The sequence below is a fragment of the Urocitellus parryii genome, chromosome X (genome assembly GCF_045843805.1).
Source record: "Urocitellus parryii isolate mUroPar1 chromosome X, mUroPar1.hap1, whole genome shotgun sequence".
Classification (NCBI taxonomy): domain Eukaryota; kingdom Metazoa; phylum Chordata; class Mammalia; order Rodentia; family Sciuridae; genus Urocitellus; species Urocitellus parryii.
The window spans coordinates 10,193,552-10,265,640 of NC_135547.1; the positions used below are offsets into that span (position 1 = coordinate 10,193,552).

General features: G+C 35.4%; 1 protein-coding gene across 1 annotated transcript; it reads left to right on the forward strand.

Moving 5' to 3' along the window:
* Positions 1–44,684: 44,684 nt before the first annotated feature.
* On the forward strand, positions 44,685–47,445 carry Slitrk4 (SLIT and NTRK like family member 4). The gene has a single exon (XM_026408654.2). The coding sequence runs from the start codon at positions 44,700–44,702 to the stop codon at positions 47,211–47,213; it is 2,514 nt and encodes an 837-aa protein (XP_026264439.1). The 5' UTR covers positions 44,685–44,699; the 3' UTR covers positions 47,214–47,445.
* Positions 47,446–72,089: the final 24,644 nt, after the last annotated feature.

Sequence of the window (72,089 nt, forward strand, 5' to 3'; positions counted from 1 at the left end):
TCAGCATGTACCAAACTAAACTCATGATCTTCTCACAATCTGCTCCTCTAGCAATCCCATCTCAATAAATGGCACTACCACTCATCCATTTTTCCAGGCTACAAACTAAGGCATATCCCACCTAATTCATATGCTCCATATCATTCATTAGTGACATAAGCAAAATTTTAATGACTATATTGACTTTCAGTGTAGAACTATTTCATAATTTCACAGAGTAATAAGGGTGCTGGTGTCTAACTTATGCCAAGTTAGTGGGTTAAAGTGGGAGGGCCTATCTTCTGAATTTATTAGTCACCAGAATCTGTTCATAATGCATTCCCAGGGTGGAGGAAAGAAACATGTATTAAAGTAGAATTGTGAAAACTGGGCCTTATTCCCAGAGAGCTAGTTTAAATATGCTAAAAGTTATTAATTATCTTTCACTTTCAACTTTAATTGTTTACCATGATGTTATGGGATGTTAAGTGAGACTTTTCTATTCCCACAAAATGACAATCTGGAATGTAAAACAGAAAAGATAATGATTAAAATCTCCATGGTCTGGGGCTGTAGCTCAGTGGCAGAGCACTTCCCTAGCATGTGTGAAGCATTGGGTTCAATCCTTAACACCACATACAAATAAACAAATAAAATAAATGAATTTTGTCCATCTACAACTAGAAATATATATTTTTTAAATCCCCACATTTATAAGACACTTGCCAAAAATTTAGGCCAGACACCTATCTAGGGGCTCAAAAAATTACCAAATGATAGTACATATTGTTCTAATATCTCCACCCATCATATCAAAATCTTCCCTTTGTGTCAAGCTTGATAGTGTGTTTATGAAGACAGGAGAAAGGAGAGCAAAGGAATTAGTCAATAACAATTCCTTCAAGGAATAATGATTGGTTTCTGTGTAGGTATAATAAAACAAGATTGTGCTCTGTCCTTGGTGCTGAATCAGGGTAAGTCCATAGGGGCATCTTGCTATGCTAGACATGACCCTTAAAATGGTTTTGATTTACATTTCTCATGTTGGATCATGGAGAATATGGGGATGAAAAAAATGGATTCTGCAGAGGAGCACTGTTGAAGGAAGGGCCAGGGAGATGTCAAGTTATTGGTCATTTGCGAAGAAATATTTCAATATTTGAAAAGTATTTCTCAGTGGAGGAAGAACTTGGGTACTGGAATATTACTATTCTCTAAAGACTATCTACACACTGCACAATTTTAATATCTCTGATTCCTGGACACAAAATGTTGTCTCAGTCACCCTGACAATAATGCTTTCACACATTTTGAAAGATTACTTGGGTGATGAAGCAGAACTTCACCGGTAAAGGACCACTTCCTCACCCTTCATAGTAGGCAAATATGCAAGTAAATCCACTGAGCAAAACTAAAATATGGACCCAGAAATTTAATTTATGTATTACAGAAAATGTTAATGGAAGAATTATTACACAAGCAGCAATGACTACCATCATCATCAACAACAGGACTGCAATCACAGCCAAGAATAGAAAAAGATTTCTTCTCAACACCAACTCTCTCTTCCTGAGTGTGTGTGTGTGCGTGTGTGCGTGTGTGTGTTTCTGTGTGTGTATGTCTGTGTGTGTTTGCATGTGTTTTCAAGACTGTACATACAATGAAAAAGATAAACTATAAAGACCAACATGACAGTGGCCATGGAAAGTGTAATAGGTTTTCAGGGAAAGATGGTAGGAGAGAGTAGGTAACAGAAAATGGTTGCTGTTTACTTTTTATACTTCTGTATATAATATACTTGTTTCTTTTTTATGGAAAGTACTTATATATTTACAAAAAGTAATATATATGTACTATTTTACTATTTTATTAGAATAATTTTATTTTATTTTTATGTAAGTTTTTAAATTTATATATGACAGCAGAATGCATTACAATTATTATTACACCTATATAGCACAATTTTTCATCTCTGTGGTTGTATACATAGTATATTCACACCAATTCATGTCTTCATATATTTACTTTGGATAGTAATGATCATCACATTCCACCATCATTAAATACCCCCTGACCCCTCCCTTCCCATCCAACCCTCTGCCCTATCTAGACTTCGTCTATTCCTCCCATAGTCCTGCTCCCTACCCAACTATGAATCAGCCTTATTACATCAAAGAGAACATTCCACACTTTGTTATTTGGGATTGGCTAACTTCACCTAGCATTATCTTCTCCAACTCTATCCATTTACCTGCAAATGCCATGATTTTATTCTCTTTTAATGCAGAGTAATATTTCATTGTGTATATATGCCACATTTTTCTTTATCCATTCATCTTCTGAAGGGTACCTAAGTTGGTTCCACAGTTTAGCTATTGTGAATTGTGCTGCTATAAACATTGATGCGGCTGTGTCCCTGTAGTATGCTGTTTTTAAGTCCTTTGGGTATAGACTGAGGAGTGGAATAGCTGGGTCAAATGGTAGTTCTATTTCCAGTTTTCCAAGGAATCTCCATACTGCTTTCCATATTGTCTGCACCAATTTGCAGTTCCACGAGCAGGATATGAGTGTGCCTTTTTCCCCACATCCTTGCCAACACTCATTGTTGTTTGTATGCATAATAGCTGCTATTCTGACTGAAGTGAGATGAAATATTAGAGTGGTTTTGATTTACATTTCTCTAAATGCTAGTGATGATGAACATTTTTTCATGTATTTGTTGATTGATTGTATATCGTCTTCTCAGAAGTGTGTGTTCGGATCCTTGGCCCATTTATTGATTTTTTTTTTTTTGGTGTTTAGTTTTTGGAGTCCTTTGTATACTCTAGAGATTAGTGCTCTATCTGATGTGTGAGGGGTAAAGATTTGCTCCCAGTATGTAGGCTCCCTATTCACCTCACAGATTGTTTCTTTTGCTGAGAAGAAGCTTTTTAGTTTGAGTCCATCCTATTTATTGATTCTTCATTTTAATTCTTGTGCCAAAGGAGTCTTGTTAAGGAAGTTGGGGCCTAATCCCACATGATGGTGATGAGGGCCTACTTTGTCTTCTATTAGATGCACGGTCTCTGATTTTATTCCTAAGTCCTTGATCCAATTTGAGCTGAGTTTTGTGCATGGTGAGAGATAGGGGCTTAATTTAATTTTGTTACACAATAAAGTGGTTGTTAATTTAAAAAAAAATAAAGAAAGATATTTCTTTCATGTGTCCATTTGACTCCATCTCCTGTCCACATCAACACACTAAAAGAATTAGGCCTCAAAGAAGGAGAAGGAAAGTCGTTCTATAAAATGCTTCCCTGTTGCTCCTAAATTGTCTGTTTCTGTACCAATGCTGAAAGGAAAGCAAGGGAAATGAAAGTTAGAGATTAAGATTGCTACTATATACTGGACTGAGTTTTAATTACAAAAAGTGACCAGAGACTTATGAAATCTGTCCATGACTTCATTAAAGGACAGAAAAGTGAGATTCAATAAGCTTAGTTGAAAGAAGTCACAGAAGAAAAAACAAACAAACTTTTAATGCTTATTCCCTACTAATTCAAGACTCCACAACAAACTGACTATAATACACCCTTATCATTTTATGTATTTCTTTAATTTTGTTCTTTTTCTTCAGATTTGAATACATAGTCATTGTGCAGAAAACTGACTGAAGCAAAAATTAATAGCTTTTGAGTGACTACCATTTTTTTTATCTCAATTACATTGTTTATCAGACCCATGCATCAGCCATAAAACTCTTAGAAAAAAAAACATAGGTGCAAATATTTGTGACTTGGATTATGCAATGGTTTCTTACATATGACAAATAATATATAAGAAAGAAAAGAATAAATACATAAATGGAATGTCAAAATTGAAATACACTTCTGAGAAGAAGAAATACAATCAATCAATATATTTTAATGTTCAACATGTTTAGCAACTAGAGAAATGCAAATCAAAACTACTCTATGATTTCACCTCACTCCAGTTAGAACGGCAATTATCAAGAATACAAATAATAATAAGTATTGGTGAGAGGATGTGGGGGAAAAAGGTACACTCATACATTGCTGGTGGGACTGCAAATTGGTGCAGCCAATATGGAAAGCAGTATGGAGATTGCTTAGAAAACTCGGAATGGAACCACTATTTGACCCAGCTATCCCACTCCTCTGTCTATACCTAAAGGACTTAAAATCAGCATACTACAGGGACACAGTAATATCAATGTTTATAGCAGCTCAACTCACAATAGCTAAACAATGAAAACAACCTAGGTGCTCTTCAATAGATGAATGGATAAAGAAAATGTGATATTTATGGTGGAATATTACTCAGCCTTAAAGAAGAATGAAATTATGGCATTTGCAGTTACATGAATGAGCTGGAAAATATCATGCTAAGCAAAATAAGCCAATCCCCCCCAAAACAAAGATCAAATGTTTTCTTTGATGAGTAGATGATAATTCACAATACGGATGGGGGGCTAGGGAAGAATAGAGTTACTTTAGATTAGGTAGAGGGAAGTGAATGGAGGGAGGGGTTTAAGGGATAGGAAGGATACAAGAATAAATTAGACATTATTACCCTATGTGCATATATAACTATATGACCAGTGGAATTCTACATCATGTACAACCAGAAGAATGAGAAATTATATTCCATCCATGTATGATGTATCAAAGTGCATTCTTTTGTCATGTATTACTAATGAGAACAAATTTAAAAAATCAAATTTTTCTGCTTTGAAGAATACCAATAAGAATGGGAAAAAATTCTTGTCATATATTTTATAAAGTACTAGCACTTAAATGTGTGTGTGTGTGTGTGTAAAACTAAACAAAAGAGAAAAGCTAAATGCTTTGAATAGACATTCAGTCTTATATATCAAACATGATATGCAAGTCAGCATATGAAAAGATGCTCAACATTATTTACTATCATGAAACATAAATCAAAACCATAGTACATCACATGAACTGGGATAACTATAAGAACATATTAAATCAGTATGAAGAAATAAATAATTCAACAATTCCAACAAATTCTTGAAGAAAATTAACAAATAAAATGGTAAAAGGAACACATCCCAACTTTTAAGAAGAGAAAGCAGAAAAAAAGAACTATGTTAGTTTCACTCATAATATTGTATAAAGATCATAAGCAAAATATTAACAAACTGAAAATAATAATAGATAGAAAATATTTTACATCAAAACTAATTTGTGTTTAGCCAGAAAGCAGGATTTTTCTATTACATTGTAAAAATAAGTTACTAATCAATATATTAGCATATTAAGAGATAAATTTATGATCAATTTATAATCATTTCAGTAGATGAAGAATAAACATAAGACAAAATTCAGCATCCATTCATGATTTTAAAAAATAATAAATCACTAAGCAAATTTTAAATACAAGAAAAATCCCCTTAGTTTAACAAAGGGATATGCAAACAACCAAAATAATCATAAACTTATTGGTGGAAAGTTGAATGTTTCTCCTATGAGAACAGGATTAAGACAAGGATGTTTAGTATTTTTACCCATAGTCAACTTTTTATTCTAAACAGTGTAGAAAGCAATACAAAGGAACTAAGGAAAGAAGAATGTAGAAAAATATATTTCTTGCACTTTTTGTTTAAAAACTTCTAACTTATCTATCGATAAATTATTAGAATGAGAGTGCTGCAAGTTTATGGGGAAAAACAAAAATATTCAAAAAGTGGTATTTCCTTCTTTTTCCTGCTCTTTTCTTCCATTGCCTATATGCACACAGTGGAATACTACAGAAAACTGTAGCCACGTATCAAAGTTAATGAGCTATGCCACAATCCAAAAGGACAATGAAAAAGTAAGATATACATATTATACACTATTCCATTTAAATAAAATGTAAAAATTATCAAAACTAAGCTTTCTAAAAGAATGCAAACATAGAGTTAGACCATAAAGAAAAACATAAATCTATATATTTTAGTATTTATGCAATTTTATAAGTGTGCTATATACTATAATAAAAATAGGCTTCAAAACAACTTATTCATGAGACTCAGTAGCAGTTGTAAAGATGTCTGATCCTGTTAAACCATATATATTTCTGTGTTTAAATAGATTACAAGGCCATGAATCATATATGTAATTTATTTTTAATTTATCAATATAGTTTTTAAAATTGTAAATATACCCCAAAATTATTTGTATAAATTGCAAGGAGAAAAGCATGTTTTAGGAAACAAGAAGATGTCCAACAAGTTGAAACAAAGTAAACAAATTAAAGTCTGAGGCATTTGAGGGCCTTCAGGTGGCATGATGTAGCTGGAGAAAAGGACATATGTGTGGGAACCAATCTGAACTCTGGGGAATTTGATATCTGGGGGGCTAGGGCTGTACCATTTAAATGTGGCTTGAGATCACACACACCATATCACACAGCTGTATTTTTTTATTTTGACCCTGGTGCACAGACTATGACCTAAACCTCATCAGAGTTGGTAATAAATTCCACGATAATTAGCAATTCTAACTACAGAGAACCAAAGAATTGATGAGGCCAGAAGGAAAGGTCCGCCCTTTAACCAAAAGCTATACATTCAAGTCACCTTCAAGGCAATTTTCTAGGGCACACCACCGCCAATGCATTTATATGTGGTTAATGAGTAGTAAATAGCCCTCTGAAATGTTCACAGATCCTTTTCATTTGCACACAATTAGGCTAAAAATGAAATGTGAAGATTAACATTGAATGACATTCTTCTGTTATCTTTTTCTATCACATCATGCATGAAAACCTAAGGTCTCTTTGTCATAATAGGCTATAAATTGTTTAATCCATGAATTTATAAACTTGCACTTTTTTCCCCTGAGAGAATTTGCTATGGTTTCTGAGTTCCTGAAAAATCCCAGAATGTGTTAATGCAGTGAATAGTGTACATGACCTCAGAATTCATAGCAGAAGACTGGTAGGGAAATACAAGTTCAGAGAAGGAAGTATGAAAGATCAATGGCAAATGTTTAATTTGACAATTGAACTTTAAAGGATACATGTTTCTGAGGGTTTAAGAAAGTGGACAAACTTTCTAAATGCATTTTATCTTCAAGTCATCATGAGAATTTTTGTGGATGTGAATATCTTGCCTAAAGACATCTTCCTGAGGAAAGAGAAGAGCACAATTAGTGAGCTTGTGTGTAGAAGGTAAATTAGAAAATCTGTGATATTGAGTCTTCAGTACTCTCTGTCTGAGTAGTCTAGTCTGATGGTTAAGAAAGGTGCTGCAAACAGAATGTCTTCAATCAAGTCGGTACCTCTCTGCTTTGTTGTGTTCATCTGTATAATGAAGTAACAATTCCTGTTTCTCGAGGCTATTACAAAATTGAAAGAAAACAAGAAGTGACCTCATATTGGGCCTGGCATGTTGTGGGTACACATTCAAGACAGTGGAATGAATCTGACCTAACATTCCTATGTACATATATGAATATATCACAGTGAATCTCACCATCATGTACACCCACAAAACAGTAATCTAAAAAATGGCCGGCAATGGTGACACATGCCTGTAATCCCTATGGCTCAGAGGGTGAGATAGGAGGATCACAAATTCAGAGCCAACCTCAGCAACAGCGAGGTGCTAAGCAACTCAGAGAGACCCTGTCTCTAAACAAAATACAAAATAGGGCTGGGGATGTGGCTCAATGGTTGAGTGCCCCTAAGTCCAATCCCTGGTACCAAAAAAAAAAAAAAATAGTTCCAGGTATGATGGTGCACACCTATAATCCCATTGGCTTGGGAGGCTGAGGCAGGAGGATAGTGAGTTCAAAGCCAGCCTCAGCAACTTAGCAAGGCGCTAAGCAACTCAGTGAGACTCTGTCTCTCAATAAAATATAAATAGGGTTGGGGATGTGGCTCAGTGGTTGAGTGCCCCTGAGTTCAATCCCTGGAAGAAATTAATTAAAAAAATTACTATGGGTAAATGGCAGAAAGGTCAATAGAAGGAAAGGAGCAGGAGATAGGGTTTAGGGAAGGGGAAGAAGAGGTACTGGGATCTGAATTACAACAAGATATATTCCATACCTGTATAATTATGCCAAGATGGATTCTACAGTCATGTATAAGTAAAAAGATTGAAAAAATAAAAATTAAAAATTAAAAAAAGAACAAAAAAGTTATTATTATGGTGTTTGAACTGATTAAGATGTATAACATTAAATCATTTTTAAATAATGTTTAAGATATAGAAAGATACAATGTGATGCTAGCTTATTAGACATTTAATAATTTTTACTGGTAACTGCCTGCTATTCTTTCAAGGTTCAGCTAAATTGTCACCTCCTCTCAGAAGCCTTCTCTGACTTTCCAAAGCAGAATTAATATCTCTTCCTCTGCTCTCCCACAGTACTCTGTCATGCCCTCTAGTATTGCATTTAATATATTATTGCCTGAGTCACCACTCTTAGTTGAGGCCTGAAAGATTTTTCATTTCCATCTAGCAGTTTATATCATGTGGACAGCCTAAAAGCAGTCCTACATTTGAATTTACTTCTGCTTCTATTTACCATTTACTTAATTCAGGAAAACAAAAAAAGATAGACTGATGGTTTAAATTAAAAGTATCAGAAAACTGACAAAAAATATAATCCAGGCCCACAGAATGGTTTGAGATATAATCAAAACATGGCCTGCAAAGTTAAGATATCTTAAAAATATTCTCAGGAGAAAATAAGTCTTCATTTTTCAGCTATATGAGGAACTCCATTTCAAGAAAATTGATGTGTGATAGGAAATCTCTTATCGAAAATCTCTACATGATTTAAGGGATAAAAGGGGAAATGGAAAAAAATAAAATAAGTGGCTACTCAATGGGGAAAATGAAAAAAATCCAGATGAATGTCCACAGGGTTCTAAATTCAAACATAAAGGTCAATTAAATAAATTAGTTATAATACATGCATGCTATTGAATTATGGAAATGTTCAATAGGATGAGCTATTAGTATGGAAAAAAAATTTCACGGGGAAAAAGTTGAAATTCTATATAAATTATGATGACATTTTACCTCCACTTACTCAAAACAAAAAAGATTAAGTGCTGTTTGTATGTATGTGTGTGTAAACGCATACAAAAACAAATGCAAGGTATGCCTGTTTAGCAAAGACATATCGTTTTTGAGTAAGGGAGGTAAAGGGGATGGGAGAGTAGAGCACACATTAACTGTTACCTTTGCTTGTGAATTGTTTGACTTTTCAAAAGTAATTATCTCATTTTCATTTTGTTCATTTAAATTAAAACCAATAACAATATTCAGATCCTAAATTCATAACATCTCAATAGGACCAAAAATTATAGGTGATAAGTTCTATTATCCAAGTTAAAAATTATCTTCCTTGGATGCTGAGCTAGGTGTTCCAAGTCTCAAAGAGAAGCTGAGGAAGTCAAAATCAAAACAAGAGAAATGGAAACAGTTTCTATTAAAGGCACATGAGACAACCAGAAGATAAAAGTTTGGTGATCACAAAAGCAAAAGATTTGAACATGTAGTTTAAAGAAGGGAGGGATATGATTTGTTATAACTAATGACACCAGGTTGAAATGAATCTTCAGAGCTAACACATTCACCTCCACAATTAATAAAGCTGAATGGTTAACTTCAGTGCTAACAAAATTAAGATTAAAAAGTCATTTTGTCCTCTTTGATTCATCAATTCATCTGCTCATTCAGCCATCAAAAACTTACTGAGTGCCTACAAAAGGCCAGACCTTATGCTGGGTGTGGAAGATATAGAGAAGAAATAATTTCTGCAGTGCCTTACACTTAAAAAGCTCAGAGTCTAGTCTAGTCAGTCTTTGTTTCTGAGCCAGTGACTTCTAAGAGACTCAGTAACTGTCAGGAACCATGTTGGTCTTTTTCATTCTTTTTTATGGTTGTTGGAGATATCCCTACATAAACCACAAATTCAACATGTTTCATGTCCTAAGAATGGCAGTGTGAGAGAGCGGCTGTCCATAACCCAGTCACCTTCTCTGCTTTCTAGGTTCCAGAATGGAAGTAGGTCACTTTTCCTGTAAAGAGCCAGAGAGTAAATCATTTAGTCTTTTTGAGAACAGTGTCTAGAAAATGATGTACATACCTCAATAACAATTTAAAATGTAAACATTCTCAGCATGGCCAGTCGTGGTGGTACATCTTGTAATCCCAGTGGTTTAGGAGGCTGAGGCAGGAGGATCGCGAGTTCAAAGCCAGCCTCAGCAACTTAGCAAGGCCCTAAGCAACTCAATGAGACCCTGTCTCTAAATAAAATGCAGAAAAAAACAGCTGGAGATGTGGTTCAGTGGTTGAGTACCCCTGAGTTCAATTCCTGGTACCCCCCCAAAAAAAAGAAAAGAAAAAAAGTTCCACAGCTTGTGAGTCATGAGTTTCTATTAGAAGATGAGTTGTCAAAATGCATGCGTACCCTTGTTCTCATACAAATATTAGGGACTGGGAGTTGCACACAGCAAACTTGTTCCTCCTATCCTTTAAGGCCAGATCATTGGCTAATCTCTGATTATACAACAGAGAACAAAATAGATGTTTTCCTTGTCTTCATAGAGTTTAAAGACTAGGTACACTAGGCCCTTCTCCAGTCCCTGGAATGTACGTCCTTATCCCATTTCTCCTGAACATCAGTAGTCCTTTGAAAGCATCTCTTACATTTAGCCCCATTACTATAAAATGAACTGTTTTATGCTTATATCCCCATTAGTTAAAAACCTCTGATGAACCAAGGAGCATGTTTTATTTCTTGTTAAATTCTTAGGGCCTAGCACTCTCTGCCCCTTGTACATGTTATGCCCCCAATAATTGCTTGTCGAGCAGAAAGGAACTGAAATGCTTTTTATCCCATTATTTGGGTGCCTTTTTAGGTAGCCACTTTTCCTTTTGCTAGATTTAACTGTGTTGTAAAAAAAGACTCTGAATTCAAAGCCTTCACTTCTGAGAATGAAAGGGGGCATATTTTTTTTACTGCAGTTGACATCATGATAAAGTCTAAAAAATCTTTGTGACATCCTCTATTTTCAGCTAGGATTGGTAGCAAAGTATTGTTTTCCTTTTCTTTAAGAAAAATTCTGCCTAACCACAATTTTCTTGTTGGTTTCACCAGGAGGCTGTTTGTTTGCATACCCCTCTTGTGAGATCGATCATGTCTTACATCTTTTTTTCTTTATCGTTTCATAAAGGAAGGGACATATTTTTCTCATGTTGGTGGTTCTGTTTTTGTATCCTGTGGGTAAAACTGAATAAACAAATAGTAACTACTTGTATGCCCATGTGGATAACTGAAGCTGACATTTGTCTTCTATCTGAGCAGGTATGAAGCTAACATGTACCCCTCTTAGCAAGAAAGATGCAAACACTTTTTTAAACATATGCTATTTTCACCAGTATAAAAGAAATGCAAGTGTATCACAGATAAATTTGAAAACAATCCAAAAATTAAAAGTAGATGCACACCCTTACTATCTAAATACCTAAATATTGTAACCTTTTTGCTCAAGTTCAAGTTTCAGGGCCCTCAGTTTCTTCATCTATAAAATGGAGTTAATAACAGTACCTACCATGCAGTGTTGTGATAAGTCTTAAAAGCTTTAATACATATATAATATCTAAAGGAAATTCTCACATAGAAGACATGGTCAACAAATTTAGACATTTGGCGTTCATCGTACTGAATGTTGCCTTTAAATGCCTTAACTTTTTATCTTATTGTATCATCCTAATAAGCAGTTTCTATGAGGTGAAACTATTTTAGTTCAAATGATCATGACCTAATGTCTCTAAGATATTACTACAATTAATAATAGTACAAGATATTCTACCTCCAAATCTTGCACATTTTATAAAATAAACTGAAATTACTCCATATATTCCATGAATATCAACATTATATGAAGTCTTAACAAATCCCATCCTACAATTGCAAGAATAGCTTAGAAAAGAGTGTTTGTGAAATATTTATCACCAATATCCATGATTTCAATTTTAACTGAATGACTCTAAGAACACATATAAAGAGATTGTGCTTTGAAATTGTCCAAGGAAACCTTCATTATACCTAAGCTTCAAATAGTTAATTGAATATTTGCGTATTTTTGGAGACTGAATATGAATATTCAACGTTAAAGTAATCCATCACAGTTGCCATAACACTCTTATATTTTAGTGAATTACTCAAGGCTGGAGATTATTTCATCACTTATTAACTTCCTTAATGGGGGTATTTTTTAAAAGCCTATGTATTGCTTGTTCTCATTCTTCTAGTTATTTTTCCATTTCAGGGATGACTCATTTAATGTGTAAAATAGCCAGTGGAGAAGAGTTACACATTAGAACTGTGTCTATTAATGTGAAAAATTATGGTAATTACCTAGATGAGAACTACATGAATGAAGAAATGTAGGCAATGATGCCAAAATCATAGGCAATAAATTATCATTGACTTTAAGTGTCAGTTATCAAAACAAATACAAATATTATATATGCATGAAAAATAAGTTCAACTTGGTCAGGGGGTTAAAGAAATGCATTATAAGTTGCAAATTTTTGTATATTAAGGAAATAAAAATAAAAAATAAGTCTTAATGCAGGAAATACTGTGAAAAGAGATGCTTATTATGACTAGCTCTACCCTTTCATGGGTAATTTGGTGACATATATCAAGATAAATATAATATTCATACCCTTTGACTCAAAAATTCCACAGGTGGATCTTTACCCTAAGTGATTGAAAAAACAAAAAAGTATAAGTATACTTATTAAAATATCTATGGTTACCTTATTTGTTATAAGCAAAAGACTCCAGAAAATATAAATGTTCAGCAAATAATTGTTTAGTACACTTAAAGAATTACATTGATACAACATAATATTAATAATAATGAATAATACATATAAGGATGTTGTAAAGGCTTGGGGAAAAGCTTCAAATTAATATTTTTAAGACTTTCTAGGATACAAAATTGAATTAAAGTATAACTTTACATTTTTGAGGAACAAGATTAAAGACTTAAAATATTGCAACTCATGACTGAAAATAATTACTTCCTTGTAAAATGTGATACAGAATAGTTAAAATATCTAAGTAGAAAGTAAATATCATTTTCTTCCAAATTTCTCTGATTTTTTTACTTGAGGTGCATGATGAAATGTTTTATGAAGTGCTTTTTCTTGTTCTTATCGTGAGCACTAGTATCCTGTCCATGTCCTAAGTTCAAATTTCCACTGAATTCCATGCCATCACTTACTTTGCTCCAAATTAAACTGATTTCCATCCCCAGGTCTAGCATTCTGCTTTATTTTAGAGCCTTTCTTTTCACACTGAAACTTCATTTTCAATAATTTTTGAGAATTTTTGTACAAGTTACAAAAAAAACACCAGGTTGAATGGAGAGGTTGGGCAGCCACCTAGCTCACTCCGTGGCTAAATGGCTTGCATCTGTTCATCTATCTTAGAGAGTGCATGCTTCAGATATGTCTCTCAAATGATGTCTCCTTTACTACATGTGATGGACCAAACCTTAATCATTCCTAAAATATGCCAAATAATCTTATTCAAGAGCCTTTTCTTTAAAGGAAAAGCATGAAGAGATTTCATCAAAATAGAAGAATGATCAGTATAGTAGAAGAAGTGGATTGAAGGGAGGGAGAAAGAATGGAATAAGGGAAGAACAGTAGAATGAATCTGACCTAACTTTCCTATGTACATTCATGAATATACTGCAGTGAATCTCACCTTCATGTACATCCACAAGACACTAACTAGAAAAACATCAAACCAAATATCAATAGCAGAAATATCAGTAGAGGGAGCAAAACAGGGAAAGGGAGGCAAAGAGGAAAGGGAAAAACTGGGGGTGAATTAGAGCAAATTACATCCCATGTCTTTATAATTATGTCATAATTAATCCTACTGTTACATAAAATTAAAAACAATGAAAGAAAAGGAAAAAAATAACCTTTCTCTACATGTAGTACTTCCTCTGATGATCTATTCTCAACACTACGACTCACATCAAATTGTCATTAACCTTTTAATTCCAAGTTCTATCATTATTTTCTTTATTAAATATTCTCTGGCATCTTCAGAAATTACTAATCCTAGTATCAACCTCATGATAGTTGATGTAAAAGGTCCTGAACTATATTTAGAAACACACAATGGTGTTAAGTATGAAATATCAGGACAAAGAAGAAACAGAAATCTGTTTTAAGTTTTAATTCATTGTGATTGACCTCTTCCTATAAAAGAACCACGTGTCGTATGTAATGAATAAAAGAATGAATACATGTACATGACTAGAAGAGATTCTTACACGTGGTAAAAATGCACAAAAAAATGATAGAGGTTCCTTTATACTATTGCATCTTTCAGTGAAAATGGACAACTCCTTTTAATGCTGAAGTTAAAGATGTGAAGAGCCATGGTATTATGTAGTCATCTGTGGGGTTGGTAAGCAATGGTTACAAACTCTCCAAGATTAGTAATTAAAGAAGCCAAAATAAGATGTGGAAATTCCATTGAAAATCATTCCTCCTAGGACAGAAGAATTGATACAGAAAGAATAAGAACTACTCCTCTCACCATGGTGGAGACTGAAAACAAAGCCCTCTGTAGCCCCTGCAGTGTTGATTATAGGTAATTATGTAGATTAAGGTACATGAAATTCTCATTTCAGAGTTTCAAGCACAGTCATTCTCAACAGGCCATCTTGTCATTCTCATGAAATCTTACTAAGATTTGGATAAGGTTTGGATGTTCCCTAAAGGTTAATGTGTTGCAGTCTTGGTTCCTAGTATGGTGGTGTTGGAGATGGTGAGGACCTTCAAATAGTGGGGATTAGTGAATGATTATTAGGTTCATTGGGGGTGTGCTCTTGAAAGGGACCAAGATAGTTCTCATAAAAACCCTGGTTAGTTTTTATGAGAGCATTTTTATTGGTGCCCCAACCAGTCTCTCCTTTTCACGTTCTTATAGCAAAACATGATCACTTGCTGCTACACAAACCATCTGCCATAATGTGATACAGTCAAAGGGGCCCACACCAAAACAAAGCTGATACAGGTGCGAGTTCTTGAACACCCAAAACTATGAGGTAAACTAACCTTATTCTTCCTAAGTACCCTATCTTGTGAATTTTGTTGTAGTCATAAAAGGTGACTAATACAAGCCTCAAGTTAAGAAAACCCTGAAAACATTGTTATTGACAACTTATTGAGTTGAGGAGGTCCTTCTGGTTACATGTAAATATCTGGTACCCAAAAGCACAAAGCACATAAATTATCCCACATGCACATGGACACAAACACACATATGGGTAATTGCAGACAATGAATGTCTATCTAAATGAAATTTTTCTGATTATGTTGCATATCTCTCCTTCTTCCTTTATATACAATAGTATCATATTATGCTATTTTCTGTCCAAATACATATAATCCATTGCAATAAGTTCTGTGCATGTGTATTGAAATATCTATTTCCCCTTTTAGAATATATTTTATGTCTGAGAAACTTATTAATAATCTTGCATAATTCTATCAATTATAGCCATGCCTATTGCTATAACACTCATGCAAATGAGAGTTAAATGGAAGACAGAGTACCAGCAGGTGTGAGGATAACTATCCTGAGATTCATTTTCCTTTAAACATCTCTTAGGAATGTCATTAATAAGGTTGGCCTCATAAGTATCTTGTTCTAACGCATTTATAAAACTACTGTTTATCTTTGAAAACAAAATATTTTCCTATGACTTATATAAAGAGCATGAGGAGGAGAGTATTCTAGCCCCAGGAAGGAAAGAGGGAGAATTATTTTCTCTCCTTATTTTTGTTCTATATAGGCCTAAGCCCACTGAATGTTGCCTATCCAAACTGAAGACAGGTTCTCCCCGTTCATTTTATGAACTCATAGAAGAATCTCTTCTGGAAATATTGTCACAGATACACCTAGAAGTAATGCCTTTCCAGTTCTCCAATCTTGGGACTTCAGGACTTAATGTGAGTTACACACCCACTACTTCCCCATTCTCAAAACTTTGGCATTGGACTGAGAATTACACCATCAGCTACCCCATTTCTGAGGCTTTTAGACTTGGACTGAGTCACACTACCAGTATTTTGGGGTCTCAGCTTGCAGATAACCTCTCATGGATTTCTCAGTCTCTATAATCATGTGAGACAATTCCCTTAATAAATCTTCACTCATCTATCTATCTGTATAGATAGATAGATAGATACATACATACATACATACATATGAATAGATTATGTGCTATTGGAATCATGTATATCTATGTAGATAGATACGGGGGAAAGAGTCTTTTCATTAAATGATATCTACATGAAGAAGAATGAAATTATACCCTATCTCATATCATGCACAAAAATAAATTACAAATGGATTAAAAACTTAAACATAAGACCTTAAACTATAAAACTACTAGAAGAAAACATTAGGGCAAAGCTCTGTTACATTGGTCTAAGCAATGTTTTTTTTTTTTTAATATGAACTGAAAAACACAAGCAATAAAAGCAAAACAATTAATGAGATTATACCAAACTGAAAAACTTCTGTAAACAAGGAAACCAAAACCAAAGTAAAGAGGCGACATACATAATGGGAGCATACATTTGCAAACCATACATGTCATAAGGAGTTAATATCCAAACTATAGAAGGAACCCCAACAACTCACTAGCAAGAAAACAAATAACCAGATTAATATATAAAGGACTTGAGTAGACATTTCTCAATGAAAACATACAAGTAGGCAACAAGTACATGAAAAAAATATTGAACATCACTGATCAGCAAGGAAAAATAAATCAAAACCACAATGATATATCACCTCACCCCAATAAGAATTACTGATAAGAAAGATACTAGAATAAAACACACATTATTACTGTATGTATGTATGTGACTGTATGACCAATGTGATTCTACAATATGTATACTCAGAAAAATGATAAATTATATTTCATCTATATATAATATATCAAAGTAATATAAGTGCATTCTACTGTCATGTATAACTAAAAAAAATTAAAAATTTTAAAAAAGAATTACTATTTTCAAAAAAGACAAAAATTAACAACTAGAGAGGATATGGAGAAAAGGGAACTCTGTTGGTGGGAATGTAAATTTTTTAAATTTATTTTTTAGTTTTCAGTGGACACAACATCTTTGTTTGTATGTGGTGCTGAGGATCGAACACAGTGCCGCACGCATGCGAGGCGAGCACGCTACCGCTTGAGCCACATCCCCAGCCCAGGAATGTAAATTGATACAGGCATTATGGAAAACAGAATGGACTTTCATTAATGAAATAAAAATAGAATCACAATATAATCCAGCAATTCCACTACTTTGTATATATCCAATGGGAATGAAATCAGTATGTTGAAGAGACATGTGAACTCTCCTATGTACTGCAGCATGGTTCAAGATAGCCAAGATATGGAATCAAATAAGAGTCCATCATCTAATGAGTGGATAAAGATAATGTGGTAAAGAATGCAATGAAATACTATTCAGCCTTTAAAAAGATGGGAATTTTGTCACTTGCAACAACATGTATGAACATGGATGAATCTGGAGCCAGCCACAAAAAGACAAATGCCACATGATTGTGTGTGTGGGGTTTTTTTTTTTTTTTTTTTTGTATGTGGAATACAAAAGTCAAACTCATAGAAAGTAAAGAGTAAAATTGTGGCATGTAAGACCTGGAGTAGTTACCAAGGGTAGGAGACACTAGGGAGATGTTAGGCAAAGGACAGAAAATTTCTGTTAGAAGGAATAATTTCAAGAGATCCACTGTACAAGATGGGAACTATAATAAATAACAAAGTATTCTATCTTAAAATGATAAAATGTTTTCAGTATTTTCACTACACACAAAAAAGCACTATTATGTAAAATAACGAATATGTTCATTAGATCAATTGAGCTTCTTATAGTTTAGATATGACATATCCCCCAACCTCGATGTGTGAGATGATGTAAGAACATCATCAGGTGTAAAATGATCAGATTATAAGAGTTTCAATCTACCTAATCAGTAGATTAATCCCCTAGTAGGGATTAACTGGGTGGTAACTATAGGCAGGTAGGGTGTGGCTGGAGACTGTATGTCACTGGGAGTGTGTCTTTGAAGCTTATGTTTTTCCTGGTAAGCAGAGCTTTCCCTGCTTCCTGTTGCCATGTCCTGAGCTGCTTTCCTCCACCACACTCTTCTGCCATGATGTTCTGCTTCACTTTGGGCCCAGAGCTATGGACTGACACCTCTGAAACCATGAGCTGCAAATAAAGTTTTCTTCCTCTACATTGTTCTTTTCAGGTCTTTTGGTCACAGCAATGAAAAAAAACTGACTAAAACAGAGTCACTCTACAATGTATGTGTGTTTTGAAATAACATGGTATATGTCATAAATACATACAATGTTTATTTGTCAATTAAAAATTAATATGGGCTGCGGTTGTGGCTCAGTGGTAGAGCACTTGCCTAGCATATGTGAGGCACTGGGTTCGATCCTCAGCACCACTTAAAAATAAATAAATAAATAAAGGTATTGTGTCAAAAAGAACTTTTAAAAATTAATTATAAAAAGAGGGTATACAATATAGAGTTTAATAGAATAAATATTTAAAAATTAGTAATAGCCATTACTTTTAAAATATAATTATTGGAAAACCCAAGCTGAGAAAAATCCCTTTTGTCTTGTTCCTTCCTTGTCATGACTCTCCTGAGTAGTGAACACCAAAGGGTTTAACTTCTTTAAAATGAGGTGGGAAGTGCAAAGAAAATTAAGCTACTGAGAGGACAGAAAATGGTTAATAAAATCTTACCTCTTTTCCAAAGGCTTCTCCAGCCACCGAGGGGCTTTCTTTACCTTTGTGGTGAAGTTAGAAGAATGTCAAATACACCAAGGAAATTCACTCTTTTAAGCAATACTGCTGTGAATCATTTTATAGAATGATTTTTTTTTTTTTGGTAAAATGGATAGTTACCTTCCGATTTTTCTTAGCATTTGAGAATTTTCTTTAAGGGAAAGCTATCTTTACCTTTATTACTCTAATACTTAGGTGATGGTGTATTGATTTATCATTGATAACAAGGGTTATAAATTATAATAAAATTAAGAAAAAAAGTTATTTTGCTTCCATTTTACAAGACTAGCACATTATGTTAAATAATTAAATAATTATGTTAAATAATTTAATATTTAAATAATTATGCTCAACTATTTACATCAATTATAAATTTTACTTATGAAGTCTTTCCTAGGATAAATGTCTATTCTAAAGCTGCTAACTTTAAGTGACATATTCATAACTATCCAATCTTTCAGCATGTAGCTTTTCATTGATTGAATTCATGGCAATATTCACTATCATTATCTTTCTGTTACATAAGAAAAATTTGATATAATTTATCTCTTTAGGATACATCTTTATTAAATAAACATTTTCATTGTGTTTCATTTTAGTAGCAAATCACATGCCACCTGGTGGCTGAAAAAAATATAACATAATAGTTTTTTAAAAATACTTTGTGGAAAACCAAAGATTCCAAAACATTTCTTTTCATCTATTTCTAAATCAATAGCAAGCATGCATTTTTTAGCAATGAGCACCACAGTAGGAGATCTTACATGTTTAAAATTAAACATTCAATGGAGGTTGTGTCAAATAGAGACATTTAATGATAATATTCCACTTTAATCACTTTTAAAATCTCTCTCCAGAATAGTTATATTTTCAAATATTTTAGTGCTCTTATGTCATACATTTTACTAAACAGGAGTCAAATAATTTGCATGCATAATTGCTTGTTCTGGAAAACACCTATAAAACTGACCAAAATATTTCACTTTAATATAGGGAGAATGATTAGGTAATGAAGGAGGCATTCATTTCTTCCAGCATTTTTACTGCGGTAGTCCCTATGTGTTTCAAGCTTCACTAGCAGAGAATAAATGGTAGCTAGGAAAGACTAGTAGAGACAACTTTGGATTGAAAAAATCAGAAAATCTGGTTTGCAGCTCACAATTCAGTGGTTGTGTGACCTTTGGCAAATGTGAAGCCCCTTGATATACAAATATGTCACATATACCAGGACTAATATTTATGGTTTTAGGAGGTTTTTTCTCTATGGTCACCAGATCAGAGCACATAATATAAAATTTACACTGTTAACTATTTTAGTGTGGAGTTCAATGGTGCTAACTCCATTAATATTGTATATAACAAATCTCTAGACATTTGTCATCCTGCAATAATGAAACTCTATGCCAAGTAAACAACTCTTTACTCCCCCCCTCCACCAAATCATTGGTAATTCCTATTCTTTCTCCACAATTTCAACTTCGATTTCATGTAAGTGGAATCATATTTATCCTTCTGTGAATGGCTTACCTTTATAGATCATTCATGCTTTAGCATGCTACATGATTTCCTTCTTTTAAAGATGAAATAGTTTTCCATTGTATGTACACACCACATTTTAATCCATTCATATTTAATTCAGTGTTTTGGTTGCTTCCATCTCAGTTACTGTGAACAATGTTGCAAGGAACATGGGTACACAGATATCTATCTTTTCTAGATCCTTCTTTCAATACATTTGGTTAAGTATACAGAAGTAAGATTGCTGGATAACATGGTAATCATATTTGTAGTTTTGTGGAGGAAACTTCACACTGTCTTCCTTAGAGACTGCACCATTATCATTCCTATTAGCTGTGCACAAGTTTGCAATTTCTCCATATCCTCACCAATACTCACTATTTTCTCTGTTTTTTGTTGTTTGTTTTGTATTGATCATCCTAATGAGTGTGAGGTGATATCATATTGTCATATATGTGTAGAAATCTCCCATTTAATATACCCGTGGGCCATTTCTATATCTTATAGAAAATGTTTACAAGACTTTTCTGTATTTTTTAATCATTTTTCTTTTTGAATTATAAGCATTCTATATATGTTCTACACATTACCTCTTATGAGATGAATTATTTGTAATTTTTTCCCATTCTGTAAGTTGACTTTTCATTCTGTTGATTGTTTCTTCTAATGTGCAGAACTTTCTAATGGGATATATCTATATCTATCTATCTATATATATAGATAGATAGATAGATAGATAGATAGATATATCCCATTAGTATATTTTTGCTTTTGATGTCTACATCTTTGGTATCATGTCTAAGAAATTATTGTTAAATCCAATGTCATAAAGACTTTCTCCTGTTTTCTGAAAGAAGTATTGTACTTTCAGATTTAGCTGTTTAATCCAGTTTTTTCAGGTATTATAATTACCTGTTTTATGCCACTTGTATATGGCACGAACTAAGAGTATAAATTTCCTTCTTTTGCATGTGGATATGTAGTTTCCTCAGCCCTGTTTTGTGAAATGACTGTCCTTTCTCCATTGTCTTGGAAGGTCATTTGACCTTATATATGGTTTTATTTCTTTTCCATTAGTTTATAGGTCTATGGTTATGCTAGCACAAGATACTGTCTTGATTGCTTTAAATTTGTAATATGTTTATATATTGGAGAGCATTGGATCTCTAATTTTGTTTTTCTTTTTCAAGATTGCTTTAGCAATGCAGGGTCCTAAACATTCTATACAAATTTTAATATTGTTTTCTTCTGATGTAATAAGCTTAGAACAATTTCACATAAAATTATACATTTTTATGTGTAGCACTGATTATTTTCTTGAAATTCTGGTCACCTTAACAAAGGAAACTGGTTATTTTATGTATCAATTCAACTTCCCTTACGCACATAACAGCATTTATTTTTCACGTCTCATTTCAAAAAGATCTCCACCACTCATCATTCATACTATCTCAGGCCTATTATAGCAACTTACTGAATCATCCATTTTTAGCCATGGAATTCCCCTGAAGTGACTTACACCCTAGAATCACTGTCCCATTTTGTTTTCTATTTTTATTTTTATTCTGGTTAGCCAACTGTTTTTTGTTCTTTGGGCTGGCCTTGAGCACTATCTTCTATGCCTTTGACCAATCACTAACCTTGTACTAACTAAACAACCACCAACCTGTCAAAACTTCTTTCATGGGGTTTATGCTTCTTTAAATAACCCTGACCCCAGGAAACCAGGTACTCCCTCACTGAAAGTGTTACAAAGTAGGCCCCACCAAACATAGTGACTGAGAGAGTCACTGTTCTATGCAGTGTAATATCCAAATGTATAGTCTGCTGAACAGAGTAAACCTTGGCTCCTTCCTCAGGACTAAATGTATGCTACATCTGTCTGCAGTAGGATCAAAAGGCAGACTGAATCATTCATCTGCTATGTTCAGTAGTAAATGACTTGCAATTGCCTAAGAGTATGAAATCAGTAAAGATGATGCCTAAATCTTATCAAAAGATTTAGGTGATTCAATTATGTAGCTAATGAGACCAACCCATGAGTAGTAAAAATGGCATTTAGTCCATTTCATCTACAAATTTAACTGTGCTGATTGTTCCATTATGTTCAAGTAGTTAATAAAATAGATCCACAATTTGAATGTGATAATGTGTTTACAAATGTAAGCAAATTGTGATAATGTCTACTGTTGGATGATAACATCACTAACTGACGGTGTAGTGATTAATAATAAAAAGGTTCTGAACAGAAAAACTGCACCAGGTTTTAGGTACATAAATGTATTTTAAAGTACCTTTGAGCAACAAATTAATAATGCTTCTAAGATAAAGATTCAGTGACTTGACTATGAAACTGTACTAGCAATCCATGAGAACATGTTGTGGTGAGCAGTTGTAAAGAAACTAGCATTCATTGAAAAAATACAGTGGGGGTAGTTGATTTACATATATGATCTCACTTAATTATCACAATAAGCTCATAACATAGAATTGTTATCTCATTTCATATATGAAGCTCTTGAACCTCAAAGAGGTTAAGTTACATTTGTAAGGTCACATGGCTTGTAGAAAGAAAGGACAAATTTAAAATTTAGGTTTGTATGGACACAAAATTAATTCTTTTTCTACTCTACCAAAAGGTATATGAGAAACATGAGAGCTTTGATGAAAAAATACACTAGAATACCCACACAGCCAAAAGATGACAGAGGTATTTAGTATATGGAGGTCAAAAATAAAGCTGATATTACAAATTTTGAGCATATGTTGCTTGAAGCTATATGTGAAAGATTTAGAACATATTTCTATTATAAATGCATGCAAATATGCAACTTAATGGCAGTATGAATATACATGAATATATCCATACCTAAACAACTTCATATTTTAAAATATTATACATTTTTGCTTAATATAGCTTTATAAGGACAGGGTCCATGCTTGCTACAGTGGTTTACATAGAAATGTATGCAAGACACCCCCCCACACACACTCCATGATCATGTTTCCCAAGGACCAAGGAAAAAAAAGAAGCAATTATAGTCTATGTGCGCCATCTCAGCTCTGCACAGATCTTGCACTCTACACACGTGTTCATTCAGCAAAACTTGGTTTATTACCTGTTATGTGCAATGAATTGTGCAAGGTTCAATAGGAGACATATAAAGAAAAACTAAAACAAAAGTTCCCTAAACACGGCCTCTTTTAGTTACATGATCTGACACACTAATCTGCCTAAAAATTTCCTAGTTGTCTTAGGCTCATCAAATTCATCATAGGTAACTTGTCGTAAAGCTTGTGGGCTCTTTGCCCCCTTCGTTCTGCTACAGTATAGCAACCTAAATTCAACTCGTTTATAATTATTATTGCTGTGACAAGAACATTTTAAAATCTCTCAGTGCATAACCAGTGGTAGCAGTTTTACTTGTTACCATTAAGCAGCAGTTAAGAAATCATATTAGGTATTCTGGCAATCTGTTTTAATACTAATTAGCTAATAAAGTAATTAGCAACGTAAGAAATATATTACTACTATGCTGTATTATAATTTAGCTAAAATTGCATATGCAGATGCATAATGTTGAATTTCTAAAAATTCCATTTAGAAAATTGAGCAGTGTATTTAAATAATTCTCACTGACAGGCAACCAGCTGTGATGGAGGAAGCTGTATTTAAATAGTCAAAATTGAAGGTGCCAGCAGATTTCAAACAGAACACGTGAAAGCAAACTTTTTATAAACTTTGTTTTCCTTGTTGGCATGGATTATCACAACACACCAAAACTGAGGTTTTAGGTCTATTTTAACCAGTTATGTATATTTAAAAGTTATGAAGCACAGTCTCTTCTAAGTGCACAACTGTATGACTATAATCACTAAAAGTATCTATACACCTGTACACCTATACCAGACACTATGAGCATGAGTGGTCATGACATTACTGTACATTGGCATTAACTTTAAACATAGCTTTATCTAATATATGGGCATAATTATTCAAAGAAAGCATGCTTTTACATCTGATTATCTGTGTGCATAAACTATTTGTATACTACATATATGTATATACATAAATACAGGGTGTACATAAATATGTACATAACATATACATATGTGTATATGTGTGTGTGTGTATACACGTGTGTGTCTGTGTGTATGGCCAAATTTTATTTTGTACTATATGGAATTATAAATTAGATTTTTAAATGTGTTTTGGTGTTTTAGTCAGCTTTTTGCTGCTGTAATTTAAGGACCCTGCCAGAACAACTGTAGAAGAGGAAAAGTTTATTTGAATGCTTAAGTTTCAGAGGTCTTAGTCCATAGAATACTAGCTCCATTCCTCAGGGTTCATGGTGAAATAGTGTGGCACAGGGAAGCAGCTGACAGATCAGGAAGGGGGGAGAGAGAGAGAGAGAGAGAGAGAGAGAGAGAGAGAGAGAGACAGACAGACAGACACACTTCATTCTCCAGATACAAAATAAATACCCCATAGCTATGCCTCCAATGAACTACCTCCTACAGCCACAGCCCACCTCCCTCCACTTACCATCCATCTAATCCCATCAGGGATTAATTCACTGATTAGGTTAAAGCTATAATCTGATCATTTATGGCCCAAACTTTCATGCATTGTCTCACACGTGACCTTTTGAGGGATATCTCACATCCAAACCATAACATATAGCATTGTTAATACTTCTTTCCCATTTAAAGTGCAAACATCCTAATATTCAGGCACTCAGATAATAAATGATGCAAGAAATCTAGAAGACTCTTTCAATAACTAGTGGCAGATCACAGTGTGTTTTTAGTAGCAGTGAAACTACACAGTATGACACTGTAATGGTGGGTACATATCTTTATATGTTTGTCCAAACTCATAGAACATACAACATAAAAAAATGAACCCTAATGTAAACTATGAACTTTGGGTGATAATGATGTGTCAATGTATGTTCATCAGTCATAGCAGGGATAACACTCTGGTGGGAGATGTTGATAATTGCAGAAGCTATGCTTGTTTGGGGGAAGATGATATATGGATAATATCTGTATCTTCCATACTCAGTTTTGCTGTGAACCTAAAACTACTCAAAAAAAAGTCCATGAATAAAAGAAAGAAAAAACACAGTAATAAGTCATAACACTAGACAAATAATAATTTTGTTAAATCTATTGCATTAGTAATTATGCATTATAATTTTTTTCTTTTTTTCCATGGATTATGATGAAGCAAACCTCTTCTATACACTAATAGATATTAAATTGAAAGAAGTATAGTTACCATTTTCCTTTTAAAAGGGTGTATTCATCATTTAAAATTATTAGGACTCTAATTTTGCATAGTCTTATATAATATGAATCACATAGATTGCTTCTTGGAACTTAGCAACCTATATCCTACAATTAAAAAGGGAATTAAAAATAAAAAGGAATGCAAAGCATAAAACCAAGACATGTACAGAGGGAAAAGAACACAAAGAGAATGCTATCCAACTACCTCTTAGCACAGTACATGATTAGGTAGGCTACAAAATGTGGATGGGAGGAAGTTTTACAACCATATGGGCTGGAATGGGTAAAAGGTTGGCCATTCTCTAAGCAACCTGGGAAAACTACAGAAGCTGTGGGACTTCAGAGGTGTGGTGGGATAGCCAAAAGCATCTAGTATATAAGAACTTGCTGAATGAAGTTGTAACTTTAAAATACATAAATTAAAAGATAAATGCAAATGAATATATAATAATAAGTCATGACCTTAACTTTGCTATCCTACTATTGAAAACATTTAGGTTTCCTTTTGAAAGGAAAATAGTAATTATGCTTTATTAAGTTAGTTATTGTACCAGGGATTGAACTCAGAGTTGCCTAATCATTGAGCCACATCGCCAGCCCTTTTTTAAAAAATATTTTTTTTAGTCATAGATGGACACAATACCTGTATTTAATTTGTTGATTTTTATGTGGTGCTGAGGATCAAACCCAATGCACTCTACCACTGAGCCACAAACCCAGTCCCTCAGCCCCATTTTTATATTTTATTTAGAGACAGGATCTCAGTGAATTGCTTATGGCCTTGCTAAGTTACCAAGGCTGATTTTGAACTTACAATCCTCCTACCTCAGCCTCCCCAGCTGCTAGAATCACAGGCATATACTACCACACCCAGCAGAACTATGCTTCTTTCAATGTAATATCTTCTATTGATAGATAGAAGAGGTTTGCTTCATCATGTGTTAATGTTTTTGACTACATTAGTAATTATGTATTACAATTTTTTTCCATGGATTATTTTCAAAACAGTTTTAAGTTCTGGCCTTTATGACTCTTATAAGCTTGAAATAGATGTTACCACAAAAGCACTGAGATGAAACAAAAACTAAACCAAAAATATATTAAAAGAAATGCTGAAACATAAAGATTGCCAAAACCACTATCTATGACATGTTTAATTGCATACAAGATTGTATAATGTTGGCTGATTAAAAATTATTTAAAGAAAAGATGATTAAAGCACATTGAATTCACCATCAGAAACCTACAGTAATTTGCAAGGATTTACAATGGAACTTATTTTGAGGGGCAGCATAAATCATTTAAAATATGGATACAGTTACTCTTATTATCATTATTCACTGATAAATTTTCAGAAGTTATCCAAAACAATAGTTGAACCTGCTTTGTGAGGTTTCTTAATTTACTGTGGGGCATAAGAAACTGCAATTATTTACTAATTAGTAAGGGCAACAAGAGAAAAAAATCATGGAGGGTCAACAGCCACTAGCAAACAAAGAGAAAAGAGCCATTGGTTTATAGGCATGAGCCCTTTAGGTGTAAAAGTCTAAAGCAGCTTGAACTTGTTTCCCTTATGTTCAGCTGTTTTACTACACCTTTAAGTATGTAACCTGTGACAGATTTTCTATAGAAAAGTCCCAAAATATCTATCAACTATTCACCCAAAATGAGCCTTTCAAGCTAGTAACTACTAAGTCAGAACCACATATTGTCTTATCTTTAACAGTTTAATCCAATGTTATATAATTCCACTCCATTCTGATTCACACTAATCACTTAGATTGTGCTTGATACTGGGCTATATAACCTGTACACTACTGGATGGGCAAAGGGAGAGGTAAATACTAAGATAAGACAATAGTACCATGAGAAGTCTGTAATTTAATAAGAAAGGATTATTTAAAGAAAGGATGATTAAAGTACACTGAATTTGCCATGAGAAACCTATGGTAATTTGCATGGAATTACAAAGGGATGGACTGAAAAAAATGCTTGACTCTAAAAACTGATTATGTGCTTACAGTGTTTTAAGGAAGCACATTTGGTTGAAAATTTCTACTAAAGGCTTTGTTAAGAATGTGGCATTTTCAATTCAGTTTGAAGCATTAATCCCAGGACATTCACAGTCAAACCAAACAATAGATGCTCATACCTATAGGTCCAGTAAAATAGACCTATGCTCAAGCTATATTTTTCATATATCCATGTATTTCTTTAGAAATTTCTAATTAAATGCTGGATTTCCTCTGCAGCATTCCCCAAAATCAATTTCTCAGCCAAATGGTTCCTGTAAGAAACAGGCAGCATCTATTCTGCTGAAGTAACCCAACCCAGGTTTGGACAATTCTAATCATAAAACATTACCTTAACATAAGTTTACATATTTCTTTCTCTGTCATGCATCTACTGTACATACTTCTAACCTCTGGGAACATATAGAATATTAATCTCTTTTCAATAAATTGTCTCTCTAAATGACTGAAGAGAGTCAAACTTCCCTGGTTACAGGTGAAATGCCATCAATCCCTTCAACAGTTTCTCTCCTGAAATGCTTTCTAAAACCAAAGGTTCACCCTGGATGCTATCTACCAAAGTATGGCACTTGGAATGTAATACATTACTCCAGTTATGCTGTGACCAAGAGAAGACAAAACAAAGTGATCTTGTATTACATGCACTGCATTGTCATTAATAATGCCTATTTGCTTTTGTGTCAGCCATGTACACTACTGACTCAAAAAAAAAAAAGAAAGAAAAAACACTTAACAGTGCCTGACACAAGACACTTTCAAGGATTATTAAAATTTGAGAGACAAATAGAGATCATGCCCATTAGGATAAAAGTTGGCGAAAGAATCACAATTTATCTGAATTTAGAAACAACATTAAATATGCCTAGTGAATACTTTTTAGAAAATCCATTCAGAGCAGAGGCCAGAAAGAGGAAGAGGAAGACTTCTTGGATCTGGGCACTTCCTAGAACAGAATAAAGTTATGAATGTAGGAAGGATCTACTTGCTTTAGGCAAGGAGATCATAAAAGTATACTTAATTTGGGAAAGACAGAAGGACTCAGAGAGATTATGAAAGTGATCCTGGAGGAGGCTGAAATTTTTACAAACTCAAAATTATAACTGAACTTCCCAAGCATAATACTGGTAGAGGACTGAATATACTTTGCATAAGAGTCTAAGCACTTAAACTTACTATCCAATACCATATGAGCATGCATTACGATTTTTATTAAATAATTCTGATATAAAATTTCCTCTCTTCATATCAGAATGGGACAGCAATATTTTTTTAGGAAACAAAGATATTATCTTGTTCAGTCAAGAAAGTAAGGAATTATAGACAATGGAGAATGAATATAATAACTTTTAAAGACTTTTGAACTGTGTATCAGTGACATCAAATGATTTAATAGAACTCTAATCTCCATGAGGTCAGGGGATATTTAGTTCCACTGCTGAAACCCTAGTTACCACAGATCTTAGGGAAAAGTAAATCTTCAAAATGGATTTGTTGCACAAATAACAGAAACATATCTGTTCATTTCAGTGTTTTTCCTCATAGTTATTAAGAGGATGATACTTAATTACAAAAGGTAGGTATGAGGACAATAAAAAGAAAAACTGTTAACTCCATTCTACCACTAATCTTCCAGTAAAGAGGACCCTCAGGGGCTAAGATGATGGCACAAATGATAAAGATGAGAGAAATATGAGGTAATGTGTAAAGCCAGTGTACAGGGAAAATGAGGAAGGTTCAGACTACTTGCCTGGGCCAAAGACACTGAACTTGTAGAAGGACAATATAGTTCCCTTAAATATATTCATAATTGAATTGAGTCCTGGTTTAGAGCAAAGGAAACCTTGAAGGGGTAGAGAAAGAAGGCAGTTATAAGTATTTTTTACAGCATCATAAAAGAAAAAGTCCTCTGGCAGCAATGCCTATTTCCTCTTTTAATTTCTGTGTGTGTATGCACACAAGTAAATAAATAACATATACTATTATATATATATATATATCATATATATATTATATATATCATATATATATACACACACATATATGGCTATATATATATATATACCATTATAGAAATATATGTGTGTGTATGCATATACATACACATGCACAGTTTTTCTCCTCTCTCCTCTTTTGCTCTTGTTATTGTATATAAGGCTTTTTACTGAAAGTTAACTTTATAATTCAGTCTTTAATTCAAGGAATCTTTATGAGACACTAAAGGAGTATTTATTATCAGCTAAAGATGGACATCATGATTGTCAGCACTTTAGTGGGGCACAAAGGAAAAGCGTATTACTTCAGAGAAAGGCTAGAAAGCACATTGTTTTGTTGTTATAATGAAATATATGAATACTGGTGGATACCGATATGAAGTATCCAAAGAGCACTCCCTGCTGGTTATTAAACTGCTGTCTCTCAGCTCCAGATAAATGTTTCTATACACACTTTTGTGATGCTGGCCCTGGGACTGCACACCACACTCCTTTGCTAGCTGGCTCCCTGTTAGATTTAGCCAATGGGGGTGCTAGAGGGAGGCTGCAAGTTTGCAAGAGAAACAAAGGACCTGATTTTCCTGATGACTTGCTGATTCTGTTGGCTGTGACCTAAACCCTGCCCTTTACCCTAGCAGGAGTTGGTTCCAGTCTCCAGTTTCTTTCCCAAGACCATTTTTTTTCTGTTATTCTCTGATGATTATATAATAATTGCCCACCTTTTAGAGTCACAGAAAACAAATTTAGCATATCAGACAGAATCAAGAGATCTAGTTTTTCAAATAGTTTTTGTTTACTTTAGTTTTCTCTAATCCCTAAATTATCAACCAATGTAACCTTAATTGAATTTTCTTTAGTTTCTTACAACCAGTGTTATTACAATGTGTTTTTAATAGTCTACAAGAATGTTGTGAGCATTAATAAGCTCTTAAATACAGAAAAAGTATAATTTTGAGCTAAGATTCAATATGGCCAAAAAAATAATTTTCCATATTAAGCCTTTTGGAAAATATACAGGCACCAATCCAGATGAGTGACTAATAAACTGAAAATCAGTCAAATAATAGTACAGCAGAGCAGCAACAGCAGGGGAATATGTTTTTTCTTCCCAAATAATTTATTTAAAGAAAAAAATTAAACTTCAAGTTGATTGAATAGCAGCAGGGGATTTCAGAGTAAGATGCCAAACACCAAATGTTTTGGCATGGCTACATTTTTGGTTTTCCTTTTATCTTTTCTTTCCTTTTTGGAAGGGGGTGTGAGAAGGGGTGAGTTAGGAGTTTATTTATGCAGAAAGTCAACGAAACTAAGAAAAGTAATGGCAAATCTTGACTATCAAAGTTCTAACAGAAATCCTGCTCAAACTGATATACACCACTCAGCCAAGACTTGTTTATTGGTGGTCAGCTAAAGAAATGCACAAGCCAAATATCTGTTAAGAAAAAAGTGTAAAGTCTCTTTATATCCATAAACAATAATTAGAAGGTATCACTATCAGGCAGAGGTAGGAGTCCCAAGGCTAAATGGCTGGAAGAAGTAAGTCTCCTGTTTTGACCTAGTAAAGCAGACATAAATATAAAGGAATCTACTTTCAGCATTGGTAAAATAATTTCAGTTAAGATTCCTCTTTTTACTTAAATATTTCTCAAAAGACCCATTTAAATATTATGGCAATTTTATGTATATTGATTTAAAATTAAGTAATAATGTAAAAGCAGATCTGATTATACTTAGGATACACATGTCAGTTGCTCTTATTTCCTGAGATGAAGTTGAGGGTTTCAGTTATTGTTTCTTGATCACTTGTATATACAAAGTAGAGAAGACAATTTCATTTGGCTCTCAGTTCCACTTGGGAAACCATGTCCATAACACCTATATAATGTTCACACTCATGAAAATAACATGAGCTTCTCTTCTTTCTTATATCATCCTTTGTAAAATTTTCATAATTTGGACATCAAATTTGAGAAGATCTTTTTTGTATTGGTATTTTCTTTCATTTTGTTTCTTTTGCTTATGTGAGTTATTTTAATATTTGGCCTTTCCAAATGATTTAATTTCTTATTTTATATAACATTTCCTGTTAATGTCCTTTCCAAATATGCCTGGCACACAGTAAATTTTGACTCTGTATTCTGGAGGAATATCAAAGTTTTGGACTGTGTCATCTCCAGAAGGACATACAAGTTGGTGACCTTACCATTTGATGGAAGGCAATGTTCTGATTTTCCTAATTTCCTTGAATATGTGCCATGGAAGCCTAACATTATTGCCTTCAACTATGGTATTTCACAATATTTAATAACAGTGAAAAATTTGGTAAATTTAGAGATGATTATACAGTAGTTCAAGGGCATTTTCATTTAATACATTATAAAATATTACTTATCATGACATAGTCCCATGTGATTATCACTAAAATAAGAGATCTTGAAGGACAGGGACATTCCCTTTCACCTTGGTATCCAAACCCTGATGTGCAAGAGACATTCAATAAAGATTTAATGAACTGAACTTAATGGTTTAACAAATTATTTGTAGTTAGGTTGCCTTAACTAAATTGAAGTTCTTGGAGTCTTAAAGGAAAGGCAATTTCCTGTTCCTAGGATAGAGTAGGAAAGGCCAGCTTTGACTCTTTGAATGTGCAGGTAACAAATGAACCACCAAAACAAGAATGGGAAGAGTGAGTGGTACTGATTTGTTTAAATTCTGGATAGTTTACTTTTGGTATATGACATGATGTGGCTTCCTAGGAACTCAGAGGATTAAACTTACTCTCTTCCCAGAAAAATCTCTGAGTACAAATATGTTTTAATACAGAAGTTGCAGTCATTGGTAAAGGGGGAAATATGCTTGGTTCACAAAAAGTTAATTATTTGAAGTAGGCAATATTTTGAATGATGACAAAAACCTACTTAAGAGTTATATGTAATTTATAAATTGTATGCATGAGTACAATAAAATGTCATTTGTTTCTCCTTTATCCATTCATCCCCTCTACACTAGTCTATTCTTGCCATAAGTCCTAATAAATGAAGAAAGAAGAATCACTAATGAATTGGAGATAACTTATCTGAAAATATTTAATAATGAGCTAAAAAAAGGCACCCAAACAAATTTACCTTTTGTTCTAAAATCTGTTTAACCACCAGGTTTTGTAAGTTCTTTGCTTCTATGGAAATAATATATGAAATTATATCCAGATAGATTCCACTATATTTACCAAATTCGACTTATTTTGTAGGATGCCACCCCATTTCAAAATTTATTTTTTTACAAAATCTAATAAACTTTGACACTTTAATTAAAGAGAAACACTTGTCGGTATGTTCAATATCAAATTTAAATATCAGTGATAACATAGACTTCTGAACTATCATATAGGTGTTTCTGTTTGCAAGACACAACTAAGCAGCATAATCTGGCCATTCCCCAAATATTAAACTAGAGAATGGTGTTTCCTACACTTAAATCTAGAATCCCTCCTTAAGTCTCCAAGGAGGGATATGAATGAAAAATCAGATTCACATAACCTTGGCCCTCACACAGGATGCCCTGCTAAATGTCACATAAGACAGATTCTCAAGGAGAAAATCAGAATGACAATCAATAATATTCTTCTTCTTTCAAGGCTCAGGAAACTCACATATCTTCAAACACAGGCAAAGAAGTGAAAGGAGTCATCATTATATGGTCTATTTGTAACATTTCCTCATTCCCCTGAGTGCTTGGATCCTATTATTTTGGCATTCTGGATATTCTTCTATCCATAAAGATAATAAAAATAAAATTTTATAAAATAGTTTTGGCTATAAATGAAAGTAAAATGCCCCACAACTTTAATTCTGAGGAATAAAAAAAAAAACATTGACTAAGAGGTCATCCCTTGAACATTTTTTACCTTAGAATATTTTTACTATAGGAAGTTACAAATAGCACCAAGATAATATAGGTTAGAGTTCAACATTTCCAACAATGAATATTCTAAGAAAAGTCAATTAACAGAAGATATAGGAGGCACTATATCTGTCTGAATAGTTATTGAATGACTGAGATTGAATTAATTTGCATATAATTTATCTCACTAATGTGCTCTTAGGTATAATTGCATCACATCTTGTCAGGTATGACTTTCTTTTGTCTGAAGTAACTCATGCCACTCTTATGACACAATCATTTTAGAAAAATACTAGTTCTTTAAGTCATTAACTTCTAAAAATATACATTTTTATAAATAAAGTAATAAAATTGATGCTCCAAAGTCACTTGAATATTTTGGGGACATTACAAAAATAAAGACAAACATTCTTCGGAGTTTTTTCCACTTTTCGTTATTTCTGTTTCCATAAAAATATACTGAGTGACAAGATTCAGAATAAATGCCCCCCCGGGGCCATTATGAGTAACTTTGCTGAAATAATGGTAATGCCCACTTCTTTCAGAAACCCAAGTGGTAACTTTTGTTGAAATTAATTCTTGAAAAACTCATAACAGATGAAATGAGAATAGAAAAGTAAATAGAGGATACCAGGAAGAGTAAGAACACACAAGTTCATTTTAAAATAATAGTTTTAGATTTTGAAATGACTTAAAATATGCAAGAATAAACCTCACAATTAGTCCCACCATCCTCTCTTCTAAAAACCACCTTACACAGACTCAAGTGGGAAAGGAATATATAGTCAGCATTCTTAGCTTTTTGCATATGCAGAGGTTGCTTCTGCTTAAGCTAAGAAGGAAATAATGTTACTTTGCAAGAAAGGTACAGTGCTAGGTATTTGACAAACATTTTATTGGCTAGTCTTTGTACAATTCAGGGAGATTGAATTCGTTCTTCCCACTTCACAGAGGAGATAATAAGAGCTCAGAGAAGTTAACTGCCCTAAACCATAGAACAATTGAGTTGTGAAGCAAGAATTTAACTACAAGTGCATTTATAGTAAAATTTAATACTCTTTAAACTCTGATAGATTTAATTTTATGTTGATTTCACTTTGTAAAACAGCAAAGATTACAAAAATTCTGTAATTTTCTGGGAGATTTCACCCCAATGAGGCCCCATCATGGATTCATCTGATGAATATTTCAATTTCTACTGAGTGGTTAAAACTGAAAAGCATTAAGGCCCCTTTACACCCCAAATTTCAGATTAACAAGAACACTGTACACATAAAAGATAGCAGAGAGGCTGGGGTTGTGGCTCAGTGGTAGAACTCTTGCCTTGCATGTATGAACCACTGCGTTTGATCCTCAGCACCACACAAAAATAAATAAATAAATAAATAAATAAAGGTCTTGATCCATCTACAACTAAAAAATATATTTAAAAAACTAAAAGCAGAAATTCTATGTGATGATAAGTTCTCCTATATCATGATCCACTATCATGGGACCTAAGGACAGTTCTCATGACGACCTTATGTGGGTAGACATTACTCAATTTGAGTCAGAGCAGAGAATTAGAAGTTCCAATTTTGAACTGAAAAAGAAGATAGTCAATCACAAATACATGACACTAGCTTACACAGATGTGCTGCTTTTCTCTGACTCACTCTTTGAGGCTTGGAAAGGGATAAATTTTATTTTTGATATAGTAATTGGGATTCAGTCACACCATAACTCTTGTCTTTATATTATGTCTCTTCTGCCTTGTTTTATGCCCCTGATTTTGACCCAAGTTTTGTGTTGTCCAAAAGGAGTCTCTAAAATAAAAGAGGAAGGGCTGATAACAATATCAATTTTGAAAGAAAGGTTCAAGTTTATATTTCTAAGGAAAATAATACTCTACATAAGCATGGGGGGAAAAGACCCTCAATAATTTTGCACACAAAAAAATGTTTTTCTAGTTAAGGATAGCACTTTGGTTCCCCAGACAAAATTGAACATGGTAAAAATGAAAGGGCTCTCATCAAATTTCTGTCTCTCTGACAAAGCTTTGGTTGATTGTTATGGAACATACACAGACCATGAGAATAATTCTCAAGGTAGATTTTTTAGCTATTAACTTCCTATGTTTTATTTTATGATCGTTATTATCTTCAAGTTGTCTGAGGGCAGTTGAGCTTGTTTCTTGGCCCCAATCTTTCACAGTGAGTAAGATGTGATTTCTCCAAATAGAGGACACAAGAAAGAAAATAAAACAGAGATGCTATTATGTGAGAATATGTGGCTTAGGATAAATGACATTAAAGACAGTATAGGTGGTACTAGTGGCCCAAATGAACAAGTACTACCGATAAGCCAAAATTACCATGATCCTTCAACACAACACACACTATTATTCTTCTTCTAGAAATAATAACTTGTGAATGAAATATCAAGTGAAACATCAGCCACTGACTGGAGTGGACAGACTTTGTTAACAACTGACACTTTAGCTTCTGAAAAGGACAACAGGTTACTAGCTGCACCATAATGAAGTCTGTGGGGAAAGGAAGAACAAGGTAGTTGATATAATTAAATGATCAACTAACACATCATATTTTCCAACTCACTTGGTATCCTATTGGATAACATTTTTTTTTGCCTTAACTCTGGTATAAGTCTGAGGAAGAACATTACTCCTTTATATTCTTCCATTTGGCAGTAGCAAAATTGTCCCTTGTTAGGGACAATTGAGACATCATCAAAGATTCCCGAATCAAAACCAGTTGATTTAAGATGCTCTGTCATGTATAGTTGAGAACTGTTTTTTCACGTCTTGTATTAGTTTATTTCTTATGCTAAGTATTGATACTTTAATATGAGCAAACTTTTATGTCCCAAGTATTTACATTTGTAAAATCCTTTGTGCTTTCAAATCTATTCTGCTTTCAAAGTCAAAAGTGTCTTGATTCCCCACTGGAAAAGAATTGTGGAGAAGCAGAAAGACCTGAAAGATCTGACTATCACTTATTCAGGATGTAAGCTCAGACAAATTATTCAGCCCCCCTGAACATCTTTTTAAAGAAGAATAATGATTTTTTCCCTTGCTTATAGGACTAAATAAAATAATATTTGTAGATAACATGACTGAGCAGCAGCATTCAATAGGTAGTAGCTACCATTATATGGGTTAAAATATGACCTGAAAGCTCTCTTTCAGCTCCTACATTCTACAAAATTTGCAAAATAAATAAATAAATACAATAGCCCAAATAAATAAATACAATAGCCCAAATTTCTCACAATGTAATAATAAAAAATGAGTTCTACTGACAAATCAGTTTGTTAAATGTTATGTATCATATCATTTTCCCTTGGTAGATAAAAATTCACTTTAATATAATTAAATGTTTAGAAAGTTAAGAAATATGGCTAGCTGTTTGGAACCAAGGATCTTTTAAATTTATTTGATCATGGAAATGGCTATTCCCAGATGTATTAACAACCTAAGAACTTTTTTTGTATTCCAAAAAATACAAAATGCCAAGTTCATGATTATTAAAATGCCAGAAGATAAATGAATCTTCAATATTAAATTGAGTGATCTATGACACCTAGATACAAAAGTTAAGGCTAAATAGTAGTAAGACAAGGTAAAATAAATAAGGGATACTAAGAAAGGTAAAGACCACTGATTAGGGCCAAGACTCATTGGCATGATAATCATTTTGTGTTCATAGTGTTTTAATGACTTAAACTGCCTTTAGAATTGTTGAAATTCCTGGTGCAATTGTTTATTTTCCCTGAAGGAAGGAGGCACAATATATCAGAATAGCCCTATGGTTCCAGGTATATTCCTGCAAAGCCAAGATTAAGCTCAATAGAACATCTGGAGAAACTCAAAGAGGTTATTACAAATTTGATCAGTTTTACATTCATACGTTTGAGGAACATCAACTTTGTTTTTGGTTCAATATCATCATATATATTGCTAGAGTTTTCTTAACACTTTTGTTTTTTTATGTATTTACTTCCTTTTTAAAGCTAGCAATTTCCCTTAGTTCACTATTGTTCTATGTGGATGTCACATATAGATCTAGGTGGTGGAAAAAAGACTGTAGGACTCAAGGATTGAATTTTTAAGTTACTTTAAAAGTAAAAGAAGCATAAAACATGGAAGTTTTTTCTTGTATTTTACATTGTGTCCACTTAATTTTTTAAACATCCATTTTAATGAGTTGAATATTAATCATTGATAAATTCTTTGCATTATTATTAATGGCAATTTATCAGTGTTCTAGCTACACTCGCTTTCATACCCATATGAAAAAATACCATTACACAGTTATTAAAGTTAAATATATCCAAGTCTCAGAACAGTTTTTAAAGTTGAATAAAGATAGGCATTTAAATCATCTGATATTTACTGTCCAAATCTGGCCTTTTCAGCTATCATGGTACTTTGTGCATTATATTTTCAGGTAATTTTTTTGCTCATTCTATTGAATCTTGTTAACATTTATAGTAAAGGACAAACAATTCACCTATCCTGATAAAATATATTGTAGCTTCCTGAATCCTTTGCATTTAGAATAAATGCCAACTTGTTTTGGTATCCATTACCACTTCCAAATTTCATTATGCAATATAATGCAAATGTGAGTTCTTAATTAGAAGGATCTGTTTTGTTCAAATGTACAACAGTAATGGGATTTTTCAACACACTGCAGCTGTTACCTATGGAGGAAACATTTCACCTCACTAAGAGGAGCTGCACAAGTATATATGTTGTTATGGACTAATCCTTTAGTGTTTCAATAAGCAATACTATTTCATAATGGGTTTCACATTGAATACAGCACATTTTACCATTGCTTCCCACTCTACCATTGCTTCTGTCTCTAGGTTGTTTTCAAAAGAGAAGATGAAATTTTTCAAGGCAATGGGACAGGGGGTGAAGAAAGGGTTCTTTATAAAGGATGCACTATTTGCTAAGGTCATAAAGAAATATGCCTATATATGCATATCTACCTAAATATTGTATGTGCATCTCTGTATACATGCTGTTCCCAACCAACATTTGCATAAATATAACTGGAAGGCAGTTTCATGAAATGATGAAAATGGCAAAAATGATAAAGTATATATGAACAGATATTACAGACAATATAGAAGATAGGACATTATTGACAAAAATATAATAAACCCTTTGCCCATCAGATATTTTTGCCTAGATTTGGACCTTTAAACATCAATGGTAAATGTTTAACTGTAGGAGTTCAGGCAGACAGCCAAATTCTGGTTTCAAAGCTATTGCTAGTTTTAGCTTAAAGAGTTTTTCATTTTTAAACAAAAAAAGAAAGAAAGAAAGAAAACATCTCTGGATATTGGCAATACTCAATGGAATCTGAATAAGTGAAGTGGGCAGAACATGGGTCCTGAAGAAATCAGCTGGCTGTAGTATTTGAAATGTGGCAAACGGGATACTTCCTGGTTATGACTTCGCCCCATTTACCTAAAGCCAGTTTATTCTCAAAGATACAAAGTAAAGAAAGAGTTGTTCTTCTTAGCCAAGCACCCTATAAAAACAGCATGGTTGGAGGTAGGGAACAAAAGGTAAGCCAGGTATTTGAAAAGGCATGCATGACAGCAAAAGTCCTCTGACCCCTTCCCTGGGTTTATTTGTTTTCTTAAGTTTATTAACTAAATTACCAATCTTCATTAAACTGGTTTGAACATCGGCCCTCCCTGGGGTTATTCCTACCTTTTCATGGCAGCACTAACAAATGGGTATAAGGGGCCTAGAAAATCCATAGGCTGGATCTGCAACCTCTGGATATTTCAGACTCAGCTACTAAAGCTCCTTTGATATAGACAATAAGGGGCTTACTGAAGTGACTTTTCTTAGTTCATTTCCTCACCTCTGTCTCCCCAATGAATCCCGTGAGGGCCCTTCCCCTTCCCTCTCCAAGGTCCCTCCAGCTCAGTCCCACAGCTTCAAAACTGATCTCCCCCACCCCCTTCCCTAAAGTCTCCTATCTACCCCCCAGCCCCCCACCCCCATCTAAATCCCCTCCTGGTCACCACCAAAGCCCGGAGAAGTGGAACGCACACAATGCCTCCCTTATAGGGCTTGAGCTGGGAACTGGGCATGCTCAGTAGCCAGAGCAGATTTTTTTTTTTCTTTTGGTCGCAAGTGCGGCATCTCTCCCACTCCCACACCCCTTTTCCCCCTACCCCTTTCCCCACCCCCAGTTCCCTAATCATCCTGCTTAACCCGTTTTATGCCAAATGCCCAGTGCTCTCAGAATTCTAAAATGCGGAGGATTAACCCATCTGCCTCTAACTCTACTAAATAGTCTCACTTTGAGCTAAAGCCTCACACTTTTACCTTAAAGCCCCCGGCCCCTTACACGCAGACAGGTAGGGGGAGTGCGAATACTACTGGATCCCAGAAAACTGGTCCCAAGAAGGCTCCATCCAGGATCGCCGGCTACCAAGAAGTATTCTCGGAGCTCTCAGATCTGCAGGGTGACTATTAGCCAAAGGTACCTTACCGGAGATACAAAACCCAAGTGAGATTGTCGTATTTGAATGTCATTGTTGTTGACTCACCCCCCTCCATCCTGGAATTATTCAATTCCGCGTAGACTCGACGACCCTATCTCCCTTGGCTCCCCTCCCCCCAGCTCTCCAATGTTTCTTTGGCTTTTCCTGGGTTCTTGATTGCTCTCTCAAAGGAACGCTCCGTGTGTGTGTGTGTGTGTGTGTGTGTGTGTGTGTGTGTGTTCCTTCTTAGGAGACTGGGGAAGAGAAAAGACTGTAGTGTGCGTGTGTGGTGGCGGGGGTGGATGGAGGCTAGTGCGCCCGCGTTAGGAAACTGGGGTCTCTATTCTTGAGGATAGGGGTCGCTCCTCCCTAGGGGTGTTTTAGGCAAAAGAGGGGGCGGATGCCAGAAGGAAAGCGCGCAAGCTTTCTTGGTGTGTGGGTAGAAGAGGAATCAAGAGGGGGTGTTGGGGTAGGGGACTGGCGGATCCCGAATGTTGGGGGGGGGTCGAAGTGGTTGAGCGTTGGGAGGGAGGGCTGCGTGAGTGCCCGGGGGCGGGGGCGGGGGCGGGGGCGGGGATTCAGCGCTTGTATGTAAAGGTGCAGCCCGTGTGCGAGGGTCTGGGTGCGCGCGCGGTGTCTGGCCGGGTGCGCGCGCGCGCCGCTGCCCGCTTGCTCGCCTGCTAGAGCTGCTCGGTGGGTTTGACCCGCGAGCGGGCGCAGAAAAGCTGGATCCCAGATCACGTAGAGACAATCGCGGAAACTGCTGCTCCAGTCCTGGCGCGAAGGGCTCCGCATTAGGCGCTGGGCTCCAGAGGTGGGTGAATTTCCATTGAGGACTGCACGAGCTGCAGCGACACGGGCGTTCTCTTCCCAGCACGGATTGTCATTGTGTGTCCGTGTGTGTGTGTGTGTGTGTGTGTGTGCGCGCGCGCGCATGTGTATGTGTGTGCGCGCGCCCGCGTGAAGGGAGGCAGGTAGCTTATTATTTTTAGTTTGAGTCCTGTTGGTTTGGGGCCGGTTGCGTGGCCGAAGTGGATGTGTTAGCTATCCCACACACACCTCCCACTTGCTTGCCCACAGCACTGTCGCTTGTCCCAGAGGACCGAAGGAATCCGGGTGCCCTTAGCATCCCTGCCCCCTGGGCGGCGGGGGTGGCAGGGAAAGTGTCCTGGTCTTTGGCATCTGGCAGCTCGGGCTGGTGGGGCCGCTGCGCTGTGCTGGGCTTTGTTTTCTGCACCCTACTCTCAGGCACTCTGCGCGGACGTAGATGTGGGGCTCCAGGCAGTGGCCCAAGGGCTGGTCTGAGATTGCTGGGACTCGCCAAGACGGGAATTCGAAAGGAGGAGTCGGTGGGTAACTCTAAAAGCCCTGCAAAGCCGGGTCCAGCGCTCGCAGCGCGACTTTGCAAGGCGCTTAAATGTTGAGCTGATTTCTGGCTTGGTGAGCAGTTTTGTGAAGCTGGCCATGGGAGGGGGGTGGCGGGCAAGGGGAGCCTGAGCCTTCTCCCGCGGCCACGTAGCGACTGGGTCACTCTGCCTGTGGCAAACGGATCGGTGACATCCCAGTGCCATCGCCCTCGCGACTGGGGCTAGTTATCTTCTTTTCTTCCTAACGCACTGCACCCCAAGGTCTAGAAAGGCCAAAGGAAACTCCAGCAGCTACCCCTTGTGGGACGAGAGCGCGCTGGGAAATGTGTGCGCAGCCGGGCTGAAGGCCCCCGCGACATCTCGCACAGTACCCCGCCTCCGCCACCCTGCCCGCGAGGCTGCTGCTTGGACTAGGAACCAGGGAGGGGGCTGCGCGCCGGCTCCGGGCACCGGGTTGCGGCAAAACATTGCGGTACGCGCCAGCGCCAGTGGCCCCTCCAACCGCGTCGCCGGCCCGAAGTAGCGCACAGGGGACGCTAGCGACTGAGTCTCTACGTGGACTCCCTACACCGCTACCCTTGCCCGAGGGGGACCCGCAGGTTTCCCATGTCAGCTCCGGGGGAGCCACCTCGATCCACCGACGCTGCTGCCTGTGCTGTGTCCCCGGTAGGCAAGCTCCCACCTCCTGGGCGCTGAGCGCCAGGCGGGGATCTGTTGGTGTATGCCAAAATTGTGGTAGGGCTAGGTTTTGTGCAGTCTGGCCGGCAGCGGAATCTGAGCGTCCTGCTGGGCACAGAAAGACGGAAAGACAAGGAGACAGACTGCTCTTGGCAGCCTGAGAGATGGCTCTTGGTACCCAACTCGTACTTTGTTTCTTTTTTGCCCTTCCCCCCCCCCACAATTTCAGTGCATGCTTTAGCGGTGCCATGTCAATGTGCGTATTTTTTTCGTTTACATTCAGTATCCCTTTTTATCCTCTTTCTAGCTCCCTTCTCTGAGCTCTTCCCCCCCCCCCCATTTTCCATTTCTCAATGTCTCTTGCCCTTTCAGTGCCTCTATCCCTCTCTCCTTGGCGGACAGACTCTCGCTCTTCCTTGCCTGCTCCTCCAGCTGCTTTCGGCTTCCTCTGTTTCACAAGAGCTGTATTAGGCAACTTCCTTGCTTGTCCTTGTGCCTTTTTTCCCCTTTGCTGCTTAAAGTAGAAATTATTAGGAAGAGGGGAGCTCCTTATGCATTTTCAGATCTGTTGATGCTGCTGGTTCTTGTTTTTATACGGAATTTGGGTTCGATTTTTGTTGTTGTTGTTGGTGGTGGTGGTGGTTTTTATTTGTTTTATTTTCTAGTTTGGTTGCTTTTTGGTTTTCCCATTTTGGGGGTGGGGGTGGTGATGGTTAGTAACAAGAAATGACTCAACTGAACCAAAATAGCTGTTGAAAATCACATCAAGGTAAAAAAGATCAAGTGAAATTTTGATTTTACAATTAAAGTTTGCTTGGGTGATGTCATACTTAAGAATTGTGAGTTCTTTTTGAAATATCAATCTTACCTTCATAGTTAATAGGGGAAATGCACGGCACCTTTATATGGCAGCTAAGTAGCATCTCAGCAGTGTTGGCTATATTTGATACCAAACTATTTAAAATGCAAATTTTCCTGAGTGGTGGTTTAATGGATTGTCTACCTTGAGATATATTCCATTTTACCACTAGCTGATTCCTCGTGAGCAAAATAAACAAAGGAGTTTCTGTGTGACACTTTATTTTTTGCATCATTCCCTCATTGTGTGTTTCTGGGTATTTTATTTATTTAATTAATATTTGGTGGTAACCATATTGAAATTGCAGCTAGCTCTCCATTCACGATGGAAAAGAAAAGATTCACATACCTAAAATTGCATCAATAGAATGCACACTGTTTGTGTTCCTTTTCATATTTATTGTGAAGCAGAAATACTGTGTGTATGAATGTGTGTGTGTGTGTGTGTGTGTGTATGTTATTTAAGAAGTGGGCTACAACTGGTTAATTTGCTAAACATTGAACTCTACCAAGAAGTTATAATTTGTTTACAGACAGGGACATGGGGAGATAATATTGTGATTGTGTTTGGGAACTGATGCCTTTAGGAAGAAAATGTGTTGTATGTGGTTCTGCAGATTAAGCTACTCAAATTGTAGTGTGTGAACTCCTCTTCCTCAGCAGGGGCATTCTATGGTCAATGTGAAGGATATAAGCATTAGACACAAACTTCAGTTGGACCTGGGTTCAATGTGGCAAATAAAGGAACAGAAGAGGGCCTGACAGGCAGGAGAGCCAGTTCTAGGTGTGAAAGGCTGCCTGGAGACACAGCTAAGCAATGCTACAGCAAGCAGGTTCTTCTCCTGTTTTCAGGGATGCAAAGACAATAGGCTTTCTTTTAACCCCCTATTTGGAAGATGACTGGCAGGCAACTAGATGCTATTTATTTTATTCACCTGAAAACAAAATTTGGCCATACCCTACTCAGTTGTTTTTCTAGAACCCACAGGGTCATCTGTGTTTTTGGAGGTAGCAGTGTATAAGAGTGAACTGATTAATGGCAGCCTGCTTACCTATGAGCTGAAGCTCAGGCATATCTTTTTGCAGGGCAAATTCTACATAGGACTTTTAAGCAATCCAGTCCTTCTATTGCCACCTTCCTTTGCAACCTGGGCCCTAATATGGCTCTGCTCAGCTTCTCTATCTAACACAAGCCTAGAGTTTAGATATCCACTAATTGCAGTGCCTTTGTGGTGCAAAGGACGTGGTATACTTCATGATCTAGGGGATGGCTATTTGAGTTGTAAATAGGAAGGGCAGGGTTTGGTAGGTCAAGTAAAAAAGAAATTCAGATTGTTAAGATGTAAGTATGATTAATAATCTCCTTTTCTGTTGTTTGTTGTGTACACAGCACATGTAAATTTTATATAAACTACATGTATGGAAATAAAATATGTGGCAATTTTGGTGACCGTTGTTCAACTGAGTGCAAATATTTGGAGTTTTGGGTGCTTTAAAAAAATACAAGGTAGTAGTTATAGCCATGTGCTCACTATAATATGATTTAAACAAAAATTTTCAAGTAATGACCATTGAAAAAATGTTTTCTTTTTATTTTTTAGATTATTTATCTTTATTCAGAAGCATAAAGTTCTTTGCTGATTGCAAGAAGATGTTTCTTTGGCTCTTTCTGATTTTGTCAGCACTGATTTCTTCGGCAAATGCAGATTCTGACATATCGGTGGAAATTTGCAATGTGTGCTCCTGCGTGTCAGTTGAGAATGTGCTCTATGTCAACTGTGAGAAGGTTTCAGTCTACAGACCAAATCAGCTGAAACCACCTTGGTCTAATTTTTATCACCTCAACTTCCAAAACAATTTTTTAAATATCCTCTATCCAAATACATTCTTGAATTTTTCACACGCAGTATCCCTGCATCTGGGAAATAATAAACTGCAGAACATTGAGGGAGGAGCCTTTCTTGGGCTCAGTGCATTAAAGCAGTTGCACTTGAACAACAATGAATTAAAGATTCTCCGAGCTGACACTTTCCTTGGCATAGAGAACTTGGAGTATCTCCAGGCTGACTACAATTTAATCAAGTATATTGAACGAGGAGCCTTCAATAAGCTCCACAAACTGAAAGTTCTCATTCTTAATGACAATCTGATTTCATTCCTTCCTGATAATATTTTCCGATTCGCATCTTTGACCCATCTGGATATACGAGGGAATAGAATCCAGAAGCTCCCCTATATTGGAGTTCTGGAACACATTGGCCGTGTTGTTGAACTGCAACTGGAAGATAACCCTTGGAACTGTAGCTGTGATTTGTTGCCTTTAAAAGCTTGGCTGGAGAACATGCCATATAACATTTACATAGGAGAAGCTATCTGTGAAACTCCTAGCGACTTATACGGAAGGCTGTTAAAAGAAACCAACAAACAAGAGTTATGCCCCATGGGCACAGGCAGTGATTTTGATGTGCGTATCCTGCCTCCATCTCAACTGGAAAATGGCTACACCACTCCCAATGGTCACACAACACAGACATCCTTGCACAGATTAGTGACCAAGCCACCAAAAACGACAAATCCTTCCAAGATCTCTGGAATCGTGGCAGGCAAAGCCCTCTCCAACCGCAATCTCAGTCAGATTGTGTCTTACCAAACAAGGGTGCCTCCTCTAACACCTTGCCCGACGCCTTGCTTTTGCAAAACACATCCTTCAGACTTGGGACTGAGCGTGAACTGCCAGGAGAAAAATATACAGTCCATGTCTGAACTGATACCAAAACCTTTAAATGCCAAGAAATTGCATGTCAATGGCAATAGCATCAAAGATGTGGACATCTCAGACTTCACTGAGTTCGAAGGACTGGATTTGCTCCATTTAGGCAGCAATCAGATTACAATGATCAAAGGAGATGTATTCCACAATCTTACTAATTTACGCAGGTTGTATCTCAATGGCAATCAGATTGAAAGACTCTATCCGGAAATATTTTCAGGCCTTCATAACCTGCAGTATCTGTATTTGGAATACAATCTGATTAAGGAAATCTTAGCAGGCACCTTTGACTCCATGCCAAATTTGCAGTTACTGTATTTAAATAATAATCTCTTAAAGAGCCTGCCTGTTTACATTTTTTCTGGAGCACCCCTTGCTAGACTGAATCTGAGGAACAACAAATTCATGTACCTCCCTGTCAGTGGGGTCCTCGATCAACTTCAGTCTCTCACACAGATTGACTTGGAGGGCAACCCATGGGACTGCACTTGTGACTTGGTGGCATTAAAGCTGTGGCTGGAGAAGCTGAATGATGGAATTGTTGTGAAAGAACTGAAATGTGAGACACCTGTTCAGTTTGCCAATATTGAACTGAAGTCCCTCAAAAATGAAATCTTATGTCCCAAACTTTTAAACAAGCCATCTGCACCATTTACAAGCCCTGCACCTGCTATTACATTCACCACTCCATTGGGTCCCATTCGAAGTCCTCCTGGTGGCCCCGTGCCTCTATCTATTTTAATCTTAAGTATCTTAGTGGTCCTCATTTTAACTGTTTTTGTTGCTTTTTGCCTTCTTGTTTTTGTGCTGCGACGCAACAAGAAACCTACCGTGAAACACGAAGGGCTGGGGAATCCTGAGTGTGGCTCCATGCAGCTGCAGCTAAGGAAGCATGACCACAAAACCAATAAAAAGGATGGACTGAGCACAGAAGCTTTCATTCCACAAACTATAGAACAGATGAGCAAGAGCCACACCTGTGGCTTGAAAGAGTCAGAAACCGGGTTCATGTTTTCAGATCCTCCGGGACAGAAAGTCATTATGCGAAATGTTGCCGACAAGGAGAAAGATTTATTACATGTGGATACCAGGAAGAGACTGAGCACAATTGATGAGCTGGATGAATTATTCCCTAGCAGGGATTCCAATGTATTTATTCAAAATTTTCTTGAAAGCAAAAAGGAGTATAATAGCATAGGTGTCAGTGGCTTTGAGATCCGCTATCCAGAAAAACAACAAGATAAAAAAAACAAGAAGTCCCTGATAGGTGGCAACCACAGTAAAATCGTTGTGGAACAAAGGAAGAGTGAGTATTTTGAACTGAAGGCGAAACTTCAGAGTTCCCCTGACTACCTACAAGTCCTTGAGGAGCAAACAGCTTTGAACAAGATATAGGTCATGCAATCTAACTTCATACAGAGGACATTTATTTAATGATGAAAGTGCCTTTTGTTGACTCCTAATTTCCAAATACTATATTATCAATAGGCATAGAGGCAGGTGTTTCCAAGGGTGTCTCATTAACTGTAGCTGCAAAGATGTGTCAAGTAGAAGAGACTTTCCTTAATAGATTTTACTACATAAAACCTATACTGTGGAGTCCTGTGGGGATACTGCAAACTCTATTGCCAAAGGGATGCTTTATACACAAAATACACTGAATTTAACCTCAAGAGGCAAATCCGTTTTGTACCCCAATGCAAAACCTTCGTCTCTTTGTGCTTTGTAAAGCAAACTCAAGAAAACTGGTACCAGTGTTTGTACCTCAACTGGGTCCTTCATCTTGCACGTAGATTAAGTTGGTGGAACTGGAATAATCCTTTTGATTTGTGGCATTGTAACAACTCTGTGTAAAGATTATCTGAAAAGTGTAAAAAAAAATAGCATGCAAAGAGAGAACACTCGATAGTATTTGTAAATTGGTAATCTTTATGGCCTGCATCTTGAAACCACTGGATTTATAATGTTAAATTGTGCAAATACTTGTTTAAAATATACCATGCATTACATAACTATAAAATAAATTTGAACACACTAAGCATTACCTGTCTATACATAAAAACCTAAAAGTGAAAAAAAAATCAACACGAGTTCCATAGCATTTGTGGTGATCTGAAGAAATACATGATGTTTATCAGAATTAAACGTGGCTCAAATTAAACTAACACTAGAGTTTGTTCTCAGTTATGTGAAATACCCACAATCCTTAAAGGTTGTCCCAAATTAGCAAAGTGCTTACCGTGTGAGCGCACCCAAAGCTATTTTTGTAACATAATTCATATTTATGAAGTACTTTGTATACTAAATAGGAAAGTATGTACTCCTTAATATGTATTTAATATGCTTGACTTGTTTTCCTGATCACGGTGAATTTATCAGTAAGTATAAATTTAGATAGTAAACTATACTAAACTGAAACTGAAGGTAATGTGTACAGAAATATTTTGGACTTTGTGATCAGGTAAAATTTAAAAACAGAAAAAGCAAAAAAAAAACATACAAAAAAAAGAAACAAAAATACAAAAAAAAAATCCAGTTCTGTGCTATTCTTGTGAATTTAGCATATTATCTTCAGATTTGTTACCAATTGTGCATTTTAAAATAGGTTCCTTAGTTTTATAGTATTATGTCTGGGGCAGTTGTTATTTGCCATCAGTTGTCTTGCTTTTCAGGATTCTATGAGCTTAATTCAAATAATTTTCACTGCAAATATTTTAAAAAATTAATGACTAAGGTTAATAATATCGTATGCATCAGTATCCTGTTCTTTCATCATTCTGACTACTGTCAGATAATTTAGTAGAACTGTAAACATCTTGGTAAGCTCGGCTGTCAAAGCCACACTGTAAATGCTTGCATTGGTCTCAGATGAGTTCACAGTCTGCAACTGCAACTGATATGCCCCCAAGTTTTATTGTAATGTTAAGTTCTATGTAAAAATTGGTGAAAGGAATGAAGTATTTAATAAGAGGGGATATTGAAGATTTTTAGGAGCTCTTAATTGGCAAAGTGATATCCAGAAACACATTGCCTTCTTGGCCTGTGTGTGTGTGTGTGTGTGTGTGTGTGTACGCCTGTATGTTTGTGTTTGTATCCATCTCTTATGAATTACTATATTAATCAGAAATATACCAAGAAGGTGAACATAGTCATTCTTCATGAATTTCAGATGTTTTGGTGCAGCTTCCAAAATGATATTATGGCTAAAGTTATAACAGCAATCCCTCTGTTAAGCATTAATTTCAGGGCTTTATGTGTTTGTTCTAAGATATAAAAACAAACAAAAAATTAGCGTTCATGGAGGTAGGTGTGTCTGTGTGTGTATTTGTGTGTGTATGTGTGTGTATTTGGATATATATTCACACATATAGATAATTCGGAGATTTTTTTAATAGGAAAAAATTCTCCATATGTATGTGCTGGTGCTCTTAAAACTTTAATGTGTAATTTTAATTTTCATGACAATGTCTGTGAAAACTTTATATGAATATAAAAAAATACGAACAAATAATTGCTTTCTGATCTCAAAAGAAATGATAAGACATGTGCTCAACAGCTTGTTTTCATCTGCAATTTCATAAGGACTTTTAATATGCCATTACCATGCATGCATGCATCCATGGATTAAAGGGCTCCTAATGCGTACTGACAGGGTAGAGATGCAAAGGCTTCAAAGGAAGTGTTTTAGTTTATCCTGTCAATAAAGTATGGATTGAGGAATCTTAAATAGACACTTATGGGAGGAACCAGAGAACTCCCTCCATGATCTGGAGATAATAGGTCATTGGGATGATGCCTTTTATTCAGTGTGGTGGTGTTTTGAAGATATTTCAAGGTTTCTGCAGAATTGTCAATGGCAAGATTACCTGCCACCATCTCAAAGCTTGCTGTAGTATATTGGCTATTTCATACTCCTGCTGAAAGGTATAAATGTTCAAAGTGTTTTTTTTTAAAGTAACTTAATTGTGGTTATTTGGAGGTTCTAATTGTAAATGAAAGTAACAAATCCTTGGTTAAGGCTGATATACTTTCCTTAACTAAAGTCATTGTGCCTACATTATACAGTGTGTACTATTTTGCACCTGTCTCTCATTAGTTCTACTTGTACATTTTATGATAATGTAGTTAGGTATAAGTTCTGAGTTGAGTACAAGAGCAGTTAAAATACTGTATCTACATTTTGTTGGCTTCAACTATAACCTTGATGTTAGTTTAACCCCTTGAGGTATGACATGTACATTGGTACAGCATTTTTAGTAGAACTTTGATTCAAATCTTGAAAATCCAAGAAGTGTTCATTTCTAATGTGTTCTGACACATCATGGGCTTCTTGGCATTATATTCATGTGTATGGACTGTGTTAGAACAGTTGCAAATAAAACTAGATCCTATGAAATTAATGAAGGGGTTGAGATAATATATTGTGTCCGTGTAAGATAAATCAAGTTTTAAATTATTTTTTTATGAAATCAATAAAGATGATTCAATTCTTTAAAATTAAATCTTTGTGTAATTTTATGAGAAAGCAGCTATTAAAGTAAAGTGACTCAAGTCTATAAGGGAATTTATATTCTATATTTAGTTTTCCACTCTGAATAAATAAAGTGAATAATATATTAATTAGAAAATCAGTTAAGACCATCTTTATTTTGTTGCTTTTTTAAACATTTAATTTTCTTAAGCCACAAAGATGCATAAATTATACAGGGCCTGGCTTCATGAATAACATCAACAGGTATTTCATAAATAACAGATTACATTTAGAAATGTATGGCGATAATACTAATCTATAATATCTTTTGCATGACCTTAACATTGACATTGTACAAAATGAGCACAGTTTTATTTTGCTTGTTTTATTTTTTGTTTTGGTTTTTTTTTTTAATTATCGCATCCAAAGAGTTGGGGAGAAAATATATTAAGAATGTATTTATAATCAATATTTTGAAATAAACTAAAGAAAACACATTGTACCCTGATTTGATTATTAGTGTTTTAGATTAGTTTGTAAAAAAAATATTCAAGTAATTCTACAAAAATCTAATGTAATTCACAGAAAGGAACGGTTTTAAGGACTTTTGTTTGGTTTTAATTGCATCAAGGTATTAGAAAGACTTTACTAAATGCCACTTTTATGAAAGTATTAATAAAATTGTTTGCTACAATGGTATTTCTGAAGCCACAGTGTGCTTGCGCTCTCTCTATATACATATTTTTTCATTATTTTTCAGAAGATATAGAACAGTAGCACTCAGTCACAGCACTCAGATTTGAAAGTAAGATATATAGCTTTTAGAATATGGTTTGTAATCCAACTTATTTATTAAATCTTTGTTAAAAGATGCTTTCCTTACAAACATCTTGGTAATTTGTGTTCCTTCCCACTGACATCCCCTTTGGAAAAGTCAGAGAGAGCCAAAATCAACATGCTTTGATTCTTGCCCATTTTCATTCATCAGTTGGAATCTGACATAACTTCAGATAAGCAAATATTAGTATTTGATCCTAACTATCTACTCAGTTGTAATAGAGCTACAGAACCTCTGTGTATCATAACCAGCTTGACTGATTGCAGGTTACTTACCTGTTTATGGGTGACTTTTGATTTTTAAAGTTATTTTTTGGGGGGGTCACTTTGAAGATAATCAGAATTATCAATCCATCACTTTATGAAGATATTGTGGTTGCAGAAAATGAACCAATTACCTTATGACTAATTTGAGGGCACAGAAGAATATAAACAGACAGTATTGACCACTAAATGGGATTAAGGCATGTGTACTTCATGGAGAAGTAAAGATGGGAACAGAGAGCGAAAATAAAATAAGATTGCTATGGCCTTACATCTATGCATAGCTGTGCTGAAGGCATGAAAAGTATAGATAACGTGTATAAGTACTTTTGGACTAAATGTCTTGTGCATCACAGGAGATACATGGCAGGATTGTGTTATTTTAGTTTGTTTTTTATGAGAATTGAGCACAGGGCTTTGGGTGTCAGCCAGTCTGTTATGTAGACAAGTGGCATCAAATCAAGAGTTGACTTCATTTCCATTGCTCATTCAATTAGTCACTATAGTCAGATGGGCTGAACTAAAATATCCTGTTTGTGGTGTCACTTACTGAGAATAACTAGCGATTATATATCAAGTTTACCTGATTATCATTAATCCTCAAAATTCAGACTTCCTGTGGAATCTGTCTTGTTGAAATAAAAGCAAATAGGAGGACAAAAGACTTTTAAAAGCTTATTTTATTGAAACTTCCCTTTATCTAACTTTGAAATTTATTTATTTACTATTTTTTTCATTTTAATTTAGTTTCCACTAGTTGATATGATTGCATTTTAGAAGGGAAAATTAAAAAAGGGAAACTCTATCTTCTATCACATAAAATAATATGAGTTTATCATTTTTTTAAAAAAATATTTTAATTTATTGTTTCTGTGTCTGCAGAAGGAAAAAACAGTGGGGCTCTAAGACATTTGAATACTTTGGGTCAAAATAATTGCTATTAAGGATGAAAAGATTTGAACTTCTCATTACATGATAATTACTAGATTCACTGACTATAAAACATAGAACCAAGAGAGGATTACTCAATCCTTGGCTTTAGTTTACTTCTGTAGATACTGCCTAGATAAGAATAGAAGTTCTGCTTACTCCATTAATCCAGCAAAAATGAGAAATAGTCTTACTTTAAAAAGTTCATGAATGTCCCCTTCAGAAAGATAAATTGAATACATAATGAATAAACATATGTTATTCATTTTAATTTACTTGCAGAAAGAAGATAGTCTTTTAAAATTTCTGAACAATATACTTACTTCTCTTAGTTGGCAACTCAAAAATACTAGTTCGTGTCAGATGCTGCTGGTTAGCAGCCTAAGGTAGCCATGTTGTGCTGTGGATATTGCTCATGGAAACGTTTGAAAAAATCAGTAAGCTCTGTTCTCCCTACTAAGAATTGCAATGTATATTTCCATCCTTGTTTCATGTAAATTGAACCATTGTGCTAAAATTCTGGAGTTGGTATGCAGTAACTTTAATGCTGTTTTCACAAATAAAAGTCTTTTCTTATAGGTCACATTTGTAGCCATTCAGTGTGTTTATTAGTGTGAAATTAGTGAAACTCAAGTTCAAAAAGAAATGGAAATAATCTGTTTTATAACTGATGCAATTATTATATTAGTTTATCTGGATAAGCAAGCTCTATCTATGCACACACATGTACCCACACCCAGAATGAACAACACATACAAACAGTGAATTATCCACAAATGGAAATAGATACTTGATCTTAGCAATTAAAATGTTTCTGCCTTTACTTACCTACATATTTCATGTCAAATTAGATATTATGGCAGATAATTGTTCTAAATTTTGCTTTCACTTTAAATTGAAACTTGACCACTGTGTCATATACAGCATCAATTAGGCCCAATTTGTCTCTCAGGAGTTCCTTGGGTTTCAGTATTGTCTACTATCATGAGAGTCAAGTTTGCTATTCCTTATTTGTTAACTTCATCACCATCTTCCTCAATCTGTAACCTTACTAAATAAATGTTGCTGTATGCTACCCAGGAAACCAACAATGGTGCAAATCAATTCTGTTATTACCATTCACAAACATTATTCAGAGCACCATGTAGAAGCATCTAAAGCCAAAGCAAGGAGACCCTCTGTGAGGATTTGATTAGAAATTACTGCAACATTCAAGTTTTCTTAATAAAAGAAGGAATAGTTGGTTGAAAATTATACCTAAAGAACCTGAAACCAAAGTTAGGATTGGGGAGAATAAGAACAAAGGAATATGCAGAGAAAAAAAATGTTTACTTATTAGCTAAAAATCCAGTTGCTGAGCAATTATGGTAAAATATATGAAATCTTAGACGTCTTTCTCATTCTTAATCCTTTATTTACTTTAATTGGATATAAAGCCCAGACTAGTGTCAATATGGCAGTAGTAATTTATGGGTTTTTTGTATTTATTTATTTATTTTACAGAATTTGCAGGTCAAATAACACGAATAGTTAGTTTTTCAGCCCCCATGGAATTTTTTCCCTTGGTTGACTGATATCATTATTTGACTGGCTGTCAGAGTCTTCTGATACTGCTTTAGCTGTTAAAATGATGATAAGCAGTATTTTTGTTTAATGAGCATAAGAAGTAAGACATGCATAATACACATAAAGTACTTTGATAGGGAGCAAAATAAATCAGTACAAACATTTGGATTCCCAATCCTGTGGTAAAATGCTGGTAGGCCTTCTTGTTTTTTTTCAGAAATTGTAGTTCAGCAAAAATTATTAAGTGCCTATTTCAGAAGCTATTTCCTACATGAACCCCCAGGAAACCGTGTATCTGCCATGGATCCCCTTGCTCCATAGCAGGATATGTCATACTTGCCAAGTCTTCCCTGCTGGAAATTCTTCTCTTCTGATGTTACAAACAGCCAGCACTATCTATGGCATGGACTAGCTTAGGGAGAATTTTTCACTGTGGTTTTGTTGGTGGCAATATGTAGAAAAATCCACAATTCTAAGTCCCAGCCAGTATTCACCATTGTAATATAACCACACTAGAGAGCATTTTGGTTGTGTATATTTTTCACATTGCGTCTTAGGTTTTGCTCATCAGTTCCCCTTTAGCCCACAGAGGCTAGTAGTAGTCATTTTATTCATCATTCTCCTCCAAAGTAGAAACTACCTTCTATCCTGGAAACTTTAAGTTATTTAAAAGAAAAAAATAATCATCACACTCCTCTCCACCCATTTCCTTCTATAACTTCTAGAAATACAGAAAATTAATGTAGCAGATAATGGATTTAAATGGAAGTCCTGCTGACATAGAAATAATTATAAGAAGATAGAGTGAGGTATCAGGGAAAGAAAGGCAATTTTTGGAAGATATTTCTTGTATTTTAGATTTCCTTTCCCAACATTAGAGTTTCATGTCTTACCTCATGAACTGCATCCAGAGAAACCAGTTTATACTCTTGAATCTCTGCAGTAACTACAGATGTATATTATTGCTGACATGTTGGTCAGGTTTACCATGTGTTGTCATAAACATGGCTGTTATTTTCTCCTTTCATTCTCTACTTCAGAAAATATTCATTTGCTCAGATTTGGCACAGCTGCTGAAATGCTGCTGTATCAATTCTCACCATGAAATTTCACAAAGCATTTTTTTCTATATGTAACTAAGCAGTTACACAGAATCGTGTATTGCAAACTAAATAAAAACCATCAGAATTAAAAGGAGAACTAGTGAGCTCTTAAGAAAAGACAGCTTTACAGAACCAAAATGAAGGCATTTTATTAAAATTGCACCATAGTCAACAACCTCCCTTTAAACTTGCTGGCTTTTTATAGGCTTCAATGTATGCATCATCAGGGAAGTAGGATCAGCTCATATGCAGCATTTCCACACTTTGTTTCATCTTCTTGGTTGCCTAATTGGTTCTGCAGTGTAAAATGTGATTATTTAATGCCCAATGCATATATGATTTTATTTGGTTACTAATGTATAAATGCATTGGAGAAAGCTCTTTCTATAACTGAATGAGACTTCACTAAATGGATTTATATCATCTTAATCATTACCAGAACAGAGGTAAAATAAGTACCTATTGGTGAATAGTAATCTTCAGTGTTTAAGGACCATCACAGAAGATGGAGTATATGTACTCATTCAATTTTGGAATCAAGTCATGTGGTCCCAATCCCTTGTTTTTCAAAGAGAAACTGGGGCTGAAAAGGGGAAAGTGACTTACCTAAGGTCACATAATACATTATGGCCACTCTAGTGTAGGATCTGACTGTCACATAGTAATTTTATTTTCATTGTAGTACTCTGTTTGGAAGTTTCAGGGAGGAGAAAGAGGATCTGTGCGTAAGGTTACAAGGAGACTTTCCATTGCAGAATAAGGACATTTTCCATAAGGTTTTAGAGAAGCCTATAACTTGAATGAACTAGATATAAAATGTAGGCTTCTTTAATCATGGCAGGGTCTAAATTGAGAGTCCATCTAACAAGGAAGATGGATATCAATCAAGAAAATGTATTTGAATGCAAGCTTGGATGAGATGATCTTGGAGTACATTTTTAATGCTAAGATACTAAGGATTCTCTGATGTAAATACTAAAATCATTCAATACAAACTATCATATGTGTTTTGCCCTCAATGTTTGAATACTTGATCTATTGTATTTATTTACTAACAGGTGATATCCACTACATTTTAATATTACAAATCAATAACTCCAAAACACTAGTTAGATATTAGGTTTCATGTTAGATGAGCAATATAGTAAAATTCACCCTGATTTATAACATTTTTAAGTGTCAACATTCCAAAAAAAAAGACTCACTCATGTTTAATTTTTTATAAAGGAGAAAAAACAACTACCTTTGTACATTGCACTGAAGATGGCACTCTAGTAACAACCTCACACTAGAAAGGATAAGGCATGCTTGTATTTATTATTTCAATCCTCAGTTTCAACATGGGGGTGATTTCTTGAGCCTGGCAAACAAATAACAAAGCTTAGTTTATTGCATTATCATCTTCACTAATTGGAATTAGGTCTTTTTATTATTTACCCTCAATTATTTAGGGTTGAAATTTATTTTAAGAGAATTTTATGTTAGTTTTAAGCCCAACAAACTACTTAAGAATCCACCTGAAAATGAACTATGAAAAAGGATATTCTCATAAATATTTATTTGAATTTCATTTCACAGAGACAGAAAGTTTTCTTAAAAGGGAAATGAAAGAAAAAATATCAGACTCAAGTGTTCTTATTTGTTAGCTTGCTTTGAGGGCTCTGCCCTGCCTCTATCTTCCTCTCACATGCCCACTGATGATACCACTTCACCCTGCTTAATGCCTGTGCAGCCCCATAGTTCCACACTCAAACATCCTCTCTTGTGACAGTAACCACTTGCCCCCACTTCCATTAAAACTGTACTTTTGTTTAGTTTTTTCTTCCTATTTCACTTTCATATACCATATTAACATGCAGTCAACATGCATGTTAAATATGTCAGTTTTCTCTGAAATATTTGCATTTTAAGAGGATGTTAAAGAGTAAGGGAGGAGACTACATTAGTAGAATTAATGACGACCGCATTCCAGGTCCATGACATACAGTGGACTAGGAGGCAGCTGAGTCTAGCTCATATCAATGGAGAGTGATACTAACTTATACTGACTTTCAAGAAACCTCATATTAGGTCCCCTTAATGGTTTTTATTCCTTCAACCTTGTTCATATTAGACTGGGAAAAGGAAAGGTGGGTCAATCATGTAAGGTTCTCCCTTGGAAATGACATTTGAATTAAGGTCCTGAAAGAGGAGTTCAAATTATATGCTGAATATTGGGGTTGGGGAAGGCATATGAGACTGAGGAAGAAACACCAATGTAGGAATGAGCTTATTATGTGGTGCTGATGAAGTAGGCAAGAAGGAGATCAGAGGTTGACATATTTTCTGTGAAGGGAAGATAGCAACTATTGGAGATTTTGCAGACCACATTGTCTTTGTTGCAACTAGCCAATTCAGCCCTTGTATTATAAAAGGAGAGACTGTGGGGAAATGAATAGGTGTGACTGTGTTTTAATAACACTTTATTGGCAAAACAGGCTGGAAGATGAATTTGGCCTATAAGCCATAGGTGCTGACTCCAACGCTAGATCATAGAGAGCCTGGTAAAGTCTTTCATGTGCTTTGGGAAGTGAATGAAGGTTTTCAAAAGCATCGAGGTAACATGACTAGATTTGTTTAGGACGCACCTCTGGCTATTATATGGCAGCTGGACTAAATGGAGCAAGGAGCAGAGTTTAAGGAGGGAAAATAGTAAAGAAACTGGCAGTAGTACTGAAAAAAGATGATGGCAACTTAGTTAAGATAAAGAAAGTATTTGGTTGTGAGCTCTATTTTGAATGTATACTCTGCAGGACTTGTAATTAAACTGGATATGAAGATCAAGGATGACAGAGGAGTCACATATCTGTAATAATGAAGATGCTATTCTCTGAGATGAGGAACCTCAGGATAGTGGTGAGCATTGGGGGTTGACAAAAGTGTTTCATTTTGGACATGTTAAATTTGAAATGGCAAAGGGTCTTCAGTTGTCAGTTAGGTGACTGAATTTGTTGGACAGGAGCTCCTAGGAGCCAATTAGGCAAGAGATGGAATTGAGAATCATCATTGACACTTAGGTCATGAAAGGGGGTCACAGAATGAGAAAACAATGCCCCGCAATGAGTGCAGATGCTTTAGAAATTTGTTTTTCAGTGTTATATCTGCTGTGCAACTTCTGCATCAGAATCACTTGGGGTACTCGTTAAAATCCAGAATGACTGCCCCCTCCCAGAATCTCTGTGAGCAGAGCCTACAAGTGTGTATTTTAAAGTTTCCCAGCTTTTTATTATTACATTAAATTGTGGACATCTCTGCTACTGTGATTATTTGGAAGAGAAAACTCCAAAAAAGAAAAAAAGTAAGTGGATAGGTCAAGGAGAAACCAGGAAGCTATGGGGTCCTGGGAGCTGAGAGAAAAGAGCATTACAAGAAGGAGTCAGTGACTCTCCGTGTCCAGTGTTGCTGAGAGAACTGAATGCACTCTAACCAGGCTTTTCTGGTCCCTGCTTTACTTGGATCACATACAAAACAGATGTGAGAACAGCTGTGAGACTTCATGCCATAACAGGAGACAAAATTTCAAACAAAAACTGCACAGAGAGAAGGAATTCTCTGAGAAATGACAGACAAAGATCAGGAGCAGAATACTGGGCAAAGTGGAAGCAAAAGATCAGTGCAAGGAAGACTCTGAGATTCCACAGGGGAGACATGGAAGCAGCAAAGCCAACAGCAGGAACTTACCAAGCACAGGAGGTGAAAGTAAGCACTCCACGTCAGCACTACAAGGCAACATATGTGGGCTACAGGGAAAGCTCACCCAACTCCAGTGCTTTTTGAGAGGCCTTATGTTTAGTGGTCCTGTCCCTTTAGGGATGAGGAACAAACAGGAGTCTGGAAGCTTCAGCTGTTTGCTGTGAGCTTCGAATTGTAGCAAATTCTGCCAGGAAAACTCCACTCTCACCCTACTCTGCCATAGCAACATATCCACAATAAAGTATGTGTTCTTTAAAGTCGAGTTGGTCCGTATTCATTGAATGCCTATGATGTGTTTTCTCTGAGCTGGGTGCTGAAAGAGGCAGAAGGGTTGGACTAAGTCCCAGTCCCCAGAGAGTGTATAACCTAGTGGAGATGGCAGGTATGAAAATGATTGAATAACTAGAACATTACATTCTCAATGCTGTAATATAAAGTCAATGTGCTGCATGAACAGGTGCTCAGCTATGAGAAGCAAGAAAAGCTTCAGAGTGGAGGTGCACTGGGACCTAACATTTGAAGGATTGTTTGGATTTTGATATGCAGAGAAGGAAGTTCCCATTAATAGATCTGTTAGTATAAAAGCAGAGAGTTGGGGGGTGCTTGGTGTTCTCAGGAGTCAGGGTGGTTCTGTGTGGCTGAAGCATGTTCCTTCTGAGTGATATCCTCACTATTTGTCCAACTGCATGACTCACAGGGACCTCAAGCTCAGTAATGTCAGACTGACATCATTATTCTCCCTGCACAGAACAGTCTTCTAGTCTATGACATCCTCATGATCAACCTCTCAGCTGCCTGGATGATCCAGTTAGAATTCTGCTCATCATTGTGAGTCCCTCCCTAATCTTCACCCCACATCAACAATGTCTAAGGATTCTCTCTCACATTTTTCCTTTCCATCCCATTGCCACCATATTGGGCTCTCTTGGACCTCTGCTGAAGCCACCCGGCTGCTCTCCCTGCCCTGCTGTCACACTCTCCCATTAATTTTCCACACAAATCATCCACAGTCATCTTAAACTTCAAATCACACTCAAGTCCCTTCAGCAACTTCCCACTGCCTTCAGGATAAGATAAAAATAGCTAAAAATCATTTTCCTTTGTTGAGTACTTATTACATGCCACTCACTTTTCTCAGCACTTCCCATGTATTAATTCTTTTTTCTCCATTTTTACTGTTCGCTGAACCTCAGATTGTTGTTCTTTTATTGTATATATTTAAGCTGTATGACAAGATGTTTTGATTTACTTATACATACTGAAATGGTTGCTACCATCAAGCTACTTAATCTATCCATCACCTTCAATAGTTACCTTTCTTTTCCTTTGTGGTAAGAGAGCACAAAATCTATTCTCTTAGAAATTATTTAGTATTTGAAGTTGTTGACCATAGTCCTCATGCTGTATATCAGATCTCTACAATTATTCATCTTATATAACTACAATCTGTACTCTTTCACCTGGTAACTGGGGATCTCTCCATTTGTTTGTATTCAACTTTTCTTAGATTCCACACATAAAAGACATGATGCACTATTTGTCATTCTGTGTCTGGCTTATTTCATTTAACATTATTCCATAATTTCTTTATCCATTCATCCATCCACTCTTAGGTGTGTCCATGTCTTGGATATTAGGAATAATGCTTCAGTGAACATAGGGATATCTACATAGGGCCTGATTTTATTTCCTTGAGTATATATCTAGCAAAGGGATCAGTGTGTCATGTGGTAGTTCTATTTTTAAGTTTTTGAGGGATCTTCATACTGTTTTCCATAATGGCTTTACCAATCTACGTTCTCACTAACAGTGCACAAAAAGTTCCTGTTTCTCCACCCCTTGCCAACACTTTTTTATCTCTTGCCTTAACAGTAGTTAGCCATACCAACAGCTGTGAGGTGCTCACTTGGTTTTGATTTGTATTTTCTTGATGATTGTTAATTATTGAGTTCCTTTTCATATGTGTATTATGTCTTTTTTGGAAAAATGTCTATATGGGTTCTCTGTCCATTTTAAATCAGGTTATTAACATTTGTTGTTGGGGATATTAACCCTTCATCGTATAAATGGTTTCTAAACATTTTTTTTTCCTAATTGATAGGTGCCTTTTCATTTCTTTGATTGTTCCTTTGCTGTGTGAAAAAGTTTTGATTTAATGTAGTACTACTTCTTTATTTTTCCCTTTGTTGCCTGAGCTTTTGGGGTCAAGTGTAAGATATTGTTACCAAGGTCAACTATCAAAGAATTTTTGTCCAAGCATCTTTTTGTTGAAGGAAATACAACTGTCCCAATTTACAGATAAGAAATAGAGATAAAAGGAGGTTTAGAAATTTTCCCAAGCTTGCATATTAATAAATGACAGAGCCAGAAAAAAATTCCAAGTTTTCTGATTATGGAGTCTAGACTTTTGTCTGCTATGCTATGTGGCTCCAGTGAAACGTAAACCCTTTACCAAGGACTACATCCCCAGAATGGCTGAACCTTTGCTGCTCTCTCCAGCCTTAACTCATGGAATTGTTTCCTTCTCTTCCTTAATATTCTATGTGGTCTAATGAACTAAATGATTATAATTCTATGAGTTAATTTAATTAAAGTGCCATGTTCCTTTATTCCCAAGCTTGTGGACAGGAAAGCTTCATTGTATTGCCCGAAAAGACCTTTGTTCCTCTTTTGGCCAGGTTCACTTCTATTATTGTCTTAGATCTCAGCTTATTTGACATATTTCCCAGTAAGATCCTCCTGTACATCCCTACAGTACCTGTGCTAACTCCTCTTTCAGCTCATTCTATCTTGTATTAAAATTGCATGTTTTCTTATCTATCTCCCCAAATAAAATGTGAGCTTCTAGAGCACTGGGATCCATATTGTTCCTGTTATGTGTACTATGCCTAGCCTAGTACCTGGTGCTTAGTATATAGTCAACAGATATTAATTGAACCAATAATTATATTAATGAGTATGATAATAAATGAAGTCTGAGAGAGAATTTAGAGACAGGTTGTTAAAGCCTTTGGATGCCATGCTAAGAAATTCAACTATTTCCTCAGTCAATGAGGAGCCATTAAAAGATTTTGAGAAGGGAGAGATGTGATCTAAATGTTTTTATTTTAGGAAGGTGAGTCTGGTGATCTGGATATTGGAGCGAGAATTTTGAAGGCAAAAAGATAATTAGGATGTTATTAAAGTAATTACAAAATTAGAACATTTTTCAAGTTTTTGCAGGATAAAAACTGCCTCCAAACTCATCAGCATACACCACAAGTCAGTTGCTTATGGTGATGGGTCTGTGGGTCAATAACAGAGGCAATGCTTTGATTGAAGGCATGTGGGTTGGCTGGTCTAGGCTGACTTGTCTCCAAGTTTCAAGTTCAGTTTTGTTATTTTTATGTGTCTCTCATTTTTCTGGGACCAGTTGGCTACCCAGGAATAGCTCTTTTCCTAGCAATGTCAGAAACACAAGAAGGCAAGCTTGACCAAAAAAGTACATACCAAGCCTCTTCTTGCATCGTATCACTTACCAAAGCAGCTACAGAGGCAAGTCTAACATCAATGGAGTAGTGAAAATATGCTTATCATCAGAGTTAAAAAGGAGGGAGTGACTATCACTGAATAATCATTTTCCTATAGTTATTGTTACTAATGGGAATATCATATCTCTGAAGTCTACTGGGATGGAATAAAAGCTTGAGAAACACAGCTATAGATGACAGGTAATATGGGCTTGAAATATGAGAGGAGAAGCAAACAGAAAGACAAATGAATGGATGGGAAGAGTAGGGAGAAATAAGAGCCAGTGATGACCTGAAGTATTAGAAACAAGGTGATCAATAATATAGACACAGCTTGAATGAAGATAAAGAATGGGATGGAAATCGTTCACTCAAAAAATACTCAAGATTATGTACAAGTCCCATATTCACAGATGTAGATATGGTTTCTATCAACATAGATCTTGTAGCCAAGTGAACTTATGCACATACAACATATATAGAGATAAGCATATAAAGAGATGAGTATGTATATGCATATAAATGTCTATATGTGTGTCTGTGTTTTAGAAAGAGTAAAGAAGGTAAAGAAGGGTAAAAAAGGCACATACCAAGCCTCTGCTTGCATCATTTTACTGACCAAAGCAGCTACATAGGTAAGCCTAACATAAATGGAGTACATTTGCCACAGGGTAAAGAAGAAATTGTGAGAGTTTAAATTCACCTTAGAAATCAGTAGTGGAGAACATCATTATATATCTAAGCCCTAAAAAATTGGTGTGGTTTGTATAGATGGCATAAAGGGTGCAGGATATAGCCAAAGCAAAGGCAGATAGTGGAAATTATCTGGAATATGTGGGAGGTACGGTATATAAAGCATTAGTGAGAAATAATTCTGGACATGAAGGCTTTTTTAAAGCCTCTTTTAAGAGTAAGTGACAAAAACAACCTGAATTAGCTCAGGAAAAACAGGAAATTTCTAGAAAATATATTAATGTATCTCAAAAAACCAAGAGAAATGGTATAGTTAGTTGACCATGACCTAACTGAAACCTCAAATGCTCTCAAGCATCTTTGTTTGTTTCTATTGTTCCTCTTCTGTTCCATTTCTCTCTCAATCCAGTCCATCCATGCATTCTGTGAATTCTACCTTCAATATATACCCAGAAGTTTCCACTTTCTACCAGTCCATAGCTATCTCTACGTCTAAAGCATCATTATTTTTCTTCTAGACAATGCAGTCATCTTAACGAACTGCTCTCCTTTCTCTTTCCTTTGTAGCTCTTCAATCTGTTCTCAACATGGTAAGCAAAGGGTCCTTCAAAGTAATGCATGATAGGTCATGTTACTTCACTTTTCAAAATGCTCTTGTGGTTCCACATTTTGTTAAAAAAAAAAAAAAGAGCTGAAATTTGTAGAAGGCCCAGCACAATCTAACCCCCATTACTGTTCTGACCGTATCCCCTATCACTTTCTACCATTCTTTGTACATCTCAGATACATTTCAATTTCCTCATGCCTGGAACACTTTCCCTCCAGAAAGCCTCATAATTTATTCCTTAGATTCCTTAGGGTTTAGCCCAAAAGATACCTTCTCAATGAATCCTAACATTACCGCCTGATTGCAAATTGCAACCTGACCTTGCACTCTAACTTCCCTCCTTACCCTGCTCTGAATGCCCCCTTCTAGTGCACTGTATAATTTACCTATTATATTTATTATTGCCCATATTTCTTTTCTAAATTATAAAGTTCAAAAGAGTAAGAATGTTCATGTGATTTATTTGCTTTATAAGCCTAGTAATAAGATGAACACCTGGCAAGAAGTAGGGGCTTAGTAATTTTGTCAGATGAGTGAATAAATCTGTAAGAAGATAACAGTTCTCATGTGTGTGCCATGGCTAGAGGATATGTGGGTGAAGGTTTCTGAGTGGGTAATAGGAAAAACTGCAAGAAAGAAGGTGCTCTTCCAGCTGACAACAATCTTTCCATAAAACCCTACTATAGGACTGGGGTTGTGGCTCATTGGTAAAGTGTTTGCCTAGCATGGGTGAGGCAATGGGTTTGGCTGTCAACACCACACAATAAATAAATAAAATAAAGACAATATGTCCATCTACAACTAAAAAAAAGAAAATTTATAAAAACCTACTATAACAAGAAGTTTTTGTGACACCTGCTTCATCCCCTAATTAATGGGGTCTCCTTTCTATTTTCAAAGCTCTTTAAACAATCCTCCATAAAACTTGGATTTGGATGCATTCTTCATTGTTACGTACATGTATTTTCCCGTGAAAGTGTGGAACTTGACTTGAGCCCATTGCTCCTAGAAAAAAAAATGATCATTAAGAAAAATCTTCTACCACCCATTTGGTGTCCCCTGAAATGAATATTCCAACAAAGAACCAATTTTTTCCATATGATGTAGCTAAGATTCTCCTATGAATACTTATGACAGAGCTAGATACAGACCCTGCAAATTATCATTCTTTGTCTCATGAATGATTAACAGAAATGTTTGTTCCTGCTGACAAATTGGAACAAATGTCCACTAACTTGACTTGACCAACTTTCATCAGGCTTCTTTTTCTTCCTCAGACCCATGAACTTTGACCTGCCCTCAACCTGAGCCAGCCCTCCTCTAAGATTGAGTTTAAGGGTAAAGTGTTCTCTGACCTCTGTCCAAACAACCACACTTTTTCACCCCACTTTCACAATCCACAGTATTTCAAGCCTTTTTTATCCTTCCCTGTTAAAAGAAAAGCTCTTCCCTGACTAACCAGAGACCCTACAGATTTCATATTGGATCCTTCCCCCTGTTGCAACCGGCCTTCTTGTTCTGTTCGAAGTCTTTTTTCCCATTTCTCTTAATAATTCTTTTGAATAAAGTAACACCTTACTAACCCTAGATAATTTATTTTTTTATTTGATTTTTTAAAATTTGTTGCTTTTTAAAAAGTTTTTATTCTGAGATAGCGTCTTGCTAATTCCATGAGGCTGGCTTGAAACTCCCGATTTTCCTGCCTCAGCCTCCCTCCAAAATCACTAGAATTACAGGTATGTGCCACCATGCCCACCTTATTTCCACTTTTCTTAAGGACAGTAGTCATGTATGTTTCAGGATGCCCAGTACCAGCACCCGGCCTGCTAGTATGAATATTGCTGCATATCAGCTAAATAAGCACATATGAGTAAATAAATAGTACCATAGCAGGTGTTGAAATATTTGCTTCGCAAAACTAAAAAGAACTAGGCTTCCCCTTTTTCAAAGATACTGCACTTTAGGTAGTTTGTGCAACTGATGTTTCTCTCAATGCAGAGGGGTGGGATTATTTAGGCAGAAATCTTACTTTGTAATCATACCACAAAATTAGCCTGAATCATACACTGGCCTGTATTTCTGGCTATTTTTTTTCCAATCTGAATTAGAAAGGGCTTAAGTCAAGGTATTTTCTCAATCAAGCACAAGGGTTTGTATTTCCTTCTAGCTTAGCAAGGCCCTTGAGGGAGTCTGGGGTTATTGTTTTGAAACCTTGAAAGCAGAACTGGCAGTACATTACTCCTACTCCTATTGGTGGGTGTGCTCTACTAAGCTCAAGTGCAGCTTTTGTTGCAGGGATTTGTGTTGTTCTAATTCTTCACAGGCATCTCAGGTTTGAAAGAATTAAGTATTGCAGAATTTTTGTAAGAGCTGTCAACAATTCCATTTGAGACAAAAGTCCCTGCATCCTCCTAGCGATTTCTATATGGGGTCTTTATGTTTTCCAATCTTCCCTAGCCTCTGGGTTTAGGTAAAAGGGAACTCACCTATTTCTTTCTTTGCTTCCCTTTCCTCTTTTTCTTCTTTCTCTATAAAGAAAATCAATTTTCATTTTTCTGTGTGTGAGGCTGCTCTGCTGGTTAAGGAAGGAGGGTCTTGATGAGTTCTCACCTTTCTGTGAACAGAGCTAGCATTTGGATTGTGGCTCTGTGCTCCTCTTAGAAAGAAAGCAGCAGGCTGGGTGGTCTACTAAGTTGCATGTGGATGTCAAATGGTAGAGCACTGTGAGTCAAACATCAGCAGAGTGGATAGAATGAGCCCACTCTAACTATGGGTTCCATTTTTTTCTCCAGTGGATGCAAAATAAAACTGGTAAAAAACAAAAAAACATGTTCACTAGGGAGGACCCACTGTGTACCCCATCCTGCTTCACATGGGTCTTTTGTTGATAGACAGAAAGTCAATCATGTCCCATGGGAAATGAGTTTTGAGAGAAGAGTCCCCAAAATGGCCCCTACCTCACAAGGATGCAGCAGACAAAGGCAAAATTTCAATCTTCAATGAAAAGTGGTGAGGAGGCAGCCTGGCTTAGGAACTCAAGCTGAAAAGACAGGGGAGAGCTGGATCCAAACTATTTGGTGAAGCTAGATGGTGTTACCCACACTTGCTGGCTGTTTCACTCCTCTGAGGTTTTATATCTGCTTTTTAAATATATTATAGAAGGGAAGGTCCAGAAATAATTGCTATGCCATTTGTCATGTGAATTTCAAATGAATTGCCAAATCTTCAGTGAGAACCATTTTGAAAAGTGTTCCATCAATTGCCATGCTATAATCAGTAATGACTGTCCTTTCCTTCTTATTCCCTTGTGTGTTCAGACTTGCTAACACTCAAAGTTAGTTTATAGTCATGGTCTCCTCTACAGGAGCCCAGGATAGGACATCAGTATTTTTAAGGTAGAAAGAAAGAAAAATGTCATGAAAATTTTCTAACATTAAACATTATTGCCTACTCTACACAGTAAAAACAAGAAATTTCAGAGGGGCACTGAATTTAGTTTTGTTTGGCAGGGAAAGTTCAGCAAAAAGGGAGTAAAATTAATTTGGAAGCAGACTGACTATAAGTAAATGACTTGGATTTTAAAGTCAGTCAACATCATTATAGAAGAATCAAAATCTAGGGGAAAAATCAATTTTTTTTCCTGTATTTTATTTTTACTAAAAGATAGAACCAGATTTCTGTCATCTCATTCTATTTCTGCCTTCAACTTTCATACTCATTCACTAAAACCAATTGAGACTTTTTTTCTGTGTAATCTAATATGTTCACCTACAGTTACGTGTTCCTTTGGTTTTTCTTCCAGCATTTATTATTGGGCACATTGGATGCAGTCTGGCAACACTTTGAGCTGCTGTCATCTACCCAACAGAGACATCACCTATGTACTCTTAGAAAACAGTGTTATAACACTGGAAAGGTCAGGTGCAGCTAATGCCTTTCTACTTCTGTGATGTATCTTTTTCTTCCTTTTTTGTTGTCTCTCCATAGGAATGCTGCTAAAAAAAAAAAAAACAGTGATTAAATCTACTGAATTGTCCAACTCAAGTAAATTCTAGCATCTCAGGCTAATAACTTCCACAAAATTCCCATGCCAGAGCAAAATGAACATTTTTATCTAGTAAATCTGGTAATTCAAGCTGGAAAAAAAATTCATCAACTTTAGAGAATTCTGGCCTCCTGTGATACTTTGTAGAATCTATGTACTCCTGGCAGTATGGATTCACTATATTTAGATTCACTAGTAACCAAGTTGGTTGTTTCATTTTTCTATGCACAAAACAACTAATTGATTTATTTAACGAGACTCCTTCCCAGCTTACCTTGTAAGTGCTATCTAATAATGATGCAAGTCAATGCTTATAGAGCCCTACTATGGCCTAGCTCCTGGATAAATGAGTTTATCGGTGTGATTTTATTCATTATTCTTAGCATTTTTTTTCACATTGTGCCTGGAATTTTCTGAATCTGACCTGAATTGGAGTTTGCTCCATCATGATATGATGAGACCAAGAATTTTATTTCACTTAATACATGACTAAAAAAAAGTAAATAAAACACAAAATGCTGTCAAAGTTTCTGTGTTACCATTGACACCATAATGACTGTAATTGGAACTCCTTGATGCAATATTCCCTGGTGTGTCTCAATTTTCCACACTGGGCTTCTATGATGTATACATCCTGGCAAATCACAACATCCTCCTTCTCACAGAACAAATTATCTTTCAGCTATTATGATAGAATTTTAAAAAATTATTCTGTAAGAATGCTTAACATCACATCTGATCTCTTAACAGAATTTTCAGTGTGTCATACAGTATTGTTAACTGCAGGCACAATGTTGTATATCAGATCTCTAGAAATTATTCCTGTAAGTCAAACTTAAATATCAACTCCCTTTGAAAAACAACTCATATTTTCCCTCTCCCTGACCACTGACAACCATCAAACTACACCTGGCTTTCATAAGTTGGATAACTTTAAATTTCTCAGGTAAGGAGTCACATAGTACTGGTTCTACAACTGTCTTCTACTTAGCATAATATTCTCCAAGATCATCCATGCTATCATTTTATGGAAGAAAATCCTTTTTTTTTTGAAAGTTGTCTAATGTTCTATGTATGTGTGTACCACAGTTAGTATTAATATTTATCTATTCATCTGTTCATGGAAATTTAGGTTGTTTCCACATCCTAATCTAACCTTATGGAAGAGGACAAGAAATGGTATTTCCACCTCTTGAATATGGTGAAGAATACTGCAATGAACATGGGACTGTAAATCTCTCTCTGAGATAAAGGTTTCTTTTTTTTTTTTATAAATGCCCAGAATTTGGATTGTAGGGTCATACTATATTTCTGATTTTAATTTCGAATAACTGAAATAGTAGCTGCATCGTTTTGTACTCCAATCAACAGTATACAAACATTTCAATTTTACTTCTTCCTCATGAATACTTGTATTTTTTATATTAACCATCTTAACATGTGTGAAAATATCATAATTTGTTTTTGTTTTTTTGTTTGTTTGTTTGTTTTGGGGGGTTTGGTACTGAAGATGGAACCCAGAGACACTTTAACACTAAGCCACATCCTCAGCCCTTTTTAAATTTTGAGACAGGGTTTTACTAAATTGCTTAGGGCCTTACTAAGTTGCTGAGTCTAGCCTTGAATTTGCAATCCTCCTGCCTCAGCCTCCCAAATTGCTGGGATTACAGATATGTACCATCACAATTAGCTCACACTTTCTTGTCAATTTGCATTTTCCTGATAATTAGTAACATTGAGCATCTTTTCTAATTTGGCAAAAGGTCTATTCAGGTCTCTAGAATGTTTGTTAATCATTAGTTGGCTTTAGTTTTTTTTTTTGTTTGTTTGTTTTTGTTTTTTTTTAACCATTGAGTTGTAGTTCTTTCTATGTATACAAAATTAACCTCTTATCAACATATGGTTCACAAATATTTTATCCCATTTGTAAGTTTCCTTTTCAACTCTGTTGATTGTCTCTTTCTTGGGCAGAAGCTTTTTAAACTGATGTAGTCTCCTTGTCTATTTTGGCTTTTATCATCTGTGCTTTTGGTGTCATATACAAAAAATCATTGCCAAGACTAATGTCAGGAGGCTTTTCCCAAAAATATTATTCTAGGAGTTTTATGATTCATATTAAGTCTTTAATTTATTTTGAGTTGATTTTGGGAGATGATGTAAAATAAGACTCTAATTTAGTTATTTTGCATATAGATAGCCAGTTTTCCCTACACCATTTGTTGAAGAGACTATCTTTTCTCCATTACTTTTTAAAATTTTGTCAAAAATAAGCTGACCATATATGTGATGATTTATTGCTGGGTTTTCTACTCTGTTATGTTGGTCTTATGTGTCAGTCTTTATACCAATACCATTCTGTTTTGATTGCTGTAGCTTTGTAGTATATTTTTGAAGTCAGGCAGTATGCTATTTCTAACATTATTCATCTTTTTCAAGATTGTTTTTGCTATTTAGAGTATTTTGTGGTTCCATGTGAATTTTAGTATTTTTTCTATTTTTTTAAAAAAATGCTATTGGAATTTAGAAAAATATTGTGTTGAATTTGTAGATTACTTTGGTTATTATGAATCTTTTAACAATATTGTTTTCTAATCCATGAACATGAAATGTCTTTCTGTTTGTGTCTTTTTTAATTTCATTCATTAATGTTACTTACCTTTCATTGTACAATTCTTTCACCTCTTTAGTTAAGTTTATTGTTAATTATATTATTCCTTTTAATACTATATTTAATGAAAGTGTATTCCTAATTTCCTTTCAAATAGTTTGTGGTTGGTACATAGAAATAAATAACTTTTGTATGTAGGTTTTGTTTCATGAAGCTTTATTTTTTTATTTTTTATTTTTAGTTTTAATACTTTGTTGTTGTTTGCTTTTGGTGAACTCTTTAGGTTTTCTATATGTAAGATCATGTTGTCTGTAAACACATAATTTAACTCTTTCCTTTCCAATCTGGATGCCTTTTATTTCTTTCTCTTGCCTAGTTGCTCTGGCTGTCTTCCAGTACTATGTTGATTAGAAGTGGAGAGCAGGCATCCTTGCCTTGTTGCTGATCGTAACAGAAAATCTTTCAGCTTTTTACCATTGAGTGTGGTATTAGCCATGGAATTTTCTTATATGGTATTTATTATGTTGAGCTAATTTTATTCAATTCCTAGTTTGTTGAGTATTTTTATTATGAAGTGTTAAATTTATCAAGTACTTTTTCTGTATAATAAAATGATCATGTGGTTTTTTTTTATCCTTTATTCTTTTTCTTTTTGCTTCATTCTTTTAATATGACATATTACTTCAACTTTTTCTTCTGTATTTTCTTCTGTAATGATGACAAGAAAAAAATTCTTGTATCTAATAGATAAATCCCATTTGATCATGGTGGATGGGCCTTTTTAATGTGCTGTTGAATTTGATTTCTTACTATTATGATAGAATATTAAAGTATTTAATTTATACATTATGTTTAAAAAATTACAAAATAGTTAAACTGAAGTCCCCCTCTTATCTCTGACATGCTGACTCTGTAAAGTTAAAAGATAAAAAGTGATAAGAATGCTGTAAGAAAATTCAAATTGGTAAGGGTTAAGATCTTTACTTATTAATTAGCTTCTTGAAATCAATGGGTTCCTTCCCCATTCAGGTCTCAGTCACCCAATCTGTTGAATATGGGTATCAGTTTATAATTGTCCTTTGTTATTCCTGGGGAATTGTTTTCAGTACCCCCTGAAACATGCCAAATTAGAGGATGCTTAAGTCCCTTATATAACATGGTGTAGCATTTGTATAGAACATATATAATCCTCCCATGTACTTTTCATTATCTCTAGGTTATATATAATGTAAATATTTTATGAATTGCTGTTCTTTTATACTATTTAGGCAATGATGACAAGAAAAAATTTTTACATGTGTTCAATACATATGCAATTTTTAAAAAATATTTTCAAGTTGTGCTTGCCTGATTCTGTGGATGCAAAAACCGTAGACATAAAGGATTGACTATATTTTATTTCCCCTAATAGGTAGATTTTTTTAAATCATTACTGAGTGAAAAATAACACATGCTAACAATACAGAAAAAAATATAAATACAAACAAATAAAAAGAAACGGATACATATGACCCAAAGCAAGTCTTCCTGGCATCAGCAGACTTATCCCTTATACACTTATCCTTAGTGTATCAGTTTTGAGATGCTTTTCCAGGATTTTTATAGCCATATTCAGTCATCTGTATATATTTTCTTTTGTACTTTCATCAAATGGAAGAATACAGAGTACCTATTTAGTAAGAGACAGCAAAATATAGCTTTATTGCAATACAGTCTTGGAAGCCTGACTCTTGCAATTTACATTCTAGTTATCTCCAGTTCCTCATTTGTAATGTGAGAATTAAGATAAAGTTTACCTTATAGGATTTCATGTAGAGTAAGTCAATTACTATTAATATAAATTAAATAATGCATAAAAATATAAATTAGTCAGTCAAAAATGAACATCAGTTTATACCTTCTTCAT

Coding starts and splice junctions, on each gene's coding strand:
- Slitrk4 (XM_026408654.2), top strand. CDS start 44,700: ATGTTTCTTTGGCTCTTTCTGATTTTGTCAGCACTGATTTCTTCGGCA.